The sequence below is a fragment of the Euprymna scolopes genome, chromosome 30, assembly GCF_053919585.1.
Source record: "Euprymna scolopes isolate OS-2025 chromosome 30, ASM5391958v1, whole genome shotgun sequence".
Classification (NCBI taxonomy): domain Eukaryota; kingdom Metazoa; phylum Mollusca; class Cephalopoda; order Sepiida; family Sepiolidae; genus Euprymna; species Euprymna scolopes.
Window position 1 is genome coordinate 69,207,663 of NC_136511.1, and position 68,146 is coordinate 69,275,808.

General features: G+C 32.6%; 1 protein-coding gene across 1 annotated transcript; it reads left to right on the forward strand.

Annotated features, from left to right (window-relative positions):
- Nucleotides 1-44,850: 44,850 nt before the first annotated feature.
- On the forward strand, nucleotides 44,851-46,268 carry LOC145254522 (general transcription factor II-I repeat domain-containing protein 2B-like). Its single transcript, XM_080113048.1, has 2 exons — nucleotides 44,851-45,540; nucleotides 45,972-46,268. The coding sequence occupies exons 1-2, from the start codon at nucleotides 44,851-44,853 to the stop codon at nucleotides 46,266-46,268; spliced, it is 987 nt and encodes a 328-aa protein (XP_079969174.1).
- The last annotated feature ends 21,878 nt before the right edge of the window (nucleotides 46,269-68,146 follow it).

Genomic DNA, 68,146 nt, shown 5'->3' on the forward strand with positions numbered 1-68,146 from the left:
GCTTGCTCAATACTCAGGATTTAATGTAAGGACCCAGATAAAATTAAGTATTTTAGAAAAAGCATTGCCCCACCTTAAGATCAAATAAAAATGTTATCCTTGCTCCACTCACCCTTGAGTCTTGTAAGAATATTAATTTTATTTATTCCAGAGCTTAATTATCACTACTCTCTCTCTCTCTCTCTCTCTCTCTCTCTATATATATATATATATATATATATATATATATATATATATATATATATATATACTAGCAGTTCAAATCGGCTTTCACTGAGCCCTACGTACTGTTCATAACTTTATGTGCATGTGTATATACATACTAAAAAGTTGAATTCATGTCCGGGTATCCTACATTTTAAATTTCAAGTATTGACAGGTGAGTTTGAATAGAGTCACCAAAAGTAAACTCTTTCAACTTTGACTTCTTGGCAGCCAAATCCCCCCCCCAAAAAAAACTGATTAAAAAAACTTCTTGCATGTCTGAATAACCATTACGTGAAGTTTCAAATGTTCAGACTAAGAATTGGCTGAGTAATTTGGTAGAGACTACAGAAGTCAAATCTTTTGTTAACTTTGACCTCAACCTTAACCTTTATTGTTTTGGGCTCATGTCGAATTGAAAAGTTAGATGCATATCCAAGTCATCTACATCTAAAATTTCAAGTGTTTAGATTCAAAATTGGGGGGGGTAGAGTTTTCTAAGGTCAAATTGTTGGACTTCGACCCATTCTAGCAGAGCTTCTGTCCGAAAATCGATTTAGAAACTTTTCCCCGATCTCAATAAACCTTATTTCAAATCCCGAGTCTGTAGACTGAAAATTGTCAGAATAGTTAGTAGGGATATGTACACACACACACACACACACACACACACACACACACACACACACACACACACACACACAGAGGCACTCACACACACACACACAAACAGACAATTTCACTTTCATATATATTTTTGTAGAATTAGTAATTTAAAAAAATAATATTTGGTTAGCTATTTCCCGCAAATATTTATAAATCGTTTAATGTTTTATAAAGAAATTCAGTTAGCCACAATCATAATTACGTGTCTGATTCTTTTTTAGATAAGGATGGGTTATTCGATATGAGACAGTGGTTCGAAGAATCCAATTAATATAATTCTAATCTGTGACAGGCTATTAAATGTTTACAAATGGGATTTAGATACATTATAATAGAATTTGTTAATCTGTGACAATTCAAATTCAGATTATATTTTCAAAATATCATAATGTATCGGTTATTAGATACTCATTTCATAATCACAAAGTCATATACTATTTATGATACTTGTTATTTTATTATTAGAATACTTTGAGATGAGTAATTTGCATAGTTTATTTATTTGCGGACTATCATCCACTGCGTCACGAGTCCCGAGGTTCGACCAAGGTTGGTCGCATAAATCCAACTTTTTTATTATCTGATGTTCCACTGTCGGGTCCATACCAAAATAATATATATTATTTAATATATATTATATTAAGACCAAAAAAATCCAACCTTCGGCGCCCGTGGCGCAGTAGATAGAGACGTTGAATCTTTACAGTTCCAGGTGAGCATTGTCTGAAGATAGCGGTTTCAATCCCACCCAAAGCCGGCCAGAAGATTAGTTTGCCAAAACGTGGTGAGACGACAACAACTATGGACAGCTGTATTTAATGAGGATACATCTAGGAGATTCAGCATTCCTATCCCGTCGCCGTTAACCAAGGCCAGAGGATGAGTTGGTTGAAATATCCTGAAACAAGATCTGTAAAGATGAGGATAATAGTCCGCAAATAAATAAATAAAATGATGCTTGTTATTATAAAATGCCAGATTTAGAAGTACTTTAATGCATAGTGCTTTGGGAAACTCGTATCGTTGGTTCTCCAGTGACGTAAATATCCTCTATGTACTCGACAATGAATAAAATCCAACCCTTTTTGTAAGCGAAACTGTTTCTACATAACAATTCATTTTCTAAGACCGCTCGACGTTGGAATTCCCTTTCTCTTTTCTTGTTTCCGTCCAATACGCTAAGAAGTATACATTAAAGTACATATAGCTCTACGATTCCTTACATAACGTCCCTGTAGACATGTTCCATTATAATTACTATTTTCTTACCTCCCCAGGAGGGCTGAGTTGGACACAAGGTCAGGTTTTAATGTGGGGGTAATCGAGCTCCTCAAAAAGGGCCACTCTGGATTGGAACAAAAGTAAAAATTCTCTCAGCCATGACGAAAATCTCCTCCACCGACCGAAGATAGAAAAGATGAAGTGCAGCATAAAAACAGATACTACACTGTGATCTTGTCCTGAAAGGCATAGTGCATAATAATTGTCCATCATGTTCAAGTGAAAATATATCTTGTTTTTTATTGAATATTAATAAGAATAATGATAAATGTTAAAAAAACTTCCATTATTATGAAGTTTTAATTTTGTTTAACTAAAGATTAGTTAGTTTGCCGAAGTTAAGCAACGTTCAGCCTGTTTAGTACTAACATGCATGACCATTTAAGAATTCTAGGTGCTGTATGCTCTTTCCGATTATCTCACCTTTGTTTCCAGTCGTCTAGCTCTTCTCTTTGCCACTGGATTCAAGCAGTGCAAATTCAGGAGAGATGTGGTTCGAGATTACGCAACCCTTGCTTCACAATTACACGCGCAGCTACGTTTACATGTGGCATTCATTGTCTCTTTTTTGACTGAACAGAAGCATCCAAAATAACCGAATAAAAGTCTCATACTCAATGGATAATTTAAAACTGAAACATAAATAAAATTATTATCAGTTAAATATCTGTGTTGTGTAAGGAAAATCTAATTAAAAAATGAATTACGTTTGTTAATTTGGAAAATATTAACTGATAAGCTACATATCGTATGTATAATTCCATCTATGTGGCTATCGAGTAAACTAGCAGGTCTGCCTGGCGTTACCCGGTATTAAATGAAAGGTTAAATTCATTGAAAATATGAACAAAAAATAATACAAATAACCAATCCTAATCTAAACAAATTCAGAAACGTTATAAAAATATCACTTTCCAAAATTTGGATGAAAATAAATAATTTTGTTTCACAACTTCAAAAATAATTTAGTTATTTTAACTTCTTACAAAAGATATATTTTAAATGCTTAAATGCATATTTTTCAATTTGATCATTCGTTTTAAAAACTTCTATTATTTTATCGATGTTTAGGTTTGGTGGTAAGAAAAGTTTTGGCATTTTTATTTAAATATAATTTTTCTTTGTGTTTTAAAAAAAAATAACTTAGTTTGAAAATATTTCAGCTTGTTTCGAACTTGGAATACTATGAGCCATAAATAGAATCAATAATTTTATTTGACTGCTTGATGAAAATGTCTAATAGTTTCATTAGATGTTTGGATGCACTTTACTTTATTGAAACTAATTTGGATATTCTGTTAATGTGGCTTTTCTTTTTTAACAGCCGAAAAAACACATTTACCCATATATGGAAATATACATAGAAAATCTAATTAAGTAGATATACTGCAAATATTATGAGTTCTTCCTTATTTGAAGGTTGGCAGTCGGAAACATACAAAGAAGCAATACAACCCCGATATTTCACACTAATAGCCATGATTCACACATCGAACATAGTTTCCAGACTTTGAGTACAGAATTTGAAATTTATCGTTAAATTTTTAACATCCAATATGTTATTGCTGTAGATCTTATGTGATGACTAATTTCTATAAATTCAGGTTAAAATGAACAGCTACCGCAGGAATTGGAAAAACCCTACTTAAGTTTGATAGTCACAGCTGCTGAATTTCAAAAATGCAATCTTGACGTGATGACAAAGATGTTCTTAACTTGGAAAAACGCCACAAAAACTTAGGGTATACTTCAGACTGATTTTAGGCAATCTGCATGAATCGAACATCATACGAAGTTCAAAGAAGGTAGGGTATCTTTTGAGAGATGATGAGAGTTGTCGGGGCAGTAAGGAAGTCAGAACCCCAGAATTGATTGGCCAAATAAAGAATTGATTTGCCAAATAAAGAATGTTAGAGATAAGGCAGACGTGTCTCTATAGAGACAATAACTGAATAATATGATGTAAGTGTAGAACCGGTCATTTGTGTAATACGTGCCCGAATTCTTATTTATGCTGCGGAGAAGGGGTTACTATCATCCAAAATCAAACGATAACAATTAATAATTTTCAAAATCAAAGGTAGTATTGTGAATATGAACTATTATTTTATGATAATCCTAGCTATAAAAGCTGTACATTTCCGCTTGTCAACTAGAGGAGTAGTAGAATTCTGATTAGATGGAATCTTTTGTCATGTGTTTCTTACAGGTTGATCGTCAAAATGAATTGTGTTATACTATTTAAATAATTTCGAAATGTAGTGATAATTTTTACACATGAATTCATGATTATTAGTCATCGCTTATGTTTGAATTTATGTTTTAAAATATGACCTTACTAATAAATCGATGATATATCGTCAAATCTGAACTTATTTTGTATAGGTGATGCTTCAGGCTTAAATATGGCCTTTGAAATATATGTCATTGTGACTAATGGGCTGAAAAATTACGTCATTAACCAATGGGCTGAAAAATGGCGTCATCGACCAATGGGCTGAAAAATGGCGTCATCGACCAATGGGCTTAAAATGACGTCATCGACCAATGGGCTGAAAAATGGCGTCATCTATTGAACAATCACATTGTCGATAATGAATCAATTTTTTTTACACAATCATTAGAAAACTTAAAAATGTAATTAAGAAAAAGATAATAAGTAACACGATGATTTGTACTGAAACTCATTCAATATTAATTTTTAAAAAAGAATTCAAAACGTAAATGACGGGTGTTTATGTTTTAAAAGTAATTACACATTTACTAGATTCATAGGTCTTAAAGAAAAAAATAAGTTCATTAATTACTTATAAACCGCATCTAAAAAGAGGGAAAGAAAAAAACACGATTTGCTTTAGAGTAAACTTGAAGTCTATTCAATATGAATACACTCGAAATAAGCATTAAAAAACGTATGTTTGAAGCAGAAGACAATCAAACGTTCCAAACGCCAAATATGTATTTTAGCAATACACAATTACTAAATATTCAAACGATAAACATTTTTAAACATTAAAACGAACAATTAACGAATACCAATATGCTTTTAAATATAAAACGAATGATATGTTTTTAAAATCCAAACCAACAATAGACAATTTCTAAAAAAGAAAACGAACGGTAAATAGGTTTAAGTGACAATCGAAAGATACGTATACAATAATTAATAAAATATATTTAATTAAAAGAATAATGTAAATATAAACAGTTACTAGTGCAAAAATATTTACAATAATAAATATTAAAACATTACAAAAATCTATTCTGGAATATATTTAAAAATTTGAAATGGTATCTTTCTGATATTGTTACCATTATATTTTTGCGAGATATAAAACACATTTTTCAATTGTCTTCCTGCGGTATTCTTTACGTTACCAAACATACAGTTAAAGAAATAATAATAATAATAATAATAATAATAATAATAATAATAATAATAATAAACTCTTATAATAAAGAACTCATTTAACGATTTATTTGATAAACAATTTATATATACGATGATACTTGTTTTAAATATCGTTATGAAAGTTCAAATTTTATTAATTGTTTAATTTTTTCAAAAATCTTACTTTATTATATTCACCTGGCAAGAAATTCTTACTTGGTATTGAAATCTAAGCGATGACGAAAACACGCTGTTTTCGGAACGTAAAAAAATGGAGCAAAATTCGAAAATTCAAGCAAAATTCTGTAACCCTTCTTGCCACTTATTGAGTATGGATTCTATCAGTATTCTTTCTATTTTTTTAAATTTTGAACTATTGTTGACGCTCCAATGAGGGCGTGTTTTTTTATTGGTCATCTTGATTGCATGTTTAACTTTGCAGCTCGACACTCGTTATTTTCGAACCGAATAAAATCTTGGATTCTATTAAAACACACAAAATTTATTCAGGTGAGTAGAAGATTAAGTTTTCTTGCATTTGGTAACATTCATTTGTCATATATTTGAATTTTTGTTTGTTTTCGTGCGTTGGCTTATTTGCTTAATCCCCGAAAATATTTATCTAACTTTTTTTGTCCTGTCATTAGAACACCAGGGTCGTAATATGATTATTTCTTGCTGTTTAACAACATATCAAAAGATGCCAGGTAGATTACGAGTAAATTTTAATTTATATTTTTTCTTATTTCTTTCAATATTTAAAAAAAATATTTCCATGATGTAAGCTTATATGTCTAACTCCGTAGTGGATGGCAACTCTATTCGCTCTTTGCGCCTTTGACCAGATTCAATAGAACAAATCTAATTACGTCAACAGATTACATAACTTTAGTCCAGTTTTCTTAATATTACGACGGTCACGGCTCTTCCCATAAGAAACTCTTAATAGGGCATTAGATTGATTACCTCAAGGCGTCTTGTACAATTTCCAATATATTCCGCAATGTATTTATTACGTTTACAAAAAGTGACGAACGGACGAACCCACAAACATAATTTCTATCAAAATACGTAATATGATTATGTCTTGCTGTTTAACAACATATCTAAAGATGTCAGGTATATTACGAGTAAACTTTTTTTTTTTTTTTATTTCTTTCAATCTTTAAAAATTTATTTTCCATGATGTAAGCTTATATATCTAACTCCGTAGTGGATGGCAACTAACAACTTTTGTGTATATGGAGCAATAATATGATTTTATGAGGTTTAACAACTTCGCTTGAAATCTATGTACATGCATTATCTCCCATAATGCATTTAAGTATTAGTATTATTAGTTAGTCTGTGTTTGGATAATACTTGTGTCTAAATGACAGCAAGTAAGTTGAAAGGAATGCAAACAAAATATCCCGACGTTTGGTTATATTTCCATTGAGATCCCACTGTTTCTTATATATTGTTTACTTTACAATATTAGTATAACGACGTACCATTATTACTTTTATTTTATAATTTGAATGCATTGTTCTGACATTTCTGTTCTTTTTTTCATTGCGAAATAAGATTGTTGTTTGCTGCTTAACTGCACGTTTGAACCAGGAATGTTTGTTACGAAAATATTCTCATCTTATAAATCTCTTAAATAGTTTACAGTATTTTATTTCTCAAACTAAAAAGCAATGATTAATGGATTTTGACAATAATACCGTGACGTATGTGTTCATGTTTTGTTTTTCATTTTCTCAATACAATAAATGTTTTTTTTTCATTTTCTTAATACAATAAATGTGTTTTTTTTTTATTTTCCTAATACAATAAATGTTTTTTTTCATTTTCTTAATACAATAAATGTTTTGTGTTTCATTTTTTTTATTACAATAAATGTTTTTTTTTCATTTTCTTAATACAGTAAGTGTTTCTCATTTTCTTAATACAATAAATGTTTTTTTTCATTTTCTTAATACAATAAATGTTTTTTTCATTTTCTTAATACAATAAATGTTTTTTTCATTTTCTTAATACAATAAATGTTTTTTTTCATTTTCTTAATAAAATAAATATTATTTTCATTTTCTTAATACAATAAATGTTTTTTTTTCATTTTCTTAATACAATATTTTTTTTCATTTTCTTAATACAATAACTGTTTTGGTTTTCATTTTCTTAATACAATAAATGTTTTTTTTTATTTTCTTAATACAATATTTTTTTTTTATTTTCTTAATACAATAAATGTTTTTTCATTTTCTTAATACAATAAATGTTTTGGTTTTCATTTTCTTAATACAATAAAGTTTTTTTTTCATTTTCCCAATACAATAAATATTTTTTTCATTTTCTTAATACAATAAATGTTTTTTTTTTCATTTTCTTCATACAATAAATGTTTTTTTTTCATTTTCTTAATACAATAAATGTTTTGGTTTTCATTTTCTTAATACAATAAATATTTTTTTTCATTTTCTTTATACAATAAATGTTTTTTTTCATTTTCTTAATACAATAAATGTTTTTTTTCATTTTCTTAATACAATAAATGTTTTTTTCGTTTTCTTAATACAATAAATGTTTTTTTCATTTTCTTAATACAATAAATGTGTTTTTCATTTTCTTAGTACAATATTTTTTTTCATTTTCTTAATACAATATTTTTTTTCATTTTCTTAATACAATAAATGTTTTGGTTTTCATTTTCTTAATACAATAAATGTTTTGGTTTTCATTTTCTTAATACAATAAATGTTTTTTTTTTCATTTTCCTAATACAATAATTTTTTTTTCATTTTCTTAATACAATAAATGTTTTTTTCATTTTCTTAATAACATAAATTTTTTTTTCATTTTCTTAATACAATAAATATGTTTTTATTTTCTTAATACAATAAATGTTTTTTTCATTTTCTTAATACAATAAATGTTTTTTTTTTAATTTTCTTAATACAATAAATGGTTTTCATTTTCTTAATACAATAAATGTTTTTTTTTCATTTTCCTAATATAATAAAGTTTTTTTTTCATTTTCTTAATACAATAAATGTTTTTTTCATTTTCGTAATACAATAAATGTTTTTTTCATTTTCTTAATACAATAAATGTTTTTTCGCGTTCGTTTCTTAAAACAATAACAGGAATATATATATATATATATATATATAAATTTATTATTTTGATAAAACTATAATCTGAAATCTCTGCCTTAAAATCCACCAAATATTGATGCTATTGTTGTTTCTGTCCTATTGCCAAACTCAATCATGTTCTACAAATGCAAGAACAATAGTAACAATTTTCCCCCCAAAAGCAACTAAATAAAAATGGATAAATACCTACAGATGTAAAGAACTTAAAGCATAACATTTTTTTTCCAAATTATTAGTTTCAGCATTAAATAACAAAAACGGGTTGAAATGCCGCACTAAAAACAAAGAACCAAACCACCAAAAATACATGTTTGAAGATATAAAAGATTAAAGCATAAAATCTAATTCCAAAATCACTCGATTTGTCATTAAATAATTCGAAAACATCGATTTTTCTTAAAACAAAACAATCTAACCAAACTCTTCACACTCGAAGATGAATTTTGATATAGTTTAAAGATGATACCGTTTTATTATATTGTTCCTACTTACAATGCCTCCCCACAAGACAGAGTTAGACACCAGGGTCGTTTTTTAACGTGGAGAAAAGGAACAAAAATAAAAATTGTCTCAGCTGTGAAGGATTTTCCTCCACTGACAGAGAACAATAAATTGAAGTGCAGCATCTGAAGAACAGATACTAAACTGTGATCTTGTCCCGAAATTTCTATCTCTACAATTATATAAATGCAACTGTGTTAATTCGTTCATTGCAGACTCCGAAACAGCAGAACAGATTTTCTTTAAAATTTACAGATCTTGTATAAGTGCGTAAGTCTGGGAGTGATCTTAGTAATGTTTTGTATCAGAATACGCTCAACAATTACCGAAAATCGATAATCTAAACCATTATTCTATTTTTCCTATCATCGGTAAAGCCATTTTTTCAACGTCGTCGCTTAGCAACAATGATAGAACAATGGGCTGTGAAAATTCTACTGTTGGTAAGTTGATAGCGTGTTTTTTTATAATATTTTTTTATTTTATTTTATTTTTTGCATGGCATGCTCTGTAGGTTCAAAACTCGCACGTAAATTTCTTTTTATCGACTGCAAAGAATTTTATAAGACTTTCAAGTTTACGTGTTTTTTTTTTGTTTTTTTTTTTCATGTAGTGGTCTGTACGTTCAAACCTCGCACGTAAATTTCTTTTTTTTTTTCGTTAACTGGAAAGAAGTTTATATGAAAAATTTTTATAAAAGAAAAAGTAGGTTCTCTAGGGTGCAATGGAGAATGACATATATTTTGCACTAAGTTACTGCATGGAGACATCTGAAACTTTCTCCCGGGCGATTTCACGGATTTCGATGACAATAAAAATATAGGAGTGCGAAATATTCGTTGATCAGCATTCGATTCCGTGCAACGTTGCGTCTCCCTACTAGTAGCTTATAAATCAATAATACAACTATTAACAAATTACAAAATATTACCAGTGGTCTGGTTGCTGAGTACAAGTATTTATTCCATTCCTCGTATTTTTACACGAAAGTTGGGATTAGCTTCCACTAGGAAATAAATGCAATACCTTGTTTTCATTTGCATTCTTCTTCATGTATAAACTCTGTATTCGCAGCCATAGATGATCGTGGATCATCAGTCCCCTCTGAATTCGGCCCGTTTTGCCATTATGTGCATTACAGTATAGTACCTATAGTAGGTTTCAATTACTTGCTATGGAGGCAATTCTCATGCAGAGAGAGAGAGAGAGAGAGAAAGAGAGAGAGAGAGAGAGAGAGGAATATCTATTGTACATCAATCAATATTATTTGCCTAACACAATTCCGGAAGAAACTATCAGTCTGCTCAAGAGTTCATCAATCACCTGTCTGCCGTGATTTCACACTGATCGGGAGGGGGCGGCAAAATGGATACTCGATTTTTCTGAAGTGTTTCTTACTGGCTATCGAAGGGAAAGAGGCGGTTTACTGCTCTTATGGCGCAAGTGCTTCCACCCTGACACCTTATACAGCGCCTAGTATTGTATAATGGGCACTTATCTGGTACTGATCAAGCTTAACTTCAGTGATTTGCTTTAGGAAATTAAAGTAGACATTTTAAAACAAGTTAACAATAGAAGTTCGTAAAATCTCATAATGATAACTATACGCTTACTGAATACTTCAAGAGTGTTGTAACGTCTTGATTATACGCTAGGTTCAGATAACGATTAAACTGAAAATGAAAAGGCATACTCAATGTTTCTACCAAAATCAGTAAAAATCTCATGGTATGGATGTCTACAGGAATAGATATATTTTATATAAGTTTATATGAGTTAATCATTTGACGCTTTATCAACAGTTTTTTTGTATAAATATTTTTAGCCGTCCGTGTTATACCTCATTACGAACACGGAAACATCGTTATCCTACAAGCTGACACCAGGAGCAACTACTTTAGATTTCTACGTTTCTGGTGATACTATTCTGCTAAAGGAATTCCCGAACGTTTGATAATGCTATAACTTACCGTGATATTAATATCATATTCATATGAATCACATTATGCCAGTCTTTTCCGTTACAAGTACGGCAACGCCATCTTTAAGATACATAAACCCATTGATATGGTGTGCAAAGAAATGCAATTATCTAGAGTAAGAAAAAGGGCATATAGTCTTGTAATACAACAGTTTCGTGTTCTTTTTTTTACACAGGAATCACCACATAATCAAGGCCAAGAGGCCAATCAAGGATAAGGGTTAAAGAGTATGCAGTAGAAATTGAACAATATAGTAATCGATAGTAATGAAAATTCGGTAAATTTGTTAATTTATATGGAACGGCTAATAAAGAACTTATTTACGTTAGACTTGAACACAACCATATTGAAGTCAGCCGGAAAGCAGGAAAACGGAAGACAATTCCACAGGCGTGCAGTTCTAAGAAAGAAGCTTTGTTCATGGAATCTACGTTTAGGTTTAGACACAGATAAAGAGTGGGGGGAATTACTGATAGTGTTTTCAGCTAGACGAGTGTTTCTTGTGAAAGTTTGGCGAGGGGGGAACCATAGACTGAAGCTCAGTCGAACACTTGCCATGAAAATAACGATACATCAGAGACAAACTCGCAACATCTCTTTTGTGAGATAGAGGTTGCAGAGAAGAGAAAAGGGCATCTCCTACGAGGCTACGAAGTCTATTTGGAACTCTATCAGGGCAGGACAAGTACTTTCTAGTAGCTCCTGCCCAGATGTGGCAACAGTATTCCATCCATCAAATGTTGATTCGGTTTTGAACTTTGTTGACGATTTTTCTGACTAGGATTTCCACTCTCGAACATACGTACAGAAGTTGTTCCCAAAGTAAAGCCTCCTATGTTTATAGTCTGAAATGTTGAAGAACTACGAAGGCGAGAGTGGTGCCATTAAAACGAGTGAATTTTTGTATCCTGAATTCCCTTTACTACATCGGTCCTAGCATTCTGAATGCACTAGCTTCATGGAGGACCAGAAGGATTTCTGTCATACGTGGGTCATTCGAAAATAAAGCCTTCATTGTTTTAAACTGATAATAATTTATCAGCTACAAAGAAGGAAGTGTTACCATTAAAATTAGTGACTTTTTCGTACTCCAGAATTAATTTTGAACATAGCCACCATCATTTAGGATGGACTTTTGCCAAAAATTTAATGACAAATCTCTGCTTCTCATGTATGTCCATGACAGGGGTTAATTTGTTAGAATCTCAAACTATCGATATTTTCAAATGAGAGATAACACTTTCAGGTCACGAATATATAAATCTATACATAATAGCAGTGCAATTTGCAATCGATTCTCATCCATTCGGACGGAGTAAGAAAATAGGAAGCAGTACTTTTGTAACCCATTTCGTTATTTGACCCAAAACAAGTAGCAACGGCAACAACTGATGTCTGAATTATCGGTTTTACTTGTAATATAAAAAATAATTGGCACAAACAGTTAAACTGATTTGAACCTGGACTTTATAAAAGGGGGTTATCACCATTATACTTACCCTTGCATAGCTGTCTGACTTCTCCACGTTGCTCTCGTGAAATAGAAAAAAATAACCTAATTGACCTTAAATCTATTGTCCTTAGTAAGCTTTTAACGTTACGTACAAGAATAATCCATATTAAACATGAGGAGCCAGTCGCATAAATGGTAACTCATATAATTGCAACGCAAATCACACATGAACTATGTATAAAGTGCGTATGGATTTTCATCTAAGAATATTTTTCCTATTATGAACACTCTTTACAAAAACGTATTTCTCATTCCTGATATTAAGATAGACTCACGTAATTAATAAAACCCTACCTCTGAGCTCATCGTTAAAAATCCTCGGCTTAATAATCACAAGCAACATACATTGAAACAAACATTGAAAAACATTGCCAAGTCTGCTGCAATGAGGATGGACTCCCTTTACCTTGCAAGAATATTTAGAGTATTCTTTTGTCTCTACAAAGCCATAATTCACCCATGCATGGAATATTGTTGCTACATCTGCGTTGGTGTATCTACTATTAGTCTTAATCTTTTAGACAGGGTCAAGAAATAGTCTATTATCTAATAGTTCAGGCACCATCGTCCAAACACTAAGCTCTGTCCCATCTCCGTAATGCTGCACCGCTTTGTCTGTTTTACATATGCTTTGATGAAGCCATAGAGCGTGAGATTCTACGACGTAAATACTCCCGACTAACTCGGAAAACAGAAATATTCTAAATCACTAGCTTGGTCTCATGATGTGGAAAAAGATCCTTCTCTATAAAGTTCTTACCCCAGTCTGCTGAACTTTGGAATCTCTCCTCCCTTTCCTGCTTCCCTAACTGTACTAACATGAAGAAGTTTAAATGCAATGAGAAAAGACATCTCTTCTTAAATCCTATAGACATGATATCAAATAGTAGATACTTACGACCAAGTGACAATACGTCTTGTTGGAAGTAGAAAAGAGCAAAAAACATTCGTCTCTTGTATGTATTCAACAACCACCAGAGACGATCAATAAGTATTGTATAAATTTTAAGAATTAGAAATGTGTATTTCTCTTCTTCGTTGTATAAAATATATATTATTGACGGTCACCAAGTTCCATGAAAACTTATTCATGAAATTCGTAATTACACAACCTGAATACTTGCTGCATACATAAACAGAGACTTCAGGAAAAAAAGACATACAACTTTTAAACTTAGAATTCTAATCTACAAGTTTAATTACATCGGCATCTCTCGTCCAAAATTTAGACACGAGCTTCTTCTTGCTTTTAGATTTTTCTTATTACGTGTAAAATTAATCAAACGTTACTTTCAAGTTAAATGAGAACAAAATTATCATCACTAATGAAATAGTTGCTTAAAGTACACGAACATTAAAAGGTCTTCAGAAAAAAACATAATGAAATATTTGCAGACCGTACCCCTAAAAGAATGTATGAATAGATTTTGGGGGGAATACATTTTAAAATTGCTAGAGCATTTGAATATATCATGCAACCTAAATTTTCACATTATTTGTTGTTTGTCTGTCTGTCCGATGATGGAAGCGAAAACAAATTCAAACTCCAACATAAGAAACCTGCTTAACTTTTAATTGGGAATGAAATCGCCGTTTTAAATTTATAATAGTATTTTATTTAAAATGATTTTGTAGGGTCAACGGAATCTCAGTGACGTTTTCATTTAGTATATTTTATTTAATTCTGCTTTAAACTAGTAAATTACATTAAACAAAACAAGTATTATATACAAGGTAGCGGAATAGTGTATGTATTAAATAAACATTCGCATATAAAAGTACTTCATGAAAAAAAATCAAACGTTAATCTTAGCAATTAGTTTTAGGGATCAATGAAAATTAAATTAACTAAACATTAAAACAGAAAATAAATTTTTGTTTTCAATTTAGAAAGGGGGATTGATAATTTGTATTATTTTGATTATTCACACTCGCACTGATGCTAAATTTTCTCGATTTAACTTCTGAAATTTTTGGATTCTATCTTATTGAAAATTTTGGGTTGTTACTTACAAAATACTAAGTAAAAGAAACTTCTATGTTATACGCTTCTAGAAATTGAATAGTCAATCTTCAGTGCAGACGATATTAATAACGCAAGTGGAAATTATATAAGATAACTACCCGATCCTAGAAAGAACAAGAGATGGCCACTATGACGTATTATATAACGTTCTAGTAAAAATATTGTACATATTACCCTTTTCGACAAGAAAGATCTTAACTCTTAGGATCCTAACTCAATTAAGTAATAATTAGCCAAACAGGCAATAGGCGATTTGCAAAATTAGAAAGTCGAAATATCTGCCGTGTCGTTTTTTAGCTATGTTGCTAGGGCTGATATCTCACCCGTACAGGGTAGGAAATGTTAAGACTTTCGGAGGTTATATCAGCGATGTTATAAAATACTCAAAGTGATATCTCTAGTCAGAATTAATTAAATAATACAGAGTACAAATAATAACAGTTAAGTGGTCCAGTGAGGAAAGAAATATTTTTCTACGTTTCTGAATTTTTTAAATGAAGATGTGTTATTCGTGTTATTTAGATTCTTTGAACTACTGTTCCAACCATTCAGTGTCATATTCACAACATTTCCGGCGAGATAACCCCCCGACCTTCTTCAGGTGTACCATTTTGAACTTGTGGATGTTTCTGTCGAAATCGTGAATTTGGATTGAATTTCGAGCAAGGGCCCGTGATGCAGCGGTTAAAGAAAAAAATAAATTGTAAAAAAAGTTTTTTTTTTTTTCTCCAGGTTTTATTTTCACTGTGTGCGACCGAAAAATACAGTTGCGAATTACTTAGAACCTCCAGCCAGCCATGACTTACGGAACGAGAGCATGCTACTCTCGTGAAGTAAATAAAGGGTTTCGTGTTAAATTCAGTCCAAATTTCTGCGTGTGACAGAAACATTCCCGAGTTCGACAAGATACACCTAAATATGGTTGGAGGCTACAACGGCCGAGATGTTGTGAACATTACACCCGAAACGAGAACAGTAGTCAGAAGGATTCAAATGATAGCATTCTTATTCAAAGTTTCGCTTGCCAGACAATTTAAGATAGCTATGTAGTTTATGGAGAGTTCAAAGCTTGCCACCAGAAAAATGCAGTTGTTTTCTGTGAACTAACTTAACAAAGTACGCAAGACGTTTCAAAGGTAGTGCCTCCTATTTTCTTTTATTTCATCCGAATGGATCATAAGGAAATGCGATGCACATTGTTATAATAAGTGAAACCATGCATTCATGGCCTGAAAGTTTCATCTCTCTGTTGAGCATATTGACGATGTGAGACTTTAAGCAATGCCTGTCATGAACGTGCATCGGAAGCAGAGATGCGTTATTGAATTCTTCCATACGGAAAACAATTGAACCGATTAACATTCATCAGCGGCTGCTAAAGGTTTACGTGGCAGATTCAGTTTACGTCATCACATTTAGGAGACATGTTCGTCGATTTCAGAGTAGCGACAGAAATGTAAGTGATAAAGCCCGCTTCGGACTTGTACGATGGAGACATCAAAACAGGATAAGAAAATTGCATTGAGAATAGGAGTGAATCTGTAGAAAGAAAAAAAAATTCTGGAGAACCAACATTCGCTCGTTTTAATGAGCCACTCACGTTTTCGTAGCTCTTAAACGCTTTTGTCTTTAAAGTAAAAATTCGGAGGCAATAATTTGAAAACGACCTGGCTAAACTAATTTTCCTTATTAAACACGTAAATTACATAGACACATCTTACGGATACCGTTTCATTGTGAGTTTTTTTACTTCATTAGCGAGAAAAGGTTTGAAGATCTCATCTTTATAACTATATGGCTGTGTATTTTTCACTTGGGACGTTTTTATTTTTTCGTTCACATTTTTCTAAAAATCGTTTTTATCTTAAATTTTGTGTTTATTTTAGTCGAATCTCTTCTTTTCCGTTTACTTTTTTAAATTATATTTTTGTACCTGATTGTTTTACATCATTTTGATTCCAATTTAGTGTCCGTCATGGCTGATCGGTAATCGTCCTCACGGGCTTTCAAATTTATAATCAATTAGATTCTAAAAATAAAACTCAACGATGGCGAAAACCCGATTTAAAAATAATTTATGGAAATCAAAACAAACAAGCTTGCCAATTCAAATATAAAAAAAAAAGATTGTTTTTTTATTAGTTTTCGTTAAATATTGTTCGCGAATCCATTAGTCATATATTTGACAATATATATATGTATATATATATATAAATAAAAGTAAAAATAACATTTTATTAATCATTTGTTCATATGTATATATATATATATAATTTTTATATGTATATATATGTGTATATATATATAATTTTTATGTGTATATATATATATATGTATATATAATTTATATGTATATGTATACATATATAATTTATATATGTATATATATGCGTGTATATATATGTATATATATACACACACACACACACACACACATATATATATATGTGTGAGTGTGTGTGTGTGTGTGTGTGTGTGTGTGTGTGTATACACCAGGTTGAACATATTTAAAAGATTAGAATCATTGAATTCCAGGAGTAGTGCTCAATCAAAGAGAGCAAATTTATATAATTTTTTTCTTACGTAAATATAGTTATATCTTGCTACGGGATACAGACCGTTTAGATCATTTTTTTTATCTTAGCAGGAAAAAAAATTAAGTTAAAAAATAAAATTGAAAACTTTTTGATTTTAGAGGATGAAATATTTTACCATGTCTGACGTGCAGCATGGTTTAAACATATTTTTCATATGAAGTTGAAAGTCTTACTATTACGAGTGTCTTCTGTTAAGGAAAGGAGAGGGGTTAAAAAATTCGTTGGTGGGGATGATATATAGAGATTAAATGAAGTGATATATAGAGATTAAATGAAGTGAGAAAAAGAGTATAGGAGATTAGTTTAGGAAGGAATGGGGTTCGTGTAGCCAATTTGAGAGAGAAGAAGACTGAAAACACAAAACAAAACGAATACATATGAAAAATGGTACGTTGTATGGGAAGGTCGGAAAACAATATGTCAGACAATTTTAATTAGGTAGAAGTTGGATGCATATATCTATTAGAAGTAGTTCACTGAAATTGGGTCAGGATCGATCTTCTATTATATAAATCTCACCGGTTTGTTTAAATACATGTATGTATTTCTGCCTGAAACTTTCGATAGAGGTGACAAATTTTCACAAGATTGACATCGTATTAAAGCTTGGCCCTTCTAAAGACAAATACCTAAGGAATGGCTAAAAACATTAATTCCTTCATCCTCAACTGGGCACTTTTCTACATGGAGGTTTCGTTTTTTTTTTCGCCGATATTCTCAAAAGTCATCCCCTGTTTTATATTGAGTAGCCTTAATTTAACTTACGCCACTTCCCGTTTGGCAATGAACGCAACAGCAAAGACATGAATTCTTTTTGCCACGTTCTATTCCTCCTGTGTGGTACGGGTTCGAGTTTGCCTACCTGCTGCCACTTTTTTTTTTGTTCAACAGATATCTCCAAACACCCGGGCTAGTTTTATATATATGACATCACTGTCCGTCTTCAATTTGGGAAACTCGTTCAATGTTCTATGTTTAGAATCTTACGGCAATTTTTAAAGATTAAATCTACTTTTTTCATATACGCTTTAGTTATATTCTAATTAAATATGCATTTCTTAAATTTTATTGTATCTTTATTAATTTGTGTGTGTGTGTTTGTGCGTGTGTCTATGTGTGTGTGTATGTATGTGTGTGATGTATAGAAAGAATTAAGCCGGAAATCTAGAAAAGCAAAGTTTAATTCAACGTATTAATATTTAAAGACAATTTCTCAGAGTACTGTAGATATATACTAAGCTCAATAGGTATATTTATCCGAGAGCTATATTACTATTGAGGATAAAGATTAAGAATTGTAAATTATGCATCAGTTTAGAAAGGGAAACCAAAACAAAATCAAATTGAGTGTACGGTCGGTTCGGAAACGATATTTGTTTTATTAATCTTGACAAGTAATATTAGCAATAATTGGCAATGAACTTTTTAAAATATTGTCTCCCCATCAGCACAAATCTTGGTCCATTAAATGAATTGACATTTACTAGGTTTAGTTACAGTTAAACTACGGAAAATATGATCAGCTTTAGATTACTCTGACATAAAATAGAATCATTCTATTAAATCAAATGTATTGATTTTTAATGTCCCACTGTTTACTTATTAATTTTGACCTTTGTGTGATGAATGAAGAGTGATTACATAACCGATAATCTGTATTGTGATGACCTACTGGATTATCCTAATTCCATCAATATGCTCTGAGTTAGGATTGCATATAATAATGCTACAAGCAAATACAGTATTTAGAGAAATTAGTCCGTCTTCATTGATATCGCTACCCTCTTTTGAAAGTAAGGGGAATGCGTAGTTATGGCAACCAATAGTCCAACTCGACACCTGATGATCAGAGGTAAATAATGTTGTGAATATATAGAATGTGTCCACATCATTATTGCTTCGAAAGTAAGACTAGGAGGCATGTTGTGATGGTATTGACATTTTCCACGTCAGTAAAGTCTCCTTCCTGTAATAATATTTACTTCTGGCAATAACATTTACCATTACTGCCATTATAAGCATTTAGAGGAAAACTTGTTCTCCTGTGGTATTTAAAGCCTTGGCCGAATACTTTAATATAAATGAGGTGTCAAACAGAATATACAAATTTTGCTTGTTAATATTGATTGTTAGAAAATAATGTATAGTTTAGTATATTTAGACAAATATTATTGAATAGCACGGAGTCATTCTGTTTTACAATTTTCCTTTTTATCTTCTCCAATCTCCGAATAGTCCTTTTTGTGTTCTTCAGGAAATTGTATAAGTTGGATCCATAATCGCGAGCGCTTTCGCCAGAAGTGCTTCTATCATCCTCAGGAATATTGTAGAAATTAATGTAGAATTTTTTTTGTTTTTTTAATTACATATACATATATTTTTTCATAGTCGCGTGGGAGCTTGTTACAAGTTAGGTGGGAGAACTTTATATATATATATATATATATATATATATATATATATATATATATATATATATATATATGAATGGAAATGTATAAAGAAGAATACGAAAAGTATAAAAACTCATAACTTTTCTTTATTCGTTTTCAATTGGTGACTTGCAGGAATACAAAATAATATCATGAAAAAAAATTTTTAAATCTTTTTTTATAAGTACATAATTTTCCACCGATCCTTCAATCTTCATCGGTGTAGTGAAAGTATGAGCATGCACGGGGAAAAGGGGAATGGAAAAGGAAGGAAGTTAGAGGAGGATGATGATGAGAAGGAGGTATAGCCAATGAGAAAGTGCCACAGTCTTAAATATATGATGATTGCAACGTCTTGTCAGACGAGTGCCACTCCCTCAGACATTTAAAATCCATGAGCCCAAATGCCTGAGGGAGTATCTATACAAATATGATATTACAGAGTCTTAACTTTGTATGACAGCTAAGTCTCTCTCTAGGTCAAAATGTTCAGATCCAGCAACAAGCAAAAGCAAGATAGCCAGCAACAAATTAAACTGCAGACCAGCTTAATGCGGGTAATGGTCTTCCGCTTTATGGTTTTTTAAATAAGAGATTTGCTTCTCCTAGAAAGGTTGCCTTCACCACGGCTTACGGGAGCCCTCTCTACCCCAATACACCCACACACACACAAATATACACATATAAGTACGCACATACACACATGCACACAGTACATATACACATACAAACGAAAAATTAAACAGTAAATAAAAATGAGAAACGCGTCTTTAACTGTCCAATCCTTTGAAATCTAACGATATTATTTATTCTAAGAGAGAATAAGAATTCAAAGGATATAAGACGTTATGAGGAGAAACGCTATGATGCTCATTTGTAATTCAACGGCTATTTCTCGTTCGAAAAAGAACGAAAACGTCGTTTCTAAATTCAACCGTTTTAAGACAAAAACGAAACGCTACTTTTTATTAATTTGTATATTAATATGTACATATACATACGTATACAAACAAATACTCACATGTACTAATATATACATATATATATGTATATATGCATACATAAATGTATGCATATATACACATATACATATACTAACAAATATACATGCACATACATAAATGCTTGCGCATACATTTACACGTAGAGACAGCTGTACATATATACACAAGTTTACATAAGCGAATGTAGGGAGAGAGAGGGGAAGAGGAGAAGAGAGGGACGGGAAAAGAAGTATAGGTGTGCGAGAAATGCATATATATATATATATATATATATATATATATATACATACACGGTAATATGAAGAAAATGAACACTTAAAGAAAATGTGTTTTGAAAACATACACACATACATGCACACACATACACATATATCCACATATACATATATATATATATATACATATACATACACATACATATGCATATATATACATATACTGACGTGTGTATACACTTTCAGGTACGTATACACATACACTCGCACAAATACATACATATATGCGTACATAATACGCACACACATACACATGCCATGTGTATGAGAGTATAAAGAAAGAAAAAATTAGGGGAAATGTGAAGGTTACGGAAAGAGTTATAAAAAAAAAGTTTACCCCATCTCACCGTGCATTTTAGTCCTAAGGAAATGTTTATATATATATATATATATATATATATATATATATATATATATATATATATATATATGAATGATATATATATATATATATATATATATATATATATATATATATATATATATATACTAACACACACACATATATATTCAAAATTTATCCCAAACATTTCAAAACGTTTCGGCTGCACTCATTATTAATATAATTTATTCGAGGCTTCCTTGTTTTAATGTTCAACGCCTCGAGTATTCTTAGCCTATTTACATTTCCCTCACTCTGCAACACTCTTGTATTTTCTACCATAATTCCTAGTTTTGTATATATATATATATATATATATATATATATATATATATATATATATATATATATATATATATATGAATGAATGTGTTGTGTTGTTTTGGAAATATATATTTTCTATATTATATTTCACACTTTGTGAATATAAATTCTTCTGGTTTATAAGCCCAATGCATGTTATATATAAAAACGTAGCATATATAAAGAATAACAGCATAGTTACATTCCAAAAAACAAGTATTTATTTCTCATGCATTTCTTGCAGCATTATATTGTCATGTATTTTCTTATATAAGCAGTGAATTTCTAATTTTTTCGGAGAGCATATGCACTGAAAAGAGACGACATTGAAATTATTATATAAACCGTTTTTTTATGGATAATAAAATGGATATGTAAACAATGTCCTGAAATTTTTACATGCTGGAGGAGCTGTTTCGCATGAAGAATAAATATTTGAATCTTGGAATATAACTATACTGTTTTTCTTTTTATATATACATATATATGTACATATATGTATATATATATATATACACACACACACATATATATACGTACATATATATACATAGACATACATTTATATATAAATATTCATATATGCACATATATAAACATGTACACCCCCCACACATATATATATATATATATATATATATATATGTATGTATGTATATATAAGAATTGTCAATTGCAAGTTGTAATAAAAATTGAAAACTTTTAAAACAGAAATGACCGGAAAAGTAATTTATATAGTTGAAAATGATGCCCAATTTCGTCTGAAGTAAAATGAAAATAATGCGGTTAATAAAATGGATAGATCGTGAAATATCTGTAAGACATCCCAAGATTGATGTGATATATCTACCTAAAAAAAGAGTCCTGGCTTCAGAACGTAAATTTAAATTATAAATAGAGGAATCCTATAATAAAATTACAAATTCCATTGGGAAAAGGGAATTAAAATAATATTAAGCCTAAAAATTGTCGATGTGAAAGATGTGAAGAAAATTGCAGGCGAAGTAAATAAAGATCTGATATGATGGTTTACGATATTTAGTACATCTCACAGTCTAAGATTCTTAATCAATTATATATAAAGAGACATATATATATATATATATATATATATATATATATATATATGCACAAGTGAATGTGTGTCTGTGTGTCTGTGTGTGTACATTTTGGGTCTAAACATTTGAAATTTTAGATATAGGTTTCTTAGACATGGATATAACTTAATAACTCGATTTGAGCCCAAAACAATAAACTAAGGGATCATAATAGGGGTCAAATTTTAAAAAAATTGACTTTTTTTGCTGAACATACACATCCAAACACTTTGGCAACGCAGCGAACCCATGCTAGTATATATATATATATATATATATATATATATATATATATATATATATATATATATATATATATGTATAAAGGATATATGTATATATATATATATATATATATATATATATATATATATATATATATAAGCATTTTCTATGTGTATGAGCGAGTTAGCTCTTCATGTATGCCCAAATTGCTTGTCCGTTGGGTTATTTTTAATTTCACGCAAATGTACATTAAGTAATAGGAAGTGTTCTTAATTAGTGTTTTCATCAGACTGTAATCAATAAACATCGGAAATTGATAATCTAAGACACTAATCAAGGAAGTTAGCACTCTAAAACAATCCAATATCACAAGTTTACTTAAACAGTTTTATACACCCAATCGGAAAGTTTGGGCTTATAAAATGAACATTCGTTTCTTTGATTCTTTCAAGGTTTGATTCGAATTGATCTTTTCTGTTTGGACCATTGATAATATATGATAATTGGCGTTTGCATTTTAAACTTTATTCTAAATTCCTTATATAAAAATTATTGCATTAAATGAACAATAGGTTCTCTATAATGCAATGCAGATTACAATGTATTGCTGACTAAGTCATAGCGGTATACATGTAAAGTTTCCTCCACGTGCGCGTTGAAAGTGCGAACTAATTTATATAGCAGAGCTCGTCATAAATATTTTCTGGATTTTCCTGATGAAGGTATTTTTACGTGTTGAAAATATGAATTTCGTTTTAACGAATAAACATATTCTTGATAAAATTCTCCTAGTGTTTTTTTTCGTTTAACCGTTATATTCTTTATTCCAATATCACAGTGCTTTTGCAAACAGTGGATTTTTCTTGTATTTTTCAACATATGCACGTAGCCGGCGCTTCCACATTGAATAGGACATTGCACTCACGATTTCAAACATCAGAAGACCTACAATCACGTAAAAGAAAAAGAAAGAAATATATTAGACTGATAAAAGTTATTTTATGGATCTAAAATTCGAATATCGCTTCGATCGCAACACTCATGTGACCATATTGGAAACCGATACTTAAAACAAAATAAATCAATTCTTGTCTCTTGTCAAAGAAAATATTTTCAAGGAAACGATACGACCGTCTACGGATCGATTGATTTTATTTTTTTATTATTTTTATATAAACATCAATAAAGTAGTTAATCAACATTTAATTATGTGCAGCATTTAAGTTCAGTCACTCGGTTTTTACTGGTTTTCTATGTGTGAGATTTGGAGGGTACACAATGCCACTTCATTTGGTTGTGGTGTAGTGAAAAACGATGAGTTTCCCTGTCTTTCATCTTTCTTGTAAATCAATCCATAAAGTCTATTAATCCATATTTAATAAAGATGAGTTTATTAACGTTTATTTTCCCGTGTCAATCGTTTAGTTTCTCAAGATTAGTCACTGATATTTCAATAAGTTTACGATAAAAGAGGAGGAACCATTTAAAATCGCGACAAATCATTTCCTCGTTGGCATATTTTAAAACTAAATATTAATCAGAAATACTGTTTCAACGACATTCATCGCCAAGCCCAATTATCAGCTGACGTGATATTGAGAACATACATAGGAAATTTAATGAACGATATTATCATTATAATTTGTTTCATTATTTAATTTTTTTTCCAAATTATTCCAATGGGAAAATTATTCCTTGTAATGTCAATAGAGGATTGATTAATACATATGCAATTTGCGCAAACCATCGCTATGTAGGCAAAAGGAGCTGTCGCATAAATTAGTCCTCTTGAAAGAGCTCTGATTTACCGGGAAGGGGGAAAAATGCCTACATTGCGTCTTTATTTCTTGTTTCTGCACTTATTTGACTAGTTAACGTTTTTATTATTATTTCGCCTAGGTTCTGAAATATGGACGATATATCACGGATTATTCATTCATTTAATGAACCTGTAGTTTTATAAATTTTTCACCCCATTTTTAAATTGTGTAATTGTTTCATTTTAATGACTTCCGACGTGATCTCTTGACAAAGTCGGACGAAAGGTACCTCGAGGTTCTTTTTTTTTTTAGTCTAATAGTCTTTGACTATTTTTAGTGTCTGTTTTTCTCCTCGCATCGATCTTCATCCAAATTCTAAAGAGTCCACTTATCCTTTTAAAAACTGTAATAAAATTTTGTACCACAACAAAACTTATATATATATATATATATATATATATATATATATATATATATATATATATATATACATATAACTACTTCATTTAACTACTTCATTTATTCGCATAAATGTAATATACGAAAGTATAGATTTATGCGTAAACTTTAAGTATTTACTTCAAAAGTGCTCAATACGTAGGTAGAGCTAGTTAGTAATTTATATACTAACTATATATATATTCATATATATATATATATATATATATATATATATAGCCACAAATAAATATATATATATATATATTCATATATATATCTATATATATATATTCATATATATATTCATATATATATTCATGTATACATATATATATATATTCATATATATATATTCACATATATATAAATATATATAAACATCTTTACATATATATTCATATGTATGCATATATACATATATATATATATACATATATATATATATATATATATATATATATATACATACTACGTGTCAAATTATTAAGAGATAACATTTTTTTACCAGTTTCAGAAACTTACCGGTAGTTTCGTGTCAAAAGCTTCAGAAAGGTTGGCAATGCTGAGCTGCGCGTATGTTTAATTTTCATCCTGTTCCTTGCAATGTAAATAACGTTACATCGTTTTTGCTGAACCTACAGTATTTGAATTATGTCAAATTATTAAAAAGGCAGTTGTTTCGTTAATAAAATGGGTCGTGAATGTTGGTTTGAGTAGTTCTGAAAAGAGTTCAATTACAGAACAGCTAACAAAAGGTAAAACTACCCTCAAAATATCGAAAATGATACGAAGGTACCATCAAATCCTGAGGAATTTTGCCAAGAACCCTACAAATGTACATAAAAGAGCTGATAAAGGTAAATCTAGAGGTGTTTCACGCGGTTCACTACTCTAAATTAAACGTGAAGTTGTTAAGAACCCTTGGCAGACAAGTCGAGAAGTCTATGAACAAGCCGGATTGAAGAATGTCTCAAAAAGTACTCGATGTCGCCTTCTGAAAGAAGTGGCAAAGTCTGTTGAGCCTGTGACAAAGCCTCTATTAAAGCAACATCACATTAAAAACCTATTGAAATGGACAGAGAACAACATGAAAACGGATTTTTCCTAAGTTTTGTTCACGGATGAAGTTCGTGTCACTCTTGATGGCCCATAGGATTGGAGCAAGGGATGGGTCCTAGACGGAGGACATCGTCATCAGCGTTTAAGACGCAAGCAAAGTGATGGTGGGATAGGGATTTGGGCTGGGATTATCGGAGGTTGACACTTGGAGAGTCCCAGTAAGCGTAAAAATTAAGTCAACTGCTTACATACCTTTTCTGGCGGAAAAGTTTTAAACATGGTTTAAGAAGCAAAAGTTGACGTTCAGAAGAACCATTATTTTTATGCAGGATAATGCTCCCTCGCATGCAGCAAACAAAAGCAAAGAGTATTTGTAACAACTGGGGTTCTGTAGGCTACAGAAAATGGAATGGCTTGCGATTTGCCCAGCTTTAAATAAAATTGACAACCTTTGGGGTATTATGAAGCGACGCCTCTATGCAAGTGGGCGCCAATTTAAGAGCAAATATGAGTTGTGGGATGATCTCCGAGAGGTATCGCGAGGAATAACAGTTGACGAAATCACAAATTTGACTAATTCTGTGTATCAACGTCTTTCATAAAAGTCATAAAGTCTTTTGCAAGTTCTCCATAAAAAAGTATCGCATATCCCCTACTAATTCTGTCAACGTGGATATTGCTATGTAGTTATTGTGTTTATGATTATTATGTACCTAATGACTTACGTTTCTCATGCTTTCGAAATTATAAATGCAGGAAATGACACTTGCTACTAGGTGGAAATTTCGAAACAAGCTCCAATGCACATTTGACTCCATTAGCAAGGTACGCCACCTCTACTTACAAATGTAAATGCTAAGAACAAGCACGAGTCAATAGTGTTCAAACGACCAGATATATGAACTTGCACTGTGCCAGCCGACTGCCTTTATTTTCCAGATTATGTCAACATTAAAGAACTCTTTTCTTAAGGGATCTAATAATTTTAAACAATTATTTTTAGTCATACACACTCTAGTGTTTCATGATTTTGCAATCATCAGTGCAGGAAGTGACAAATATTACTAGGCGGGTAGTTCGTACCAAACTACAAAGTTACTTTTGGCTCCATTCACAAGGTATGTAAGTACTAGACTCCTATAAGCCGCCAATAGAAGAATAAAGGGAAATTAATTGAATAATAATAAGAGGCACAAAATTAATACAGTTAATAGTGTTCAAACGACCGAAAATCGTAAACGCGCACAAGGCCATACGGCACATACGTAGCTAGCTACAAAACCACTTTTTATTTCATTTGCTAGAATGTTACCTCCAGGCCACAATCAACTGCCACGAGAATTATCAGAAATTTACAACTAAAAATGACAAGCATATGCACGATGTTCACACGATGTTCAGACAGGCAATAGTGTTCAAACGACAGAAAATCATGAACATATACAAGGTCAGGGAATCGCTTTTATTACATAGACTGTTTTCAAATGAATTTGTTTCTTAAAGGGGCTGATAGTGGAAACTCAATATAATAAAATCAATATACATTAATATCTAAGATAAAATCGGAAATTCTAATAGCCTTTGAATTAATAATATCTGAAATCTATTTTCTCTAAATTGCAGACGCGTTTTTATGAATGCGATCATTAAAGATGTCCCTTTACTATTGAAATATAAATATAATAATAAAAAAATAAAAGTTGTAAAATTCGTTTCTAATTGTCTAAAGATAAATACATATAAATATTAAATTAGAGGAGACAAACCCGATATAGTTTTTCCTACATAAGTTAGTTCTTGTTTTACTAGGTAAGTAACCACTTATCAATGCACGGAGGCTTATGGTGTCAGCTAGATAGAGGGACAACAAGAGCACTGTTTAAGGGATATAAGTGGGGCTAGGTTATCCAATTCAAATTACATTTGAAGACTGCTATTTTGTAGAGTGACAGGAAGAAGCCACATAGTATTACGTTCTTCAGAGGAACAATTCTGGAAAAGAAACTTTGCTCATAAAATCTTAGTTTAGTTTTAGGTTCAGGTAGAGATTGAGGGAAGTAGTTGCCGGTTGTTTAAGTTAGGCAAGTGTTTGTTCCGTTCGATAAACGATATGAGGCAATAGATTAAAGCTTAGTCATGTGTCTGTCATAAAATAATGATAGAGCAGAGATAGACTCGCAAAGTCTCTCCTGTTAGTAAGAGAAAGTAAACAGGCGAAATGGTCATTGCACACCAAATTGCGGATACAGTTTTGTATCATATCAACGCATGAAAGAGGGCTGCGAAGAGCTCTGATTAGATGGGGCAGCAACAATCAATCATAGGGTGTACTTAACTCTTTTACAGGTAATTCCTGGAGAGGTAAAACGATCCCATCATTTTTTCTGTGATTTTGACAAATGGTCTAATGTATATCTTCCATTTCATGTCGAGGATAAAGTTTTATATATTCATATATTGGGAAGTACATATAAGGTTGTTTGGAATCTTATTCGGAAATAACTGCAATACGAGAAACCATCTCTAATGTATATTCCATGTCTGGCAGACTGAAGGTCAGAATTAGAAGTTAGGTTAGAATAAACTTTAATCTAGGAATCAATTGAGTCAAATCCGGTTTCGCAAAGGAAGAACACATCAGGTGTGTCTCCCTAATTGGATTTCAATCCCTGGTAAGTTGAAGCATACATCCCCAATTTAGGCGGAGACTTAGTAGTGGAGACTGACGTTAGAGATTGTGGTTCTAGGTTAAATCTTTTTGATATTGTTTGTTTCAGTTAGTAAGTTTTGTCAAAATGATCAGATGAATTTTTGGGAGAAAGACGCGCAAAAAAAAGAAAGAGGAAGAGAGAAAGTAATGATTTATTGGTAAATGACGAAAGAATAGCCGTAACATCTTCCATTACTGTCGAGTCGAGAAGCTCCACCAATGACTGCCGCTTAGTCCAGACTTCATTCATGAATAGAAATACAGAAGCTCTAGTATTTTGCACCTTCTGATAAGACAGCTTCCTCGGTAGATAACCAAAGCATTTGCGTGTTGCCGTTTCGGATTATGCAAATAGACCTCTGCAAAGCAGAATTAAACACTCTCTAGGTGCAAAAATATTAATATTTTTTTAAAAATATTATAAGCATATTGAAAGATAGGGTTAGATAGATAGATATATCATCATCAACGTTCTGAACCCCATCTGGCATCAATTGTAATTAATGGCTCTTGTCTTGGGGAGGGCATAAGTTTTGACAAGCTTCTGGGCTTGACTTTTACTCCTAATCTTAAATGGAACACATAAATCTGTTGCCAAGGTCGCTGGAGAAATCCTTCTATCGATCCAGTAGATATCTTACTGCTGATGCAATCGTCTATCTATATGAGAGCCAGGTACGTCCAAAGATGGAGTACTGTTGGCATATCTAGGCAGGAGCTGCTAAAAAGGACCTATACTGCCTTGATAGAGTTCAAAATAGACATCGTAGCCTCTTAGGAGACGCCCTTTTTCCTTCCCTGCAACCTCTTTCTCACAGAAGAGATGTTGCGAGTTTTCCTCTGCTTTATCATTATTTTCATGGAAAGTATTCGACTGAGTTTCAATCCATGGCCCCCCCTCGCCAAACTTTCACCAGTAACACTCGTCTATCTGAAAACACTATCAATAATTCCCTCCAATCTTTAGCTGTGCCTAAAGCTAAATGTAGATTATATGAACAAAGCTTCTTTATTAGAACTGCACGCCTGTTCAATTGTTTTCCGTTTTCCTGCTTTCCAGCTGACTACAATATGTTTGTCTTCAAGTCCAACGTAAACAAGTTCTTGTTGAGTCGTTCCACTTAAGTTAACAAATTTACCGAACTTCCATCACTAACGATTACTATATTGTCCAGTTGACTACTGGACATTCTTAACCCTTATCCTCGAGTAGTCCCTGGGCATGATAAGTAGTTATGCCTATGTAAAAAAAGATATAGTGCGAGAAAGATATGTATAAAAATACACAGAGATATATAGAGTGCTAGTAGGGACAATTATAGAGAGTAAGAGAGAATAATCTTTAGAGAGTAAATACAGCTATATATATATATATATATATATATATATATATATATATAGTGAGAGAGAGAGCGAGAGAGAGAGAGAGAAATAGAAGGAAATATGGGCAGTATGTCGTTATTCACTGGAAGCATTGTTTATCGGATAAAAGCTGTGTTTGAAGGTTTGTCAATGCAGGAATAATTCAGTCGTTGTAAATAGATCAATAAATAAATAACCAAACAAAGAATTCAGTAGTTTAAATAAATATTCGTTTATGTATTATCTGAGTGTAGATGGTAAATTCCTCAAATGTTTGGGGTGCAACACACATTTTCAAGAAATAGAAAATATGTCCACTCTTAATGCTGTCGTTTTTAGTTTTGAAAACTTTATTTACTATCTACGGTCAGGTAATAAATAAATGAATATTTGCTTAAATTAGTAGGTTATTATTTATTCTTCTATGTATTTACAACGATGATTGATTAAGGCAGTGACAAGCCTTAAAACAAACTCTGTGTTATAATTATATATACATTCATATATATATATGCGTGTATATATATATATATATATATATATATACACTAACATAAAAAAAACTTTACCTAGATTTTAAACAGGTCAAGGCACTAGATATCTACGCTAAATAGCAAACACTAAGGAACAGGTCACCCGGAAGTCAAATGGGCCTTTGTCCTGTAAGTACCTGCTCATTGGCTGATTAGAAAGGATGCGGTGGATACTAGAAAATTGATTGGCTAGCAAAAAACTCAATAGAAGTTCGTATATAAATTCGCGAGACAACAACAAAATTCTCGCATGAGCCTGAAGAATCCTAGAGTGGATGAAACGCGAAATATTCAGTGTAGCTTAATCGCCATATATATTTTATTACTTACTAACTAGCTTCACCTACGTATTGAGCACCTTTGAAGTGAATACTTAACGTTTACGCATAGATTTATACTTTCGTATATTAATTTATGTGAGTAAATGAAGTAGTTATATACATATATACATATATATATATATATATATAGAGAGAGAGAGAGAGAGAGAGAGAGGGAGGGAGAGAGAGAGACTAAATGGACAAGATAGAAAACGAGACAGTGGGGGTATAAAGAGACATAGAAACATAAAAAAAACTTTTATCCGGGTGTTAAATCGATTTCGCTCTTTGATGGTTTTGCTTCGTGAGAAAATGTCACGAAAGTTATACAGACTTCTAACATCAAGCTAAGTTATCATTTTACTCACAGTAAATATAACAGTGCGTCACGAGGCGATCATTGTGGACAGGAAATTCCTCGACTTGGAGTCTAAATTTAAAAATGTCCGGAAATTGCGACCATTTTATCAACTCTAATGCGAGATATGTATTTATATATTTATCGACTTTAATTCCAGATATATATTTATTTTTCATGTTTATTTTTATGAATCGATCAGTGTAAATTTTGGATTTAGTTGGTTGGTTGTTTTTGTTTTACGACATATCAACCCTTTTTGGGTTATTTAATGCCAAATCGAAAGATTTTGAAGACTTTTTTTTAATAGAACATATTTGTTGTTTTCAAGTCGGTTTCTATTTAACCATAGTTGGGACCCTAACAGGTACTACCACTCCGGGTCAGAGTTGACCTGGTAGCAATGGTAATTAAAGGGGGGTTCCACATTCTACAAAGCCCGTCAACTGGGGCCTCATCACTGGATATAGTTTAAGGTCATATCCAGGACCAATGTAAATTTTCATCTTTTTATCTTGTAAACCTTTTCATTTATGGATGAACAGACGTGAAAAAAACATTGGAATTAAAATTAATGCTGTATTTCAGGTATAGGTGGGTTTTTTTCAATATAAATATAAAGCTAGGCATGTTTAAAATAAAATACGCATCTAGTGCGATTGAAAGCCAAAAAATAGGAAAATAAACGCCAAAAAAATAGGAAAATAAACGCATATTTTACTTGTTTGAAATAAATTGTGACAAACTTCAAAAAAGTAAAATATTTGCTTATTTTCCTAATATTACGTTGTGATTTGGCTTTATATATGTATATATAGTCATCTACATACAGTACTGTTTCGTTGTATCACAACTCATCAGTGCGGCTAGACAAACACTCTTCCCCAGCCATGGATTGAACATACAACCGTCGCATTGACAGTCGGCAGCTCTCACCATTCGGCTACGAATCAGTGCCGTAAATATTTCTCCTGGAGTTTGTAGTAAATCCACACCCTCCCGTCGCAAAGTGCTCGAACCATTAGTTTGTTTATAAACAAATTAATAGTGGGCTTCGCTTAATCGCTTTAAATACGCGTCGGGTGAAAATATATTTACAAAGTGCTCAACCCAAAGAGGGGGGCTTTAATTTTCATCCACATACAGTACTGTTTCGTTGTATCACAACTCATCAGTGCGGCTAGACAAACACCTTTCCCCACCCATGGACTGAACCTACAAACGTCGCATTGACAGTCGGCAGCTCTCACCATATATATATATATATATATATATATATATATATATATATATATATATATATATATATATACAGTGGGGAAAATAAGTGTTGGACACATACCATTATTCTTTATTTAACACATTTTTTATATAATTTTTGTTATGCATTAAAATGTTCCAATTTGTAAAGTTATTTGTTATTGTTAAATGAGTAACTATTTCTTGTTAAATTTTCGCGTCATTCGCTGCATAAAAAATGGGTTAAATAAAGAATAATGGGATGTGTCCAACACTTATTTCCCCCACTGTATATGTATATATATATATATATATATATATATATATATATATATATATATATTTATACACACACATATATATATATGTATGTATATATATATATATATATATATATATAATTCTTTTTTTTAATTTTCTTATTTTTTATGAATTAATCACTGTAAATTTCGGAATATATGTTCTCGGTAACCCGTTTAGTAACATGGTTTATCTTGTAATTTTTGTTGGGAGTTCGCCCACACAAACCAGCCTCCAAAATACTTATGATGCTCCAAAGCAAAACATAACAAATCCTTAAAAGACAATAAGAAAACCTTCAAATTAAAAACTAATGCTATATCTTTGTGTACGGTTCTTTTTAAAAATATTTACGTAAATATGAAGTTAACCATGTTTATATGAGTACATATTTGTTTGTATAGGCGCGACTATTAAGTAAATTAACAAATAATTCATGAACACAGATAACTAGCGTAAGTTGTTAAGATGCGTGCTGTGTTAAAATAAATTAAATTTCAATAGAGTTATACATTGCAATTATGTACTCCGAGGAGATCAGGAATTTCTTGTTGTTGAGACATTTAAACAATATAAGACATTAGTTAATATATATTCCCTAAAGATAATTACAAGAAACCTTCTCTACCACCAATAGCAATGGCAAAAGACATATCACCTGAAAGTACTTCTTTTAAAATCCTTGAACTAACGTTTAATGGGAACATCATTTGGAGTAGCGTCATTGAGAGCATTGCCAAGACTGCTGCGAAGAAGGTAGGCTCTCTCTACCGTGCTAGAAAACTGCGAACGCCTGAAAGTATCCTGTAAATCTATAAGACCACCATTTGCCCATATATGGAGTATTGTTGTCACATTTTGGCTAGTACATCTGCCATTAGTCTCTCGCTCTTAGTCAGGGTCCAAAAGAGAGTCGCCAACCGGATAGGTCTTGAATTATCATCTAAGTTTCAGCCTCTGCCCCATCGACGAAATATTAAATCCCCCTGCCTGTTCTACAAGTATTTGAATAGTGAATGCTCAGACGAAATGCAAGCACATGTACCCCCTCGACGTAAATACCCCCGACACACCCGATTAGCAACTAAATCCCACCCTTACACAGTAGAGATCCTTAGATGTAAGAGAGCTTTCTACTCCAATATATTCTTCTTCAGAACTGCTAGACTTTGGAACACCCTTCCGAGCCCCTGTTTTCCCAAATGTACTGATATGCAGAAGTTCAAGTGTAATGTAGACAGACATCTTGCTACCCAAATCTCTACACCATACCTCTGTAGCGTATGTCCCTGATAATAGCCCCCTACATCAAAGTGGCAATGCATCTTGTTTGGAGTGAAAATGTAATAAAAAAGTGAGTTCCTTATTATAAATATGTTCTATACACCTTCTTTCATTCGAAATTTAAAATATCTCAGATTTTAAATAAATTTACATACTGAGTAAATATTATTGAAACTAAATTCCTGATTTTTAATTTCGTCTATATACATTTAAAGTTCGGATTTATTAAGCATTAGCGGCTTTGCTGCGTCGGCACATACAACGACAAGTCAAACACAAAATCGAGTACACTCACCATCAAGTACAATCAACATCGTTTTCCGATCAACGCTTACCATATGAACTCGGAATACGGGAAATTTCCATATGCACAAAACAAAATCACTGAAAAAAACAATAATACCTTAATTAAGTAAACGAGTAAACGTTGGATAAAATTATGGTTAAAATTATTAAGAACTTGCCAGGTTTTGAACTTGGAATTTTCTTATCCGTAGTCAGACGCGTTATCCATTGCACCACAAGTTCTGTCCTTAATGTTACCGAGAATGTATACAGACAGTGCTAAATTCCATTGACATGGGCAGGTAAGGTTTTCGACATTTGCACGAAACAGCCCCCAAACCAATTTTTCGGGGGTTTTGTGTTACTCGGCATTGTTCATTAGATAAGGACAATCTAGGGGCTCACATCTTTTAGGTAAAAAAAAAAAAAAAATCATTTCGGTGCATCAATTCAAAAGTTTTATTGGTATATATACACACATATAAATACATAAATGAACATGTAGAATTTTATTAATAGTATAGATTTCTGACTTTATTAATTAGGATAGCATACTATGCTGAAACTTCAGTTTTACATTTGTTCCATTTCAACGAAAAATAACACCACATTATACTTTCAGCATATGTATACTTAAAATAATTAAAACAGTATTACACCATCGTCTTACTGCTCAATTTTTATGTGCAAAAAATCGTTCCAGAAATTCGTAGTGTACGTTTACATCAGCTAGCAAATATATAAACAAATAAACGCGCGGCTAAAATACATACTTCTTAAGGTAGTTATTTTTACCACAAGTTCACAAGAGCTGATGGTGTAAGCAAGCACAAACAGCTAAAATAAAAGAGCTGTCGAGTTTTGCCATTTCTCTCATGCTAATCACGTTTCTTACGCGGCTGAAAACCGCATTAAATACGTTTTAAGCGATCGAGCATGGCAAAGTAATTACATGGACAAACAGATGAACGATAGAAACAGGTATAGCTTGAAAAAATGGGTGAATGAGATGGATAAATAGATAGATGAAAATAAAAAAGAGAGGGGCGATAAGATAGGAACTAATTTTGTAAGTCATCTAGAACTGTTGTATAGATTAACGACTTGCACATGGTTGTAATAGTAATTGCATATCAAACTTATTTTTCTTAAAATTATTAAAATAAACGGAGGGAAAGCATGAGTTATTTTCATCTGTTTTGTTTGAAATGCATGTGTTTTTGCAAAAAAAAAATCAATAAAACATGTATTGTTATTTATGTAGGAAATTATTTTTAAAAATACCATTCCAAAGATCGGTAATTTTTTTTTTTTTTTTTTTTTTTTTACACAGTGATCACCACTTATCAAGGCCCGGAAGCCACTCAGGGAGTTCATTAACTGTACCTTCTATAGATTGGTTACATTAACCTACGCTGTCATTATTTCGTCGATTTCCTGTAGTTGTAAAGTAAAACACAGGACAATTTTTCTCATGTGGAGAGAATACTGCTTCATGGGAAAATATTTATATAATACAGTTCTGTTCAAACTTCTACATGTAAACAACGTCTCAGTTCAGTCTGAGAGTCGTACGTAATGCCTGGCACAATATCTGCCTTCAGTCCGAACACATATAACGCACGTAACACATGCCACACATATAAACCACGTAACAAATGTAACACATATAAAACATGTAGCACATATAACATGTGTAACGCATGCAACGCATGTAACACATATAACCATGCCACACATGTAACCTATATAAGACATATAACACATATGACACATATACCACATATAACACATGTAACACATATAACACATATAACACATGTAACACATGTAACACATATAACACATGTACCACATAACACATGTAACCTATATAACGCATATAACACATGTAACACATATAACACATATAACCCATATATCACATGTAACACACGTAGCACATGTAACACATATAACACATGCATCACATGTAACACATGTAACAGATATAACTCATTTAACACTGATAACACATGTCACACATGTAAAACATATAACGCATGTCACACATATAACACATACAACATATGTAACACATATAACACATATAACACATATATCCCATAAAACACATGGAACACATATAACACATATAACACATGCAACACACGTAACACATATAACACATATAACACATATAACTCATATAACTCATATAACATAAATATCGCATGTAACACATATAACACATATAACCCATGTAACCCATGTAACACATGTAACACATATAACACATGCAACACATATAATACATATAACATACATATCCTTGAAATTGGTTGGCAAATCACGTGATATAGCCGAAATAAGAATCTCTATATTATGAGATTTGTTCCAATAAAATATAACTACTACTACCACTACTATTTCAACTAATACAGAAAAGAATAATGATAATAACGTTTTGATAAAATAGTAAAGATTATTTCTCTATTTTCTATACCATTATAGCTTTTGGATCTATGCTAATTCGTTCCGCCAATCACTTAACTTTAATTTTTAAGTGTGTTTCACGAATATATGCCTTTCCTTCGTTCTCTTAAAGCATTTCTTACATTTTTCTATCTAACCTGATTCTCTCAATATAATCATGTCCGATGAAGGCCGTGGACATATTCACTCTCAAACTAATATATACTCTGATAGCTCCTAGATCCCCAGTAATATTCTTAATACTGCGAAATTTCTCAAAATCGCTAAATATTGTGCCATATATTTATTTTTGTTGTTGTTGTTGCTGTTTTTCTTCTACTTGTTCTTCTTGTTTTTTTTCTTCTTGTTCTTCTTGTTCTTCTTCTTCTTCTTCTTTTTCTTATTATTATATACAATATTTTAAATCTTCCTTCAAGTATTATTTCTTCCTACCGTGTTTCAGCATTATAGCGGTTTACCATTACAAAAACCACTGACTCATTTTACATAGCTTATATCAAAGTGCATTTTCATATTTTAAAGATAATATGATTCTTGTAAATAGATTTTCTAAAGTGATGAAAACGAAAATAACGTATAACATTCAAGTCAACGAGTAGTTCCAGAAATATGAAGAAATCGTTGTTTAAAAAAAGTGGAGGATCATTTTCTATATTAATTTTACGTAAAATGAACATCCACTTTATATCCACCTCTTTGGGGGGGGGGGGGCGTTTGCTATTATTTTTAAGGGTGGTGTTTATTGTGACCATACGCGCATAACGCACAACCACTCACTCTTACACACACGCACACACGCACTGACACACACCCACATATAAAAAGGAAAACATCATGAAAATATTAACCAAATAGATTTAACATCTCCCACACACCAAATGGATTAACACTAACCGAATGAATTCTTCACATTCAGTCCCACATACACATATCTTTCGAAAGCACAAGTCAGCTAATCGAACTAAAATGATCTCCAAAAAGGAATCCCATAAACTTTCCACCAAATACAAACCAAAAAATATCTGAAGAGAGCTGAATAAAGCTGGAATTGTGTTATGTAAATATTAAAAAATCATAAAATTCTTTAAAATACAATAATTGTTGCTGGCAATCCTCTTTCAAGTTCGGCCACTTAGTATCCAAATCGTCGCACAAAAGCTGATTGAAAAGCTTGATGTATGTCTGAATAACCTTTATGTAAAATATTGCAGCATTAATCATTGCTTATATGATGTTTTAAATTTAATTTTTGAAAACAAGCTTAATGCTGCAATATTTTACGTTATAAAATTATCATATTTTTTACTAGAATAGCTTGTCCTTTTCTTTTCCAGTTTTAACAATCAGTCATTTACTTTTCCATGTTTAAGCTTAACCATATTTTTCATGCTCGCATTTTTTCTATTGTAATCCCTGATTTTTCAAGGCTTCCAATAAAGTCGCTTGTTCTTTGTTTAATTTCAGTTGTTTTACCTCCAGAAACACATGGGTAATAATAATGTACGGGACTTGCGTGCTTTCAATATAATCCCCTTAGTTCTTATTTTCATGCTTTCATTCTCTCTGTTTCACTTGTTACTTCCCGTTTCGAACTAGTAGCTACAGTAGTTTCTGACGCGACATGGTTGCTATGGAAAGCAGTCATAAAAAGCGTCACTCATATCCTTACATATTTTTACGATTTTCAACACCAGAAAATTCATCATAACTTTTGTTTTACTGAACGAAAATTCAAATGAAAATGTTCACAATATAGCTGACAAGGTGATTTATAAACTGTGATGATCGTTTGAAATTTGGTTGGAAAATGAGCGAGCGGTGAAGAGTTAAAGCAGTTCTAAATGACTAAAATTACCACTTAACTATATATTGAAACACGGTAGTGTTTGAATGATAAATATATTTCCTGTCATCATTAAATATTGCCCACTTTTTGTTTCATTTTACTTTAGCAAAATGCTCAAAAATCAAGGAACCTCATACTGGAGCTAACAAAGGATCTATACATAAGAGACATAAGTATTGGAATTAGTTAGTAAAGAATTTGAAAACAATATTCCCCTCTTCCAATAGCCAAGTTTATATCATTCTTGTTGGTCCATAGGTCTTACTGGATTCCAGAACAAGAATTCCTCTAGTCTGGTGAAGTATCAACCTTCCCGCTTTTACTTAAGATAACATCCCGTGGAGAAAGTGCACCATAAAAAGCCAATATAGGTTATCCATTCTTTTTTGGGACACATATAGTATGTGATTTTTAATATTTAGTCAGAGTTTACTTTACAGATAGCAGGTTGTGCAGGCAAATCGTTTTTACAGAGAGATTTCATACATTCTCGGAGAGTGTCTAGTAGGCATTCAAGTTCTCTCCAGTAGCATTCAAATGTCCACAGTTATGAGAGGCAATATGAGAATAATTTTCATATGTTGACATTATGAAAGTATTGTTTTGGACGAGTAGTTTCTTTAGTGGGTATAGCAAAGTGGTGGCCAGTATTGGCAGCAAGTTAGCTCATTGATTGATCATTGATCCTTTGACGAAGTCAGTGGATGTCAGACGTTTTCTTCGTTGCCTCTAATCAATAACGAAAATGATCATATTATGAGAGTACTGACAAAAAAACTCCGAAGTCAACTAGAACTGTTGTTTTGATTAACGACTTGTTTAGCTAAAATCTGGTAAGACTATAAAAACACTTTGTTTTCAACATTTCGTGATATTTCTGGGATCTGGCAATGAATGTTGGCTAGTGAAACGTATTGAATAAGTTATAACCCAGCTGCTTTCTTACATTTTTGGTCCTTGGACAAAAGGGGAGCGGACCTGTAAATTCACCCGTGTCTGTTCGTCCGTTCGTCTGTCCGCACTTTCTACGCCTTGAAATTTATCCAGGAAAACTTCGCTCCCCATGGGGGCGACTTTCGGATTAAAATTAATAAAATTGACATTTTGTGCTTATTAAAAAATCAAAATGACGCCTTGGATTTTTATAAAACTTTCTGACAAGTTGTAACTAACTGATTTCTATATAATTTTGATTGTCTATACTTGGGTGTGCCCCAGAGGCTCTTTTAGAACTAATAAAAACACACCACTTTGTCCAACATTTTCTGTGTATGTCTATTAAGCAGTTAAAATTTAAATATGTTAAGGCCTTGGGGACTTGTGGGGCTAAATGTGGGAAGGAAAATGATGGACTTAGTTATTTCTTCTTTTTTTTTTGCATGGTGCAGAACAAAAATTTACATATGTTAAGGCCGTAAACTGCACTGTTTGTATATTTTCACCAGGATTTATGTTCCCTGGGGATTTTGGCGGCTTAATAGGGCGGCATGCTGAACTTAGTCATTTTTTGCATACCTTGTTCATTGTGCACTCACGTGGAATAATGCATGATTCACTTGTATTTTTATTTACCGATGCTGATAATCATTCAAGTGTTCCCTGCTGTAAGTACCTGATGCTTGAAGATTTATAGAAATCATATTTAGTTGAGTACATGTTTGTGATAGTAATTTTACATCAAACGTATATTTCTGAAATATATAAAAAAATAAACATAAGTAAATCAGGAGCTATTTTCATCTGTTTTGTTTGAAATGCACATGTCTTGGTAATCTATAACAGATCGAAAAATCAATAAAAATAAAATCAATTTCTTGTTATTTATATAGGAAACTAAAAAATCATGTTACATCTTATATGAAATGGACGTTGTCTGTGTGCGTGTCTGTGTGGGTGTGTGAAAGAGTTCGCTCCCTATGGACTCCTAAACCGTTGGTTCGATTTATTTGAAAATGCATACAAATGAACTTAATGTGTATGGCAATGTTTTAAATGGGGTTTGTATCGGAATGCCTTCGATGAGCATCGATAATCGAGAAACGAAATAATCCGATGAAAAAAGGAACATGCGATTTTCATTTTGACTAAGTTAACGTGTTACACAGCCTAATTTAACAGGTGTATTTGAGATGATTTATTACTGCACAATCAGAAATCCCCTACATATAAAATCAACAGTATACTTCTTGATATAACGGGGGCGCGTTTGAAATGAATATTTCTGTTTAGAGCACAATTGAACCATTATAATTAACATTTGGTTTGTAAAATTTTATTCAAGCCGTTATCACCGCAGAAGTAGAACGGTCAGATTAATAAAATCAACGAAAAGTCCTTTGATATGACAGAGGCGCGTTCAAAAATGAACATTTGTATTCAAAGCACAATTATAATATGATACATTATATTTGCATTATAAAATTTATTTCAAGCCATGATATGAAATTTAATAAAATCAACAGTAGTTTCCGCATTGCGCAATTGGTTTAGATGACAATAAAATATAAGGGTGTGAAAAGTTTGTTGACCAATCTTTTACGGGCAACGTCGGGTCTCCCTGCTACTATATATATATATATATATATATATATATATATATAGTAATTTATAAAATATATATGGCGATTAAGCTACACTGAATATTCTGCGTTTCATCCACTATAGGATTCGTCAGGCTTATGCCCGAATTCTGTGGTTGCTTCTTGTTTTTATATATGTTGAGGATTTTTAGCGAATAAATACTGGGAACTCAAAGAAAGCGGACATTCGCCGGTAGTCGAATGGAAAATAATGAGACAAGCTACCACGTGCAGACATTTAGACGACCCATGTAAATTATGCCTCCATGAAAAAATTTGCTATCCTGTACTTTAAAGAACCCTAAAATCTATTAAACTGTAGGCGAGAAATAGCAAACAACTGTGTTCACAAAATAAAACTTACTCTAGGATAGCGATACAAAATAGCTTTAAAACTAACAATAACAATAGAAACCAAACAAATAAATAAATTAAATAAACATGAATATACATAAACGATCACACATATATGTATATATATATGTATATATGTGTGCATGTGTGTGTGTACACATAGGTATATTCATATATATGTATATATATATATATATAAAAAGGAGGGAAAAGATCTACCTTAAACCACTAACCTAGTTCTAAAACAGATCCTTTGTTCGATAAAATGCATGCCCATTGGCTGATAGGAAGGGGCGCGGTGGATACTAGAAAGATGATTGGCTAACTAAAAATCCTCAATTTATATAAAAACAAGAAGCAACCAAAGAATTCGCGCATAAGCCAGACGAATTCTATAGTGGATTAAACGCAGAATATTCAGTGTAGCTTAATCGCAATATATATTTTATAAATTACTAACTAGCTCTACCTACGTATTGAGCACTTTTGAAGTAAATACTTAAAGTTTACGAATAAATCTATACTTTCGTATATTAAATTTATGTGAGTAAATGAAGTAGTTATACTTAGCTCCTAAAACAGCCGAGCACTCTCAAAAGAATTTATTTCACCACATTTAAAATAGATATGGAAAGAGTTAATTTTGAAACATCGCTAAAAAACATCCCCACACCCAGCAAGCATAGCTATATTATTAAATTAATAAAAAAACAGATGAACTAATACGCCGAATGCGATGGCGAGCAAATTTCTTCCTTAAAATTGAAAACGTAAACAAAAAATAATCCTATGGTTTTAAAACCCTTAAAAATGCGAAAACAGTAGACCTTTTGATAAACTTTGAAAATGACCTTTTAAACGTAATTAAAAACCTAGAATTCCACAATCAACCTAACAATTTCCAACGGAAACTACACAAAATCGTTAGAAACATAAATAACTCTAATAAAATCTTTGTAAAAGCAGATAAAACCAGAAACTTGTAGAAAATAGATAAGCAAGAATATAACAAACTAATCACAGAAAACATTACAAAAAACTACAAAAAACTAGACACAAACGAATGCGACTACATAGATATAATAAATACTGAAAGTAAACAAATGACCGATAAACTAAAAATTAGCGATAAAGTTGGCAAATTGAAACCTAGAGAGTCATACATTCTGCTTAAAGACCACAAATGGGACTATAATAATAATCCCAGCACTCGACTGATAAACCCAACTAAACCAGAAATAGGTAGAATTAGCAAAACTATACTTTATAGAGTAAACAAACAAATCACACAGGACCTAGAACTAAACCAGTGGGCAAATACTACCGAAGCAATCACCTGGTTTAAAAATATAGAAAACAAAAATAAATGTACGTTCATACAGTTTGACATCATAGACTTTTATCCTCGATATCCGAAGAACTTTTTAACATTGCCCTAGAATTTGCCGAGGCATACACTGATATATCCTCAGAAGAAATCAACATCATTAAAAAATGTAGAAAATCAGTTCTAATAAATAACAATAACCAATGGATAAAAACTAAAATGAAAAATTCGTTCGATTTGGCGATGGGTGCCAGAGACTCTGCAGAGGCATCAGATCTTGTGGGATTATTCGTTCTATATACCCTCACAAGCATATTCGATACTACGGATATCGGCCTATATAGAGATGACAGACTAACTATAATAAAAAACTCCAACAAAGTCAAGGGAGAAAACTTTAAGAAAATCATACACAAAGAAATGAAAAAATTAGGCCTAAAAGCGGACGTATCAACTAACATAAAAATAACAAACTTCCAGGACGTCACGTTAAACTTAGATAAAAACACATATAAACCATACTTAAGAGATAACGCTACTCCAATTTACGTAAACCCTAAGTCCAGCCACCCACCATCAATTATAAAACGCATTCCTAACTCGATCGTAAGTAGACTCAGTAATAACTCAAGCGATGAAAATGCATTTAACAGGTCAACCAATATCTACGATACGGCCCTAAAAAATAGTGGATACAAAAATATCGATATCAAATATAAGCAACAAAACACCAACAACTATAATAAAATTAATAATAGAAGAAAAAGAACTATAATTTGGTATACGCCCCCATATAATCAAATGTTAAAAACAAAACTTGGCAAGAAATTTCTAGATCTTATTGAAAAACACTTTCCAGCAAACAACCCCTTACACAAAATCTTCTCTAAAAATACCTTGAAGTTATCTTACAGTTGTTGCGAAAATTTAGAGATGATGATTAAGGCACGTAATAACAAAATACTAAATGAAAACAACAAAATAAACAATAAAAAAGTAGACACCATGACAAAAATAAAACCAACACTAGCAGAAATAATAATAATAATAATAATAATAATAATAATAATAATGATAATGATAATAATAATAATAATAATAATAATAATAACAAACAAACCCCGGACAAGAACAACCATACCATAAATAAAAAATACTAATAACGAACAAGATAAATGCAACTGTAGACACCGCACGCTTTGCCCAGTCCAAAATAAATGTCTAACAAAAAACGTAGTTTATCAAGCAACAATATTTGCGAAAGAAAACCCGAATAACAAGAAATATTACATAGGCATGAATTCCTTAGATTCAAAACCCCGATACTATGACCACAAAAGTACATTCAAAAATAAAAAAAACACAGAAAGCTAGTTGCGTGATATGTAGCGAAAGTGTTGCCGTTTTGAAAGAGTACAATATTCGGCGTCACTATGAAACAAAACATCTATCAACATATTCAAAGTTTTCTGGAAAGTTACGCTCTGAGAAATATGAGTCCATGAAACGTGGTTTAGAAACTCAAAGACACCTCTTCACGAGAAAGTTTGCTGAAAATGAATCTGTCACTCGTACAAGTTACAAAAAGTGCATAAGATGGCAGACCGAGGAAACCCGTTTACTGATGGCAACTTCATCAAAGCGTGTATGATGGAAGCAGCAAATGACTTGTGTCCTGAGAAAGCCGATTTGTTTGGAAGTATCAGCCTTTCGACAAGTTCAGTTGTGCGGAGAACAGAAGAACTTGGAGAGAACATAGAGCTAAAGATACGTGAGAAAGCTAGGAACTTCTTGTGGTATTCTCTGGCGCTCGATGAGTCCACTTATCTCTCGAGTACATCACAACTTCTCGTGTTCATTCGTGGTGTCAATTCGGACTTTCAGATAACAGAAGAGTTGGCATCCGCTTGCAGCATGCATGGAACAACAACTGGAAAATACATTTTCATGGAAGTGCAGAAAACTTTGCAAGACTATAACCTTCAGTGGAATCATCTTCGAAGTGTTACAGTTGATGGAGGTAAAAACATGGCTGGAGGGAGGAAGGGTCTGGTGGGGCAGATCAGGACTCAGTTGGAAGATCTTCAAATTCCAGGCGCTCTGTTCATACACTGCATCATACATCAGCAAGCACTCTGTGGGAAAGTCTTAGATATTTCTTGTGTACTGAAACCAGTCGTTTCTGCTGTGAACTTCATTCGGGGAAATGCACTCAATCACCGTCAGTTCCAGGCTTTTCTTGAAGAAATTGATTCTGATTTCTGTGACTTGCCTTATTACACAGCAGTGAGATGGCTCAGCTGTGGTAAAGGCCTGTTTCGTTTTTACAAGCTCCGAAACGAAATAGATGTTTTTTCTCACTTAAAAAGATAGAACCGATCCACAGCTGTCAGATCCTATCTGGCTGTCAAAGTTGTCTTTTTGGTCGACATCACATCCCACATGAATAGACTGAACTTGAAACTTCAGGGAAAGGATAACCTCGTCTGTGATCTCTACAGAATCATCAAAGGATTTCGGAGAAAGCTGTCATTGTTTGAAGCACAACTGGAAGGAGAAAACTTCTCTCATTTTCACTGTTTCAGAGAGTTTTGCGCTTCAATCGCTGAAGATGTCAACCTCGATTTTCCAAAAAAGATTATTCGTGATTCGAGAAGCATTTTTTGGAGAGATTTTCAGATCTCGACAGAACTGAGAGTGACATTCTTCTGTTCCAGAATCCGTTTGATTGTAACCTTGATGATGTGCCAGTTGAACTACAGTTAAAGCTCATTGATTTGCAAGCAAATGACTTGTTGAAAGAGAAACACAGAGAAGGAAAACTTGTTGAATTTTACCGCTGCTTACCTGATCCTGAGTTTCCGAAATTGAAGAAATTTGCCGCTGGTATGGCCTCAATGTTTGGAACAACTTATGTCTGTGAGCAAACATTTTCAAAAATGAAGTATGTGAAGTGGACACATCGAACGAGATTGACTGATGATCATTTGAAAGTAATTCTCTTGATTGGATGAAGCAATTCCAAACCAAACATTGATGATATCTTGAAAGCCAAACGTCAGTTTCACAAATCTCACTAAACTTTTTTGCTGTTTGGGTTGTGAGATTCGGATATGTGCACACTAGGTTTGATGTAACTATCTTTTTGCTTACGTCGCCTTCTTTGAAAACTTTTTAGTAAATAAAATGTTGGTTGTCTTTGTTTTTTGATTAACATGGAATGCTAAACTTAGTTTTTCGTCTTTTTCCCAGAGCTTTCGTTCTGGCTTGCAAGTATTGAACAGAATAATTATGCGGCCCGCGCTCGTCATTCTTTCAGTTATCCGGCCCACTGTGAAAAAAGTTTGGTGACCCCTGCTGTAAGGCATGGGAGGGAGGTTAAAACATTTGAAATTATCTTAGATTAAGAGTTTAGAGTATTCCTTTCAAACGCATGCGTATTGTCTACACAGATTTTCAAATAAAAGAGAAGAAAAGGAAGAAAGAGGCCGGCGCAAAGGGGTATATAAAGACGACTTAGCATATAGGGTTTCCAGTCAGTAATATGCACACCTATTATATGCGTCTCAGATACACACACACCCATGCACATATGTACATAAATAATTTATAAAACCTGAGACGACCTTATGCATAGGAGGGTATGGGCTGTGTTTTCTTAAACATGAGTAATATTTATTACAATGATGTTAATAATTTAAAATAAAAATTACCAGTAATGAAAATTAAAGATCCAGTAATAATAATAATAATTCTGATTTCGTTTATCAACGTATCTCTGGAAAGAGATGGGATTCTTTCCAGGGGATTTCCCTCAATCCCGGCTACAAACCAGAAGCATCAAAGATCAAAGTTTCTCCTAAGGATGTTGGTGGTACCTACAATAAAGGGTTGCCCCTACATTGCCCAATGTCTATATGTGGGGTTTCCCCCACATATGGTCTTTGCTTACAGTATTCGCCGACGGATACTACACTTTGATCTTGGCCAAAAGGCCGCGAAGGTGGTATTTATTTGCTCCCCCACCGACCAAATTAGACACAAGGCCGATTTTTAATGTGAGGTGTGAAGGGGAAATGGGGACCAACTCCCCGGGGAGTAGGGGAGCTGGATAGTGACAATTGGTATGAATGGTTGCCCCTACATTAACCAAGGTCTTATCGGTGGGGTCGCCCCGACAAGGGTCTTTGCTTGCAGTATCTGCCGGAACAGATACGAGGTATTTATTTGCTCCTCCACCGAGCAAATTAGGCACAAGGGACTAGTTAAACTTTGTGACATATTTCCATTCGGTGGAAGTCAAGCATGAACACAGACCCCATAATTTTATTGTACCATATTTTTCAAACTGAAACATACTTATCAAGGTAGACTTACGCGGAGAGATATGAAGTGTTTATTGATGTTTTTGATATATTTCCATTTTGTGGATGCCAAGTGCGAACGTAGACCCCATAATTTTATTATACCATCCCTGTTCAAGCTGAAACATACTTATCAAGGTATTAGTATGCGCATATATCTCAAAACACTTGTAAAACGTTTAGTTTTTGTTTTTCTATTTTCATGTTTTGGGAACTAAAACTGTTGACAATCTTACAATTTATTCTTTTACGTACGTAGAAATTCATAATTCTTGGCAGTGCCTGTTTCGTGGCGCAAAAGCATTCATGTACTTATCATAGCAATCAGTAAACTTTAAAAATGGCGTAATAAAAAGAAAAAAAATATAATAGGTAATTGAAAATTATCGTCCAATTTTCGGATTTTGTAATCATGCTCATACGCGTTTTCTTTTCTTTTAATGGATTGAAAGGTGTTTTTTTTTCTGAGGAGTAGATTTGGATTACAGACTTTTGTTATTTATTTGTTATAGGCACTGTAATTACATAGGGCTCATAAATTAAGATTGGTATAAATTGACGGTGAAATGTAGTTGAAAACAAAACGCATTTCCACAGGAATATATATATATATATATATATATATATATATATATATATATATATATATATATATATTGTGTACAGAAAGTTGTTAGTTGAGACAGATCATTGGTACCTTCGGTTTCAAGCCCGATAATAAGGCCCGTTCAAGGTATCCTTATCAAGCTCTCTTCGGCCAATATTCGTCAGAGGAATATTGGCTGAAGAGAGCTTGATCAGGATACCTTGAATGGGCCTTATTATCGGGCTTGAAACCGACGGTACCAATGATCTGTCTCAACTAACAACTTTCTGTACACAAAATATAAATATGCTCTTACAATTTGGATTTTCCTTTTAATTGAGCACTCTGCTGGAACTCTTTTCGCAACAATAGAGAAGAGAATGGGCTAGGTAACATAAGAGTGCTGCGATGTCTAGCGGTAGTTACATTAGGAGCAAAATAATTCTACAGTGAGAGATAAAATATTGAGATTCTTTATACACACAGACACACACACACACACACATATATATATATATATATATATATATATATATATATATATATATATATACTAGCAGTTCAGCCTGGCTTTGCTTGGGCCATTTGTACTGTTCATAACTTTATGTATATATATATATATATATATATATATATATAGAGAGAGAGAGAGAGAGAGGTGGGGAGAGAGAAATTTCACTCATGTTCAGGTGAGCTACATCTAAAATTTCTAGTGTTTAGATCCAAAATTGCCGGAGGAGTTTGATAGCGTCCACAAAGTTCAACTCTTTAAACTCTGACCTTTTGGCCCCAATTGTCGCCCAAAAATTGATTAAAACGCTTGCTACATGTCTGAATACCCCTCATATAAAATTTCAAGTGTTTAGTCCCAAAATTGCCTAAATAAATTGTTAGAGACCTCAAAGGTAAAATCTTTTGAACTTTGACCCCTTTGCAGCCTTATCCTCGGCCATAAACCGAGTATAAAGTATCCACTGTGCCTAAATGTAAAATTTAAAATATTCAGACCAAAATATGACAGTGATTTGATAGAGACAGTAGAGGTAAGTGTTTTTTAAAGCTATGACCCCAATTTTTACCCCTGTAAATTTATTGTTTTGGGGCTCAAATCAAATGAAAAGGTTTAATCCATGTTCAGATTACCTACATCTTTAATTTCAAGTGTTTAGACCCAAAATTGACGGAGGGGTTTGGTAGAGTTCTCAAAGGTCAAATCGTAAAGCTCTGACCCCTTGACAGCATAATTACTGGCCAAGCCGAATAAAAATATTGTCCCAAATCTCAATACCTCTTATGTCTAATCTTGCCTCTGTACACTGAAAATTGGCAGAGTAGTTCGGTAGGGAATGTACATACACAGACACACACACAAACAATTTAACACACACACATATATATATATATATATATATATATATATATATATATAATAAGTTAGAAAATATGTATGGCGATTAAGCTAAATTGAATATTCCGCGTTAAATCCACTCTATGACTATTCAGGCTTATGCACATAGAGTTGATGAAACGCGGAATATTCAGTATAGCTTAATCGCCATATATATTTTCTAACTTAATAACTAGCTCTACCTACGTATTGAGTAGTTTTGAAGTAAATACTTAAAGTTACGTATAAATTTATATATATAAACTTTTTAATAATTCTCTTGAAACCTGTCTAGTATAATCAGGTACCTTATTTTTGGGATTTTAGATATCGCCAAAATCCGTTTATAAATGTTCAAATTATTCCAAAATATATGAATTATCGACAAACAAAAACGATTTTAAAAGAGGGGAAATTCGCAATCTAATATGAAATGTAAATTTGTTTCATCGCAAAAAATAAATAATGCTATACAGTGTGACATGCTAAATAAATGTTTTCTCTCAAAAGCAAATATGAAAAATAAATTGCTTACCACATATTTTCAATTCAAAATATGAAAAATTCATTAGTGTTTGACAGAAAAAATGAATATATTTATTATATGAATAGTGCTTTTATGTTTCAGAATTTTGTTAGAAAAGGATTGGTTATTCGTATCATGGGCATTAATTCTGTCTACTGTTCTCACCTTTCAGAATTTCTAAGATATCATCATAATTTGGATTATCGAAATACTATTCGCATCTTGGATATTATTCTAACAACGTTTCGCCAGATCTACAGAGGCAACGAAAAAAGTGTCAATACAGTATTTAGTACTAAGTTATACTATTCTTGATGTGAAAGGTGTAATCTTCAGTGAAAGCAGTATTAATAATACAAGAACACGGGCATTTGGTACAGATTCCCTTACTTATACATACAGATTTTAGTTCAGCAGGAATAAGCTCGGAGTAATAAGCTCTGAGCAATTGAATAAGCTCGGAGATTACATCAACCGAAACGTTGTGCGAATAAATTAAAGATGACAACTGTATTCTGAATAATAGTTGGAATAAGGAAAACATGGGAAGCAAAAATGGGGAGGTACTGACGCACTTTTTTTTCTTTTTGTAATCGACTCTATCACAGATACATGTTGTTGTCCGGGAATGAATATGAAAATGGTTTCCGTTCTGCTAGATCTAAGACAGGTGTACTTACAGTTATATCTCATAGGATTAGCGAATCTCTCGACAAAGGCTACATTTCTAGGGCAATTGCTCTTGACATAGCTAGATAGATCTATCTTTGATGCAGTATGGCATAAAGGTTTACTTCACAAGATCTCCAGATGTCTTCTCAATTATTAAGTCATTTCTCTCTGATAGGCTCATAAGGGTAGTGGTTGATGGGCAGAAATCCGAGGTCCACAGTATTAATGCTGGAGTCCCTACGGGGTCCATACTGGGCCCAACTCTCTTCCTGATCTCCATCAATGATCTCACAATACACATACTTAAATCATTCGTTGACATCTATGCTGATGACACGACCATCTATGGCAACACAGCAAAGGCCGCAAATGCCAATGTTCTCTCTGATTCTCTCTCCTCTGATCTTAAGCGCATGGTACAATAGGGAAATAGGTGGCTTGTTACGTTTAATGCATTTAAAACCAAGCTTTTATCTTTACATCATAAACGCTCTGATCTCCATCTGGCATCAATTGAAATGAACGGTTCCCGTCTTGGGGAGGTCTCATGTTTTGACAAGTTTCTGGGCTTGACCATTACTCCTTATGTTTAATGGAACACAGCCATTAGATCCATTGCAAAGGCCGCTGGAAAAATGGTGAGATAATTCTATCGATCCAGTAGATATCTCACTACTGATGCAATTCTCTATCTATATAAGAACCACGTACGTCCAAGGATGGACTACTGTTGCCATATCTGTGCAGGAGCTGCTAGAAAGGACTTATCCTGCCTTGATAGAGTTCAAAATAGACTTTGTAGCCTCGTAAGGGATGTTCTTTCTCTTCCCTGCAACCTCTTTCTCACAGAAGAGATGCTGCGAGTTTGTCTCTGCGTTATCGCTATTTTCATGGAAGTTGCTCGACTGAACTCCAAACTATGGTTTCCAATCACAAAACTTTCACAAGAAAACCCGTCTAGCTAAAAACACTATGAATAATTCCCCCCTACTATTTATCTGTGCCTAAACCTAAACGAAAATTCCATGAACAAAGCTTCTTTCTTAGAACTGCACGCCTATGGAATTGTCTTTCGTTTTTCTGCTTTCCAGCTGACTACAATATGGTGATCTTCAAGTCTAACGTAAACAAGTTTTTTATGAGCCGTTCCATATAAGTTTATAAATTTACCGAATTTCCACTTTGTCCGATTTCTACTGCACACTTTTAACCCTTATCCTCGAGTGGCGTATTGGCATTGATACGTTGTGATGCCTATGTGAAAAAAAACAAAAAAAATCTGTTTTTTTATGTGTTTATGTCGCGGTTTGGATTCTAGTTGACAGCATAAAATTATAGTCTTTCTTTTCTTTTGACTTTTGAAATCATGACAATAGATTAGGTACAGTATAATATGAGATAATCGATTCTATAATATTAAATACAAAATATGCGTAAATAAGGATATAATTTTAAGCATATTTTACGACCGGGAATCCCCGCCCATCTGCTAGAATATATATATATATATATATATGTATAAGGAATGAAAAAATGTACCAGCGGTGGTTGACGTTATGTTTAAAGAAAAAATAGAAAAAACCGAATGAAATTATTAAAAAAAAATCAAGCACTTAATCAAAATTAAAGCCGACCTACCTTTTTCCTCAGATACACTAATACAAATTATAAAACTCATCACTGATAGAACCTACTTTCAATTTAATAATTCTTACTATAGACAGAAATTTGGACTCCCTATGGGTAACCACCTTAGTGGTGTACTAGCCTGCTTATTCTTAGAATTCTTAGAAACCAACTCTTTTAAACACAGACTTCCTAAAAACTCCACATATTTTAGATATATAGATGACATTCTTATTTTTCTCCCTAAAAACACACAAATAGAACAAATTAGAAATAAATTAAATTCAGTGGAACCATCTATAAATTTTACACATGAATCCGAACAAGACCACACCCTAGCTTTTCTAGACATATTCCTCATCAGATCAGAAACTGATCTGAGTTTCAAAGTACATAGAAAGACCACACACAAAAACGACTATATTCATTACTACTCACACCACAATGATAAAATAAAGACGGGCATGATTATAGGGTTTTTCTTACGTGCCTTTAGAATATGCAGTCCCCAATATCTTAATGATGAATTTCAATATATTACGAATGTTTTAAGAAAACTACAGTATCCATCCTATTTCATTTCTTACGCAAGGAAAAAAGCTACGAAAATACACTATAACATAAACACACAGAAAAATAAAACAGATACCTCACTATTAAACATACATCTTTTCATTCCCACCCACACCAAAAATACAAAAATCTACGACACTCTTAATAGACTTGGTTTTCACCTGATACAAACAACTTCCTCAACCATAAAACAGACATTAAAAACTACCAAGCACTCTCCCAAAACCCTCACATCCGATGCCGGTATATATTCCATCCCATGTAACAACTGTCAACAAGCGTACATAGGTGAAACACAACGAAAATTGAAATTAAGACTTAACGAGCACAGAAGAGATATGAGGAATGGTAACGCCCTAAATGCACTCTTTTGCCATTGTGCAGAACACGATCACTCATTTAATTTAGATCAAGCGAAAATTATTAAATACGTGATAGATAGAGCTAAAAGAAGACTTTTAGAATCAGCACTAATTTTGAATACTAATACTATTACGCAAAGAAAAGGCTTCTACCATTTAACCCCTAGCATAGGGAAAATAATAATCAAAGAGCAAGGTATCAGGGTGGATCCTGGCTAGCCGTTTTTCTTTGAATGTTTCAGGAAAATGAGTAGTTTCGCAGAAGAAGAAAAAAAAATGTACATATTTATTTTAAATGCATTTTAAAATTGTATATATAGACATCAAACAACCTTCCCATACGCACACATATTCGTCCTTTCTCGACATGGGTTGGATTTAAAAAAAACTGTCTTTTTTCGCACGATCTATGACTTTTTCTTTTATCACATTTTTATTTCAATTATCCTGAAGATGTCCTCTGAGACAAGGACGAAACGTTGATTTTTTTTTTAATAATTTCATTCGGTTTTTTCTATTTTTTCTTTAAACATATATATATATATATATATATAGATACATATATATATATATATGTATGTATATATATTTACAATAATAATTATTAAATATCTACAAAAACGAGTGTTTCACCTTTCGGGAATCATCAGTGCAGAGTGTCAGGATATAAATGTTTAAATTTTAACGTTGACAGTGGCCCGCGAAAATCTCGCTGAAATTTAAACATTTATATTTTCAATATATATATATATACATATATATATATATATATATATATATATATATATATATATATATATATATATATATATATATATATACTAGCATTTCAGGCCGGAGTTGCCAGGGTTTCTGGAAGTGTATGTTGAGCAAGAAAAAAAACGGTCAATTATTTCAAATTTGACGCCTATTATGACCTCTTAACATTTATTGTTTTGAGCTCAAATCAAGTTCTTAAGTTAGATCCATGTCCAAGGAACCTATATCTAAAATTTCAATTGTTTAGACCCAAAATTGTTGAAGGAGCTTGGTAGAGTTCTCAAAGGTCAAAGCGTTGAACTTTAACACTTTAATAGCCAAATTTCCGAGCGACAACGGATTACACAGATTTTCCCGAATCTCAGTACCCTGTATATCAAATTTCAAGTCTGTAGACTGAAAATTGACAGAGTTATTGCGTAGGAAAATGTACACAGACCACACACACATAAACATATACACACAGACACGTTCACTTTTTATATAGATAATAGCTAAATATGTATAGAGAGAGAGAAAGAAAGAGAGAAAGAGGGAGATAGAATAGCTAAATAGATAAATCTAGCGATAGAGATATATATAGACATTTTTTTCACTCTTTTTGCAAACCCGTTTTATAATCAGCTTATTAAAAGTGATTAATGTAATTGTACATCGAGGGACTTTTTAGTCTTTTGGATTGTTATTTCTAATAACATTACTTACGCCATGTCCTTTCTGTTACAACTCGCTAGTAGAATTTAGAGGCACTCTAAGATTCGTGATAGTATCAATAAAACAGATTAGGCCATCGCTGAGTACGCAGCGGCGTGACAACTATTAAGTTACGATCAAAATTGCCAGACTAAAGAATTGATTTTCGATTAAATTAAACTTGGCACGAAGTCCGTGATTCACTATTATATCAACCTAAACTGGCCACAATCGCAATTCAAGAATGTTTGGTGTTCTCATAGCACTGCATCCGTCAAAGGAATACGAACCATGAAATCTGCGGATCTTGATCGATGGCAAAAGGAAAATATATGCTTGTTTGGGAAATGTAGGTTTTGGTTTCTAATTTATAGTGTATATTTTATGTCTGGTTATGAATTCTAAATGAGGTATTCCATCTGATTAGATGGTATTTAAATAACGGTAGAAGACTTGTGGTCTTCAACGTTTTAGAAAGTTTTGGTTAATAAACAGAAATTTATACGGATATAACTTTTTCGGAAATCTTCACGGGTTTTATCTATAGAATGTCATGTTCAAATAGAGAAATAGATAGATAGATAGATATAGATAGATAGATAGATAGATAAGACAAATTAGATAGATAGATAGAGAGGGAAAAGAGAAGTGAGAGAGAAAGAAACAGCGAATGCTCTTTTTGTTGGTAACATTGAAGAAGACAAAACGAGAAGTAAAAGAAAAGAAAAAGAATGGCATAACACACAAACGACAGAAAGATAAAAGAATAGAAGAAATAGAGGAATACAATGAAATAAAGCAAACAACAAGATGAGGGAAGAAAGAAACAACGAAAGAAAGAGAAAAAGAAAGACTATCCTGAAAACATAAATAAAATTAATTTTTATTTAACTGACAATTACTTAAATAAAATAGGCGTCATATTAACTTATAGCTTGTGACCATCCTTATAGTTTTAATCTTATCTAACAAAATTAATTTTTATTTAACTGACTATTACTCAAAAAAAAATAGGCGTCATATTAACTTATAGCTTGTGACCATCCTTATAGTTATAATCTTATCTAACAAGAGACATTCAAGAAACCTAATTTTTTCCGTGTATGGTTTCCCGTTTTGTTTGCTTCTTTTGCCAGAAAACTAAACACAAAAATTGTTATTCAATCCGACATAGTTCAAGCAAATTGAACAAAAACTAAACACAAAGTAAATTATTGAATATACAAAAAATCAAGGAATCTTTGTCTTCTTCTGTTTTAAAAAGATAAGTATATTAGGATGCTATTAAGTTTACATAGATCCAGAAATTTGAAAAAAATAAACATATTCCATAGACTGATCGGTATAATTAAAATTTCTCACAACATTTTGACAGGCAGAAGATTTGTACTGAGACATGTTAGTTATCGTCATCATCATCTGCTTTTTTCTCTTTTCGTTTGCAATATGTAAAACGGAAGTTAAAATGTTTCTATAACATTTTAACTTCCGTTTCACATACTGGCGCGCGTTTGGCTTTAAAAAATTGATTTCTGAACCAACATCTTTCTAAGTGTGTTTTTATCTCTTTTTCAGTCGTTCATTTTAGTTACTTGTCCGTATTAATTGAAACTGATACTTCGAATATTTAACATATCCTTACCCATGAACTGTCATTCATGTTTTTTTAACGTGGCAATAAGACCAGATTTTTCTACGTACATTATGCGATACTATTCTGATTTAAACTTCCTCCGAGATGATCAGAGCTACACCTGTCCGTTTTTGTATGTATACGTAAGGAGTTTCATTTTTACAGACTCTGATGCAGAACTCCATTTTTAAAAGACAAAAATAAAAATTGAAATTGATATGCGGTACAGACCGATTGACTTGCTTAATTAATACGAACTCCGATTTCAAGGGAATAGTACAACTCCGTTTTATAATGTCAAGCATTAACATTGCACAACCATTGTATCGTCATATTTTTTCTGCATGCAACTCATGTCTTCGGTTCTATTCATCTGTATATTTTGCAATCACATTTGAACCCGCTCCATTTTCTGCTTCAAAAATATCAGTAAAGTAACGAGGCTTATAGACAAAATCAATAATTTCACCTTCTACTTTTACTTTTGACCTTTATCGATTGAAGACGAATAACTATCGATGATCTTTACCAATTTTAGTTTTACACAAATTGGTGTCCAAAACAGATAAGTAACCTATACGAATCAAAGGTTTAAACAAATCGGTGGTATTAAAATATGAAAGTACACGAATCCATGACCTATGCACATTCGCGTCACACAAAAAGTGGTAAATTATACAATTTATGTTTTACACAAGTCAGCGACTTAAAAATAGTGAAAACTCACACAGTTGTCACAAGTAAAGTGAAACTAAATTACAGAAATTGTAGAAAAAATAATGGCGCATCGAACACTTATTAATGTAATGTATATCTATTTAATAATAGAAGAAAGTTTATGTCTCTCTCAGGACATGCATTTCTTCTACGACGCAGCTTTTAAATCCTTGACATTACCCACTTAAATACAATACTTTCGACAGCCAGTCTCCAACTGAGAAAACGTTCAACAACAAATTAATCACTTATATTCCAAAATAGCTCGTCCAGAAGAGGAGAAAATTAACGATTGTCTTGTCAAATTCAAACTGCTGTTTATCGACGAACAAGAGACAACTGCATTGAAATTCTTTGGATGTTCTTGGTTATTTGTTATTTTTTGTTTAGAATTGTTTCGGCGTACGAGTTTTATTTTCCGTTTATTTATACGTATACGTCGCCGGTTTCATGTTCCTAAAACCTGATACACAAGTCAATTCCAAAAATACAAAAATATAAATTGCAGTTGAAATTCGATACAGTTGAACTGACTTGATTGATTTATACAAAGACATATCTCAGGAGAACACTGTAAATGTGTTTGTTTTATGGCATTGGCTATGTAATTTAAAATTTGTTTGAGAATGATAAGAATTCTCCTAAGCCAAATAAGATAGGACTTGTATTTTATTAAGATAAATAGTAAAAACAAAAGCCTTGTTCATCAAAGGATATTAATGTAATAAGGTTAGAGTTTGATGTATAGTGGTACAGTGTCCTTTAGTTTATAAAATGAGAATTGCTGATATTTTCGAACAAATTGGATAATATTGTAGACATAAATACATAGGAATTCACAGGAAGTAATAACCAACGATCTATTGCATTTTATCTCGTAAAATCTGTTGTCATTCTCCCTCTAAACACTTTATTCTATTATCATATTATTTTTATACTCCTATTATTATTCTATTATTATACTTCTATTATTATTCTATTATTATGTTATAATAGTATTATACTTCTATTATTATTATTATTATTATTATTATTATTATTATTATTATTATTATTATAGTATATTATTATACTTCTATTATTATTCTTTTTTTGCACGGTGGTCACCACTTATCAAGGCCAGGAAACCACTCAGGGATAAGAGTTATTGCAAGTACAGTACGTTAGTGTGGAGATTTGATTAAGTGTTTAATTAAGGGGGCGGTTCATTAGGAATTTGTTAAAGTTGGACTTGAAGACATCCATGTTGTTGTCAGGTGGGAAGCAGGCAGAAGGAACAGTGTTCCGTCTGCCTGCTTTGTTCATGGAATCCACGTTTTGGTTTAGGCACAGATAAAGAGTAGGGGAAATTTTTCACAGTGGATTCAGCTAGACGGGTGTTTTTCGTGAGAGATTGGCGAGGGGGGACCAGAGATTGGAGTTCAGACGAGCACCTGTCATGGAAATAACGATAAAACAAGGATAGGCTCGCAACGTCTCTTCTGTGGGAGAGAGGTTGCAGGGTAGAGAAAAGGGCACCCCCCACTAAGCCACGAAGTCTATTTTGTACTCTGTCAAGGCAGGATAGGGTATTTTTAGCAGCTCCTGACCATAATATTATTATATCATTATACTTCTATTATTATTCTATTATTATATTATTATTATTATTATTATTATTATTATTATTATTATTATTATTATTATTCTATTATTATATTATTATTATTATTCTCCTATTATTATTCTATTATTCTATTATTATTATTATTTTCCTATTATTATTCTATTATTATTATTATTATTATTATTATTATTATTATTATTATACTTCTATTATTATTCTATTAGTATATTATTATTATACTTCTACCAAAGTACAAACATTTACACACGTATTAAGGTAGGAACCCAATATGATGTACACTCGGTCGCAAAGAATTTCAACTCCCTGTTTCAGGTTTTAACAAAATGTCATTATTCCACCTTCTCCCGCCACACGTCACTTCTAGTATCGGCTGTTACGCCACCCATGTACCCGTGCTCGTCGGCTTGTATATACGTTCTTCTTTTTATAATCTTTTTTCCGTGTCGGGAGATCACTCCGCACACGACTCGTGCATTTGTATACAGCTATCATACGCGTATCCGCTCTCTGTTATAGTCGGAGATATTTTTCTAGCCTCACAAAGCTAATTCGAGACTATGTTCTAAAAACTTTATATCATAATAATTTTTTTAAATACAAAAGTAAATTCACAATTTGATATTCGATACAGTTGAAGTGACTAGATTAATTAATACGTATATAGATTGGAGAAGAATTGAGTAAATATGTTTATTTTAGGTTACTAAGTATTAACATACTACGGTTTTGGATTAATTTCCCGTTACAAGGAATAGAATTGTGGTATTTGGGCTGGTGGATCTCTGATCGATTTGAGATTTTTTCATGACGTGCAGAAACGAATTTTTCATTTCATCCCTGCTAATATTTCTTTTCCTCTGCAATATAATGACGTTATTTTTTTTATATAAACAAAGATTTAACAACATTTAAAAAATTGAAACTAAAAGTAAAAATCCCGCCAGAAGTTAAGCGGCCAAAAATAATGACGAATTCTTTTTGTCAGATTAAAGCTCATTCATAAAATTCGATATCCAATATGGTGGCCATGATTTTCTTTTTACTGAGGAGTTACCACTTATAAGGGTTAATGAGCGTACAGAAGTCAATGGAGAAATATCGTAGTAATCGTTAGTAGTAGACATTTAGTAACTTGGATTGATTTAGGGGATGACTCAACGAGAACTTGATCACTTTAAACTTGAAGACGACCATACTATAGTCAGCTGGAAAGCAGGACAACGGAACAGAGTTTCACAGGCGTGCAGTTCCAAGGCAGAAGCCTTTTTCATGGGAGCTATGTTTACGTTTAAGCAGAGATAAAGAGTTGAGGGAAATTATTGACAGTTCTTTCAGCTAGACAAGTGATTTTCATGAAAGTCAGGCCAAAAGGGTAAATAGAGTGGAGCTCAGACGAGCACTTGCCATGAAAATACGATAAAGAGAGACAAACACGCAACATATCTTTTGTGTGGAAGAGTTTGCAGGGAGGAGATATCTAAAATGAGAAAATGTTAAAGCATGTTTTTTTTTTAAATAAGTGCTTTCTGTCAAAAATTAAGTGCTCTCGAACAGATACAAGTATGCGTAGTCTGCTGCCCCATCATACCGAAGGTCCATACATAATTTCAACCAAATCATCCCAGTAGATTTTGAGAAATTCTCTAGAGTAATGTGATATTATGAAGACTAACCGTTATAACTTCTTAACTGTGCATCAAATGGATAGCATAATAATTAGTTCGTGCAGCTTATTGTAACAAAGATCCATAAAAATTTCAACCAAATCTGCCCAATAGTTTCGAAACAAAAGTTGAACCAGCAGACAAACAGAATAAGATAAATATATGATAGATATGTTGAGATTGCTAAAATCATGGTTTAAAAAGTTCATTAACCGTTTAATGTGTATGTGAAAGTTTAGCGGGGGGTAGTCCGATATGAATGAAAGTCATATTTCTACATGCTTTCTTTCTAATACTCGAAAACTACCAAACTACACCAATAAACCGTTATCAAACGGATTCCACAGGACACCAAGTTGTGGTTAATATCGTAGATTCCATGAACAAAGCTTCTTTCTTAGAACAGCATGCTTGTGCAACTGTCTTCCGTTTCCCTGCTTTTCAGCTGACTGCAATTGGATTGTTTTCAAGTCCAACGTAAACAAGTTCTTTATGAGCGGTTCCACTTCAGTTAACAAATGTACCGAATTTCAATTACTAACAATTACTATAGTGTTCAATTAACTACAGTACACTCTTAACCCTTATCCTCGAGTGGTCTTTGGGCTTTGATAAGTGGTGATGCCTATGTAAAAAAAAGAAAGATTATTACCGTTAGGGTCAAGATGTGAAAGCGAAACCTCACCCGATCAAGACGAAATCCACCTTTTATCTCAATTGCAAAATTTATATCTACAGTTATTACCAATTCTCCATTATAGTAACATTCATTTTAATCTGTACGCACCATTTCTGTTCAAAAGTTGGCAAATAGTATATTAAGGACACGCTGCTCTTTCACCTCTGTGTTATTCAAACAAACACAGCATTTGTTAGTGAAAAGCCGGAGCAGCCCTTCTGGATAGTTGCCAGCTGTTTCAAAGCCATATTAAATGCTTCTCTGCTTTGCGCGATACAATAACAAATTCACGACGATTTATTTTCACAGTGAAGGATAGGCTGCGGAAGTGAATTCAAAGTTCATAATTGCACATTCCACTTCCACTTCAATAAAAATAGCATTTATAAAGCTAGATGAAAATCTGCCAATTTTGAACATAAATCAACATTTCTCATGAAAATTCGACAGTAAGTCGAAGGCTAATTAACAAGTTTACCACGCGAAATTTTTTAGCCTACTGTAGATACGAAATGCCTTCAATAGATTTCCAGCTTTTTTTTTTCGTATGGACATTTTAATTTATGGAACACACAGGAAATTCGAGTCTCATTCGAAGTAATCTCCACCGGCTGCAATGCATTTGTCCTATAGTTCCAGCAACTTCTGGAAGACTCCATTAAGGTCCTCTTGTGTGAGCGTGTCAATGACCTTCGTCACAGCTTCTTTCATCTACAGTTTTCTTATAACGACAGCCTCTAAAGTTTTTAATGTAACATAGATAATAATTAAACGTCACAAGGAGCAAAGTTTGGACTACGCGATCTGAATTGATCAGCTCGACGATATCCCTGCTGTTATGACAACTCATTCCTTCTGATCTTCTCTAAGCATCATTGAGCGACAATTTGGGTCTATCTTCTGCATTTTCAGTTCCTCGCTAATAACTGGGTGTACAGTTTTTACACTGACATAAAACTGTGCACTCATTGTATCTATAGACACAGGACGGTCCTGATCCATGAAATTCTTTATTTGGCTAATCAACTCTGATGTTTTGACTACCTTACTTTTCCAACACCGCTCATCCCTCACAAACCCGCTGCCTTCCTTTAGTCTCTTATGGCAGGTATAAAATGGTGCTCCATTCATGCAATACGGCCCAAAAACAGTCAGAAGCATTCCACAAGTTTCTCTGGCATTTTCCCAAGTTTAGAACGGAATTTTAATACAATGTTTTTTTTTTTTTGAAAGTGTCCTCACATTTAGATTTAATTTTTGAAATTCAGCAGCTGTGAGAATCAGGCTTTAGTAGGATGGATTCCAATTTCTCTTGCAGCTGTCCATTTGAACCTGAAATCATAAAAAATAGTCAGTCATCTCATAAAATGTATAGCAGTAGCATACTAAATTTTTAAGAGTCTACGACAGTGTTAAATGCCTGTACAAAAGTATAGAAACTTATTTAAGATACCTCGTATATTTTCCCTCCGTTGTCTGTTGCTTTTTTTTTTGGTTCTTGAAGATCTAAGTAAAATATATGTTTATTTCCCTAATATTACGTTGTGATTTGGCTTTCAGGCGCACTTGATGCTTATTTTATTTTATTCAAATTAAAACAAGATTTCTATATGAACTCTCATCCTTAACGTTATTCTCGCGTTGCCTACGCACAGTTCAAACATTTCAAAATGCAACCGCTAGAAACAACGCGCGGCTCTTTATAAACAGACATCTTTCTCCAACTTTACAACATGGCAAGGAAGAAGAAGGAAAGAAAAAGGAAACAAAACAACATAATAAAGATAGAGTATATCTCTGAAATATATTTGTGATAACTTTCAAACAAGTAAAATATTTATCTATTTGCTTAATATTACGTAGTGATTTGGTTTCAGGCTAACCTGACGGGTATTTTATTTTATTCTAATACAAAGAATATTTATTCTTCAACAATTCAAAAATGTCTCCGATAAAATGTAGAACACTATATCTGATGAACCGCTAGTATTTTGCAGTGATTATAAAAAGCTACATTGTACCATTAAGATACAAACAATAGGACTGTCGTGATAAAAGCCTGTTTATTCGTGGACATCACTTTTCTTCAAACAGCTTGTTTTGAGTAGCTACCCACATAGATCTTCTCAAAACGCTTGAATATAGTTTCCGTTTTAGGCAAACATACATTCTACAAACAATTTCAAACGCCATGCGACTATAGATAGGCACAAATATGTAATATGTAATGGTTTTCAATGGTCGTCATTTTGGTTTGGTTCTAAACATGCCCAGTAGGTATGCCATTCTTTTTTACTGCAAATGCTACAAAACGAAAAAAATTGATTGATTTGCCTTAACAATCTTTGCGTATTTCATATGTTGTCTTGATAAATCCTTGCATAAACATGAGCCTACTCCTTACACAACCACCCCTTATTATTACATAACCATGACCAATAATCCTTACACAACCACGAGCCTAATCCTTACATAATCATGAGCTTAACACTTATATAACTATGACCTTAATCCTTACATGACCTTGCTACTTACACAACCAGGACCCTAATCCTTACATAACCATGACAATAATACTTACACAACAATCACTTTAATCCTTACAAAACCATGTCCCTAATCCTTATATAACAATGACAATAATACGTACACAACTATCGTCCTAATCCTTACACAACTATGATCTTAATCCTTAGATAACATTAACCCCAATCTTTACAAAACCATGACCCTACTGCTTACATAACCATGACCTTTATACTTACACAACCATGACCCTAATCCTTACACAACCATCACCTAAATCCTCACACAACCATGGCTCTAATCCCTACATATATATGTCCCTAATCCTTATATAACATGACCGTAATACTAACACAACCATCGCCCTAATCCTTACACAACCATGACCCTTATCCTTACATAACCATCACCTTAATCCTCACACAAGCATGACACTAATCCTTACATAACCGTCACCTCAATCCTTCAACAACCATGAACCTAATCCTTACATAACTATCACCTTCATCCTTACACAGCCATGACCCTAATCCTTACATAACCATAGCCTTAATCCTTACACAACAATGCCCCTAATCCTTACATAGCTATCACCTTAATCTTTCCACAACATGACACTAATCCTGAGATAACTATCACCTTAATCCTTACACAGCCATGACCCTAATCCTTACATAACCATCACCTTAATCCTTACACAACCATCACCCTAATCCTTACATAACCATCACCTTAATCCTTACACAAAGATGGCCCTAATCCTTACATAACTTTGACCTAAATCCTTACACAACCATGACCCTAATCCTTACATAACCATCACCTTAATCCTTACAAATCCATTACCCTAATCCTTACATAACCATCACCTTAATCCTTACAAAACCATCACCTTGATACTTACACAACATCACCTTAATCCTTACATTACCATGCCTCTTATCCTTACATATACATGCCCCTAATCCTTATATCACCATGACCGTAATACTTACACCAACATCGCCCTAATCCTTACACAACAATGACCCTAATCCTTACATAACCATCACCTTAATCCTTACACAACCATGACCCTAATCCTTACATAACTATCACATTAATCCTTACAAAACAATGACCCTAATCCTTACATAACCATCAAATTAATCCTTACACAACCATGACCCTTATCCTTACATAACCATTGCTCTAATCCTCATATATACACGCTCTTAATCCTTACAAAACCATCACCATAATCCTTACACAACCATGACGCTAATCCTTATATAACAATCACCTTCATCCTTACACAACCATGACCCTAATCCTTACATAATCATCACCTTAATCCTTACACAACCATGACCCTAATCCTTACATAATCATCACCTTAATCCTTACATTACCATGGGTCTTATCCTTACATATACATGACCCTAATCCTTATATAACCATGACCGTAATTCTTACACAACCATCGCCCTAATCTTTACACAACCATGACCTTAATCCTTACATAACCATGACCCTAATCCTTACATAACCATGACCTTAATCCTTACACAACCATGACCCTAATCATTACATAACCATCACCTTAATCCTTAAACAACCATTACCTTAATCTTTACATAACCATGACCCTAATCCTTACATAACCATCACCTTAATCCTTACACAACCATGCCCCTAATCCTTACATAATCATCACCTTAATCCTTACACAACCATGACCCTTATCCTTACATTACTATCACCTTAATCCTTACACAACGATGACCCTAATTCTTACAGAACCATCACCTTTATCCTTACACAACCATGACCCTAATCCTTACATAACCATCATCTTAATCCTTACACAAACATGACCCTAATCCTTACATAACCATCAACTTAATCCTTACATAACCATGACCCTAATCCTTACATAACCATCATCTTAATCCTTACACAACCATGACCCTAATCCTTACATACCCATCACCTTAATCCTTAAACAACCATCACTCTAATCCTTACACAACCATGGCCCTTATCCTTACATTACTATCACTTTAATCCTTACACAACGATGACCCTAATTCTTACATAACCATCACCTTAATCCTTACACAACCATGACTCTTATCCTTACATTACCATCACCTTAATCCTTACACAAACATGACCCTAATCCTTACATAATTGTTAAGTTTGCAGATTGAAACAAGTAACGTAGAAAGCAATACAAATGACGACTCAACAAACAAAGGTAGATCAAATAAGAAGTGTATTAGGAAAAGGTATATTTACAGGATATTTAAAAAAATTGTGTTAAATAAGAGAGTCTTTGCTGGAGAAACATATCTGCTCTCGGCGGCCTTCAGTGGCTTCTGGTGAACACACACTCAGACTAACTGTGTCTTCCTATTTATGTGTAATTACTATCCACATATGCAAATGAATGTGTGCCACCACAACACCCTCCTCCCAATATTTGAAGTCGCACAGATTTCAATATTTTTTCTCTTGGGATTTAACATTAATGATTCATTAAACTTTCTTTTTCTACCTGATCTTCGGGGTTCAGGTGTATATTGAGGCGGTTCCAAATTAAAGGATTCGTATGTGATGTCCATGGTTTCCTCCTCTTCGACTGCTGTTGTATAATCACCATCTTGAATGTGGCGTTTTTTTATTTGGTTCAGGTGCCTTTAATGTATTTTTGTGGACCTTTAATCATGTATGTACAATCACCAATGCGCTTATCCACTATTCCACATTCCCAGTAAGAAGTGTTATTCCTGTAGCACTTGAAATATACTCTATCTCCCGAATTATATTTCTTTCTTATCATGTGTGTAGTGTTTCGGACAATTGCCTGTCTTGGCAATCTGCTAATACTTTATTAATCTTTACCAACACAGCGAACGAAACGTTTCGCTTTTTTTCTAAAAATTAGGCTTGTGTTTTCTTTAAGTTCAAACGAGGACTTATATTTATTGCAACGACCTAATTTAGTCATAAATACCTCTAGGAATAATTTTTTTTTAATTCCTCTTTTATATTTTCTGTTGTTGGAGTAGGACATTCTATTTTTTTTTTTACAGAATGTATTAATTGGCTTATCCCAGAGTCCAAATTTCTCAATTAAATCTATTCCAAATAGGTTTTCGCTATTTTTCAATATGAACATTTTTAATTTCTTCGTAATCCCTTTCAACTTTATCGGAAGGATAACTTCTCCTTCAAATTTTATCTCACCACCAGTTATCGTCTGAGCTGATTTACTTGTTTTCATCATGGTTGGTTTACCTAACTTTTTCCATATATTCAATTTCATTATAGAAATATCGGATCCTGAATCCAGTTGTAATTTTTTTCAAACTGTTATATTTGACGTTCATCCTGGTCGTCACTGTTAAGTTTGCAGGTTGAAACAACGAAGAAAGCAATACAAATGACGACTCAACAAACAAAGGTAGATCAAATAAGAAGTGTATTAGGAAAAGGTAAATTTACAGGATATTTACATAATGGTGTCAAATAAGAGAGTCTTTGCCGGAGAAACATATCTGCTCTCGGCGGCCTTCGGTGGCTCTTGGTTAACACACACTCAGACTAACTGGGTCTTCCTATTTATGTGTAATTACTATCCACATATGCAAATGAATGTGTGAAACCACAACAATAAACATCACCTTAATCCTAAAGCAACCATGCCCCTAATCCTTACATAACATTACGCTCAATCTCTACGAAACCATGACCCTACTGCTTACAACCATGACACGTATACTAACACAACCATGCCCCTAATCCTTATATAATAATACCCTTATTACTTACATTAACATGACCCTAATCCTTACACAACCATGCCATAATCCTTACATGACAATGACCCTGATCCTAACATGACCATGACCCTAATATATATATATATATATATATATATATATATATATATATATATATATATATATATATATATATATATATATATCAGGCCTTACGAATTCTCACGAGAATGAAACGCAGAATATTATATGTAGCTTAATTGCAATGTATATTTTCATGGCTTACTACGAAGCTCTACCTGTCTATTTAGTACTGTTAAAGTAAACACTGAAAATATACGCATAAAATTATATCTCCGTATATCAATTCATGTGATTAAGTGAAGTAATCTCATATATATATATATATATATATATATATATATATATATATATATATATATATATATATATACAGAGAGAGAGAGGGAAGAAGGCAGAGATCAAGTTATATGTCCATCAACGTTTCGTCTTTATTGTAAGACTTATTTTGGATGAATAATTTGAAAAAAATAAAATACTAGCGCAATATTTGCAAACACGTTTGTTATAAAAAATATGAGTTTTTTTTCTATTTAAGTGAATAGTACTCTGGAGAGAATAAGATAAGTTTAACGGCGCGTGGCCGATAAAACGTGTTTAAAAGATATGCCGTACTCTAAGTATCATATAATACATTATATATGATGTAA

Bases quoted from the DNA above. Each gene is read 5' to 3' on its own strand.
- LOC145254522 (XM_080113048.1), top strand. From the start codon at position 44,851: ATGGCAGACCGAGGAAACCCGTTTACTGATGGCAACTTCATCAAAGCG. The intron at 45,541-45,971 runs GTGAGATGGCTC...CTTCTGTTCCAG, and splicing joins ACTTGCCTTATTACACAGCA to AATCCGTTTGATTGTAACCT.